The sequence below is a fragment of the Salvelinus sp. IW2-2015 genome, linkage group LG32, assembly GCF_002910315.2.
Source record: "Salvelinus sp. IW2-2015 linkage group LG32, ASM291031v2, whole genome shotgun sequence".
NCBI lineage: Eukaryota > Metazoa > Chordata > Actinopteri > Salmoniformes > Salmonidae > Salvelinus > Salvelinus sp. IW2-2015.
In genome coordinates, this window is record NC_036871.1 from 8,848,110 (window position 1) to 8,920,198 (window position 72,089).

Here is a 72,089-nt window from a genome sequence, read left to right on the forward strand (position 1 = left end):
CCTTGACAAACAGTTCAATTAGGCTCTTCAGTAGATATGTCTTTACAGATGTGAAATGGACAGAATAAGATAGCCGACTGGTTAAGGCCTGGTTTTTAACATAGCAAGCGCGATGGCCGAGTGGTTAGGCGTTGGACTTGAATCCAATGGGGTCTCCCCGCATCAGGTTCGAACCTGCTCACAGCGCTATGGCAAACCAGTCTAAATTTTTAACATATACTTGGTGACTTGATATGGGATAATGTCCTTAATACATGGAATTGTCCAATGATTCAGGTGCTCAGAATATATCTGCCTTGACAACAGTTCAAATAGGCTCTTCAGTACAGATACTGTTGTTTGTGTTAGATTTACGATGGAATAACTGAGAGCCAGGTGGTTAAGTCTTCAGACTTGAAACCCAATTGGTCTCCCTGCTCTTTTTTAAATCTTATTCTCATGAATAGTCCACTTGTACTTCTCTGGGACATAGTTTTTTTGATTTGCACATTAAACTTCCAAACTTCACAGCTTTGGAAAGGACCGAGGTTACTTGGGCGCAAAAAGATCATATATGTCGTGCCATCAAGTTGACCATTTTACACCAATGATGTCTGTTTCCAAATCCCAATCATTTACTTGCATTCCAACAGCTCACATGGCCAGTTCTTTAGACGTTGACCTGAATTCATGGGGTCCCCCACCCATGTTCTTACCTTGCTCGAAGCGTATAGCCACTTCTCTGCTTTCGCCTCATCACTTTCTTTAGATTCCTACTGCTGCGATGGCCAAGTGGTTAAGCATTGGAATTTGAAATCCAATGTGTGCTCCCTGTACTGTTTTACAACTGTGGATGGTAAAGTTGACTTTTATAGGAATTATCTCTCTGAATTTAATTGTACTTCCTTTATGGGCTCGTCAACGATTGAAAGTGCTCAGAAATAGCTTATTTTACTTTGCTTGAAAAATATTTAAATAGGGCAGTTGAATTTGGATACTTTGTCCTTGTGTGATAATCCTCAGCAAGCTTGATTGCGAGTGGTTAAAGCGTTGGACTCGAAAGCCATGGGTCTCACCAGCGCAGTTTGAACCCTGCGCGCAGCTCTTTGACCGATCCAGTTGTTATTGTAACATGTCATTGGGCACTTGATATGGATAATGCGTGGATATAGTCCTTTGATCAATGTGCTCAGAATTAATCTTCAATAATAAACATTTCAAGTAGGCCTCTAGTAGTGATAATCTGGTCTTTTTAGAGAAAAAAATGGTCAGAACGAGATGCGGACTGGTTAGGCGTTGTAGGTAACAGAAGTAGCTGGTGATGGCCGAGAGGTTAAGGCGTTGGACTCGAAATCAATTGGGTCTCCCGCGCGCAGGTTCGACCACTCTCACAGCGCTTGAGACTAACCAGTCTTTATTTGCACATGTCATTGGGGACTTGATATGGATAATGTCCTTAACGGTGTACTTTCTTGAATCAGTGCTCAGAATATATCTGCCTTGACAAACAGTTCAATTAGGCTCTTCAGTAGATAGTCTTAAAGAAGTGAATGGACAGAATAAGATAGCCGACTGGTTAAGGCCTGGTTTTTTTAAAAAGCAAGCTGGATGGCGAGTGGTTAAGGCGTTGGACTTGAAATCCAATGGGTCCCGCGCAGGTTCGAACCCTGCTCACAGCGCTATGGCAAACCAGTCTAATTTTTAACATATACTGGGTGACTTGATATGGATAATGTCCTTAATACATGGAATTGTCCAATGATTCAGGTGCTCAGATATACTTGCCTTGACAACAGTTCAATAGGCTCTTCAGTACAGATACTGCTGTTTGTGTTAGATTTACGATGGGAAATACTGCGAGCCAGGTGGTTAGTCTCAGACTTGAAACCCAATTGGGTCCTCTCTGCTCTTTTTTAAACTCTTATTCTCAGTGATAGTCCACTTGTACTTTCTCTGGACATAGTTTTTTGATTGCACATTAACTTCCAAACTTCACAGCTTTGGAAAGGACCGAGGTTACTTGGCGCAAAAAGATCAATATGTCGTGCCATCAAGTTGACCATTTTACACCAATGATGTCTGTTTCCAAATCCCAATCCATTTACTTGCATTCTACAGCTCCAATGGCCGAGTTCTTTAGACGTTGGACCTGAATTTTCAATGGGGTCTCCCCACCCATGTTCTTACTTGCTCGAAGCGTATAGCCCACTTCTGCTTTCTCCTCATCATCTTTCCATTAAGATTCCTACTGCTGCGATGGCCAAGTGGTTTAAGCATTGGAATTGAATCCAATGTGTGCTCCCTGTATCTGTTTTCACACTGTGGCGATGGTAAAGTGACTTTTAATAATTGGCAACTATCTCTCTGAATTTAAATTGTACTTCCTTTATGGGCTCGTCCAACGATTGAAGTGCTCAGAAAATAGCTTATTTACTTTGCTTGAAAAATATTTAAATTAGCGCGAGTTTGAATTTGGATACTTTTGTCCTTGTGTGATAATCCTAGCAAGCTTTGATTGCGAGTGGTTAAAGCGTTGGACTCGAAGCGCAATGGGTTCTCCCAGCGCAGGTTTGAACCTGCGCGCAGCTCTTGACGATCCAGTGGTTATTTGTAACATGTCATTGGGCACTTGATATGGATAATGCGTGGACATGTCTTTGATCCAGTGCTCAGAATTAATCTTCAATAATAAACATTTCAAGTAGGCTTCAGTAGGATAAATCTGTTTTTTATAGAGGAAAAAATGGTCAGAACGAGATAGCGACTGGTTAAGGCGTTGTAGGTAATCAGAAGTAGCTGTTGATGGCGAGAGGTTAAGGCGTTGGACTCGAAATCCAATGGGGTCCTCCCGCGCAGGTTCGAACCCTGCTCACTCAGCGCTTTGACTAACGAGTCTTTTTGCAACATGTCAATTGGTGATTGGATAATTTGATTGGATAAGTGGATAATGTCCTTAAACCGTGGACTTGTCCTTTGATTCAAGTGCTCAGAATACATCTTCCTAGACAAAGAGTTCAAATAGGCTCTTCAGTACTGACCCTGCTGTTTGTGAGATAGCCCACTTGTTAAGGCCGGCAAAATAACAGAGCAAGCTGTGATGGCCGAGTGGTTAAGGCGTTKKACTTGAAATCCAAACGTATCTTCCTGCGCAGGTTTGAACCCTGCTCCCAGGGTATTTATTTTGAACATATCCTTGGTGAATTGATATGGATAATCTCTTTAATGCATGGACTTGTCCAGTGATTCAAGTGCTCAGAATACTTTTGTCTTTGTGTGAGCTAATTCAGAAAGCTGTGATGGCCGAGTGGTGAAGGCGTGATTTGCCAAAATAAGATCAATATGTCGTGCCATCAAGTTGACCATTTTGCTCCAATGATGTCTGTTTCCAATTCCCAATYCATTTATTTGCATTCCAACAGCTGCAATGGCCGAGTTCTTTAGACGTTGGACCTGAATTTCAATGGGGTCTCCCCACCCATGTTCTTACCTTGCTCGAAGCGTATAGCCCACTTCTGCTTTCTCCTCATCACTTTCCTTAGATTCCTACTGCTGCGATGGCCAAGTAGTTTAAGCATTGGTATTGAAATCCAATGTGTTCTCCCTGTACATTTTTCAACTCTGCTTACAGGGCGATGGTAAAGTAGACCTTTGATAATTGGATCTATCTCCTTGGGTACGTGAGACGTTAGCGTCCCACCTCTTCAACAGCCAGTGAAACTGCTGGGCTTCAAATACAGAAATACTCTTTATAAAAATTCAGAAAACAAAACATATTTTACATAGGTTTAAAGATGAACTTCTTTTGAATCCAACCACGGTGTCAGCTTTAAAAAATGCTTTACGGCGAAAGCATAYCTTACGATTATTTGAGAACAAAGCCCACTAGACAAATCATTACAAACAGTAACCAGCCAAATAGAACAGTTACACAAGTCAGAAATAGAGATAAAATGAATCCCTTACCTTTGATGATCTTCATATGGTTACACTCAGCAGACATTCCATTTACTCAATAAATGTTTATTTTGTTCGATAAAGTCTCTTTATATCCAAAAACCTCMGTTTTGTTCGCGCGTTTTCTACAGTAATCCACAGGCTCAAACGCAGTCAAAACAGGAAGACAAAAAAAATCCAAATTGTATCCGTAAAGTTCATAGAAACATGTCAAACGATGTTTATATTCAGTCCTCTGGTTGTTTTTAGCCTAAATAATCGATAATATTTCAACCGGACAATAACTTAGTCAATTTAAAAGGTAAACAAGATTATGTCACACATGCAGCTAACACAGACATGTGGAAATGTCTGCTCTACCCAAAATTACAACCAATTAATTGCAGCATTACCACAAAAATGGAAGAAGCAAGTAGAAGGGAAAAAAGTAAGGAACTTGTATGTCGGCCCTATATCAAAGAACATAAATGTTAAAGAAAGTGTGATAAATAAAAACATATACCAATTTCATTTAAGGACCAAAACTGACCAGCTGGGCCATATAAATTGCAAAATAGTTGGGAAGAGATTTTCGATGTTACCCATTCCATGGCACATGGTTTATGAATTGATGACGCAAAACAACGCCGGATTCAAAACTTCGAATTTTTCAATATAAATTACTGTACAAAATTCTTGCAACTAATAGAATGTTATATATATGGGGGATACAATCTTCCCAGCTCTGCAGATTCTGCCTGTGAGGAGGCAGAGTCATTAGATCATTTATTTTGGTATTGTCCATATGTAGCTCGGTTTTTGGTCACAGGTCCAGGAATGGCTGAAGAATTGCAACATTTGCCTAGAACTAATCTACAGATAGCAATACTGGGGGATTTGAAAAGCCATAGTCAATCAATCAAGAATATAATAATTATTTTAGCAAAAATGTTTATTTTTAATTTACAATCTGTAGAAGCTATGAGAATAGGAAGGTTCAAATCTTTTGTGAAGCATCACAGCACAGTTGAAAAATATATGGCAAATAAAAATCCGAAATGGATGATGTTGGAAGATAGATGGGAAGGGTTGAGTGGAACTGAAGGGTGGGACTAATAACAAAATAAACAATGTAGGGCATACGGGATCTGTGACATGTGTATAGGTGGCGGAGCTTTGTGAAATAGCACAGTTACAAGTGGAAATCAAACTGGATGGACAACAGAAATAGAGGAAGGACTAAGAACAAACAAGAGAGAACTATTGTAAAGTAGACTGTGTCTGTAAATGGGTATAAGATGTATAAATTGAAGGTAAAAGCAGAAGTGTTTATTAGTTTACTCCAATTGGGGGATCGGTGGTAGGGTTGCGGGGAATAATAATAAAGGTATATTCTTAAAAAATATGTATGTCTATATAGGTATGTGTATTGTATATATGTGTATATGTATGCATGCATGTATGGATATATATATATTTACCCAAAAAATATGGGGGATTGAAATGATGCAGACAATTACATTGGAAGCAACATTCTTTCTGCAATATTAAGCTGATCACCCCTTAAAAAAAAAAGGTAAACAAAAAACGCACTCTCTCTGTCTCGCACATGAAAAAGCTCTGTGACACTTTATGGTCCACTCATTCAGACTGCTCTTACTTCTTCATTTTCAGAATACAAGCCTGAAACAATTTCTAAAGACTGTTGACATCTAGTGGAAGGCATAGAAACTCAATTTGAGTCCTAAGTCAATGGATACTGTAATGGCATTGAATAGAAAACTACAAAACCAAAAAATAAACTACTTCCTGAATGGATTTTTCTCAGGTTTTCGCCTGCCAAATCAGTTCTGTTATACTCACAGACACTATTTTAACAGTTTTGGAAACTTAGTTGTTTTCTATCCAAATCTACCAGTTATATGCATATCATATCTTCTGGGCCTGAGAAGCAGGCAGTTAATTTGGGCATGCATTTCATCCAAAATTCCGAATGCTGCCCCCTACCCTAGAGAAGTTAAAGGTTAAAGAAGGATTTATAAACCTTGAGTCAATTGAGACAAGGATTGTGTATGTGCCATTCAGAGGGTGAATGGGCAAGACAAAAGATTGTAGTACCTTTGAACAGGGTATGTTAGGAGGTGCCAGGCGCTCCGGTTTGGTTGTGTCAAGAACTGCTACACTACAACAAGTTGTTCATGCTCTACAGTTTCCTGTGTGTATCAAGAAGTCCACCACCCAAAGGACACCCAGCCAAGTTGACACAACTGTATGAAGCATTGAAGGTTACATTGGCCAGCATCCCTGTGGAGCGCTTTTGACACCTTGTAGAGTCCAAGCCCCAATGACTTGAGGCTGTTCTGAGAGCAAAATGGGGTGCAACTCAATATTAGGAAGGTGTTCCTAATGTTTTGTACACTCGGTGCATGTCACATTGCACACGGTCTCCCCCTACATATTGCTGTTTAKGAGTTTGATTGACAGGGGGATGAAGGAGTGCTTATATCTGTTCAGCTTACACTGAGGAACCATGTTGCGTCTGCCTGAGGGGAAAAGCTGAAACTCTGGGTGGAGTACATGGGAGAGGTCAGATATTATTTTCTTAGCCTGTCTCCTATTGTTTGATCAAAGACAGCAACAGTCACTGCAGACTATCTCACACCTATCACCTTCATAGCTGTCTGGACCAGGCCATTGATTTGTGATTTGAAGGTAACTGACAAGAATAGGAGCATGACCTTCTGTTTAACTCCAAAAGCCCTGAACCTATGTAGAAAATAAAGGCGTTGATGGACCCTAGAGCATTTGTAAGACTGGACCTGAGTAATGTCCACATTATAGACCCCCACAGGTGAGTGGTCACCAACAGATTTGGGGTCAAAAAMCATTTCCTCAGTTTGTTTGACCACTGCACAAACCTCCGTATCTCTGACCAATACACAGTAGTGTCGGTGTCTATACATTAGACCCAGAATGGCAGTATCATCAGAAAACTGGACAACATAGTTATCAGGGTGTCTACGTGTACATTCATTTGTATACAGTGTGAATAGGATGGGTGAACTCTCAGCCTTGGGGGGCACCTTAATGACCTTGGGGCTCAGACAGAGTCTCATTTACTAGTACCTGCTGGGTCCTGTTGGTCAGAAATGAGTGATACCACCTGATGGTGTAGGGTTTGACTGACATCTGTCTGAGCTTACTGAGGAGGATGTGCGGCTGCAATATGTTCAATGCTGAACTAAAATACACAAATAGCAGTCGAGCATAGGCCTTCAGGTTCTCCAGATGTTGCAGGACGAAATGCACTACGCTGAGGATTGCTTCATCAGTGCCACGTTTTGTATTTGGACGCAAACTGATACGGGTCCAACAGTGTGTTTTAGTCTGACTGAAGCTTACTCACCATGATATTTTCAAGACACTTCGTTACAATAGAGGTCAGAGCAACAGGTCTACGGTCTTTGTTTTCTTTGGGAGATCGAAGGCTTTTGGGGAAGATGGGTGATGATAGGGAATGTACAGACCTCTGAAAGACAGGCACCCAGGCTAGTGTAAGTTCCTCAGCATAAAGCAGAGATGCAATCGGGTCCTGTTGCCAGTTTGCTTAAAGACTCTTGTGGCCTSTCTMGGGATAAATTCTAACTTAGGGTCACAGCCATCAATAACAATGGTGTTGAGCATGTTAACACACTTGGCAGAGAAGTAAATATCAGTCAAACGTTATGTAGAAGTCATTAAGTTAATTTGCCATTGTCTTTTCATCTGTTGTGTACAGTAGTTTTCTGGTGGGAGTCATATTAGTGATGGATTTTATTGTTAACCCTTGTCCTTGAATACTCTTATTCTAAGCTGGTTTGCTGGCCAATTCTACAAGAGTAATTATATTGAGCCAAACRCAATTGTATTGTCATCATCTGACTATAGTCAAATAAATGCCATGAGTTATAATAATTGGTAACTCTTCCTTTTAAGCAGTCCTTAATACAGTGCAATTACATGTGTAATTACACTGTAACAAGTATTGCAGTCGACTGTAACGACKCATAGTTACAATGTAATAACATGTACCTGGTAGTAGTTGYAGTCTGTAATTACAGAAGTGTAACAACTAATGCTTGTTATCATGCTTGTTACAAATGGGCAGGTCTCCACTAAATTCACCAACTTATTGCTTCGCTTCTTCTCAGCTGCATCCAATGGGATCCATTGTGGATGCGCTGGGTGTCTGAGAGATTATAGCCTATGCTCAATAGGCTCTAATTACTTAACCATGCATATGCACTGCTCAAAATATTCAGTATCTCCAGTCAACGTTGATGCTAGCACTTTCCCCCAAAATATAGCATACCATCTAGATTAACTTGGTCGAGTTTATAAAAACAGATTTTATACGAGAGTCRTCCATGATGAGGATTAAGATACTATTTCAAAGCATAGTACATTTAATGTTTGCCTAAGTACAATGTAATCACTAGTTGTAATTACTAATTCAAATGAAGTGTGTCTTGCGGGGTACTTACTTGTAACTAATGTGTACTTATACCCATCCAGACATCCTGGCCCTCATTTTTTACATTTCTGGAAGCGCCATCCAACTGTGAGAATAAACACACTAGTACACCATTGAGTACATGCAATATCCACATAAGTACAATGTAATTACTAGTTGTTACACGGGATTTAGCTAGTTCAAATTCAGTACATCTTGAGGGGTACTTACTTGTAATTATAGTGTACCTGCAAAGTACGTTACCCATYCTGAGAATCTAATTGTCAGCTTCTGAAAGCGCCATTCCAAGTGAAAAATAAAGACACTAGAACACCAGAGTACATGAAATATCTACATAAGTACAATGTAGTTACTAGGTGTTACACTTAATTTTAACTAGCTGAATCCTGTGTATCTTGAGGAGTACTTACTTGTAATTAATGTGTACTTTACAGTACATTACCCATCCTCACAACCTGGCCCTCAATTTAAAGCTTATGGACGCGCCATCCAAGTGGGAGAATAAACACACTAGTACATCACAGAGCACATGTTATATCTGTATAAATACAATGTAGTTACTAGGTGTTACACAGGATTTAGCTATTTCAAAAGAATTCAGGCCCCTTGATTTTTTCCACATTTTCTTACATTACAGCCTTATTCTAAAATGTATTAAATAAAAACATGTCTCATCAATCTACACACAAATACCCCATAATGACAAAGCGAAAACCAATTTTAAGAAATGTTTGAAAATGTATTACAAATAAAAAACTAAAATACCTTGTTTACATAAGTATTCAGACGCTTTGCTATGAGACTCAAAATTGAACTCAGGTACATCCTGTTTCCATTGATCATCCTTGAGATGTTTCTACAACTAAATTGGAGTCCATCTGTGGTAAATTCAATTGATTGGACATGATTTGGAAAGGCACACACCAGTCTATATAAGGCTCCACAATTGACAGTGCATGTCAGAGCAAAAACCAAGCCATGAGGTCAAAGGAATTGTCYGTAGAGCTATGAGACAGGATTATGTCGAGGCACAGATGTGGGGAAGGCTACCAAAAAATGTCTGCAGCATTGAAGTTTGGAACCACCAAGACTCTTCTTAAAGCTGGCCGTCCGGCCAAACTGAGCAATTGGTGGAGAAGGGACTTGGTCAGGGAGGTGACAAAGAACCYGTTGATCACTCTGAAAAAAGCTCCTGAGTTCATCTGTGGAGACAGGAGAACCTTCCAGAAGGACAACCATCTTTGCAGCACTCCACCAATCAGGCTTKYATGGTAGAGTTTATGGTAGAGTGGCCAGAGGCTAAAGGASTCTCAGACCATGAGAAACAAGATCCTCTGGTCTGATGAAACCAAGATTGAACTGATGAAACCAAGATTGAGTCACATCTGGAGGAAACCTGGCACCATCCCCACCACCAAAGATGTTTACAACTAACCCAAGATAGACCACACCTTGATGTTTCCAATGGGACACTTGTGAGTTGAGTTGGCAGAACAAGCAAGGAGGTTGTTCAGAAGTCTTATGGCTTGGGGGTAAAAACTGTTGAGAAGCCTTTTTGTCCTAGACTTGGCACTCCGGTACCGCTTGCCACTGGGGTGGCTGGGGWCTTTGACAATTTTTAGGGCCTTCCTCTGACACCGCCTGGTGTAGAGGTCCTGGATGGCAGGCAGCTTTGCCCCAGTGATGTATTGGGCCGTACGCACTACCCTGACCCRCGGTCAGAGGCCGAGCAATTGCCGTACCAGGCAGTGATGCAACTGGTCAGGATGTTCAAGGTCATCGTTATTTCGAGCGTGTTGCACAGATGGGCAGACATTAAGCCTTAATTCCTTGACATGCTATAATTCCTGGGATAAATAAATTATTGCACCATTGCGTCACATCCAAAAGTGATAATGTTCAACATTACAAGGTTACATGATTGAATAATGAATCGGATGCAGCTGAGAAGAAGCAAAACACTAAGTCGTTGAATTTAGTGGAAACCTGCCCATTTGTAACAAGCATGATAACAAGCATTAGTTGTTACACTTCTGTAATTACAGACTGCAACTACTACCAGGTACATGTTATTACATTGTAACTATGAGTCGTTACAGTTAACTACAATACTTGTTCGTTTAATTACACATGTAATAATGCAAACTTAAAAGGAAGTCTTGACTAATAATCAAACATAGATTTATTGGTAAATGAAAAACCGGTAGGCTGTTTGCTGCCCAATTATACAAGAGTAATTATAATGACCCTTATTCACAAAACACAACAGATGACAGCCGAAGAGACATCATAATGAGTTATAGGCCTAATAATTAAGATTTATTGGTAATAAATGAAAAACTGGTAGACTAACGTCAACATTCCTTTTAGTTTAAGTGAGGTGTTTGTTATGTGTGCTTTGTTAACATTCAAATGGAACAGTATGATTCTCTATCAAGAATAGTGACTTTTCGCTTGTTTCACACGGTCTGGAACTGACCAATAAAAACGTGTTAAGAAATTAAAACCATCTAACCAATTACATAGCACTGGTRTAACGCCTGTCGCTGTTGATCCTCCCACTTTCAGACACTCCATGTACAGTTACTATTTTGCGCTGAGCAGGAGGAGCGCATAATAATCTGCTGTAGAATTAATTGCGTTCAGCCAGCTAGTCAAACAGATGACTGAAATGAACGAGTCACTCAGAAAGACGAATCATGACTCTTGAGTCAGTAAAAAGAGTCGTTCAAAAAGAACGAATCGTTCGCGAACCACACATCACTAGTGTAACCGTATGCGCGCTGAAATCTACGTCCACCATGATTTTTAGCTTCGCCCAACAACGGGCGAAATGGCGCGAAAAGGGCGTGTCCCCTATTAGAGTTAGCGACAGGCGGACAAGCAATATCCACCATCGTAGAACTGATGAAGCCTGAMCTGGAATGTGAAGCTAATTGACCTCCGTAGCACAGATGAAGCATGAACTGGAATGTGAAGCTAACTGAAGCCGGCTAGCTTCATAAAAGACTGAGTAGATCTAGCTTATTTCCTAGTATACCACTCTGGTTTCGCCTTTTTTTTAGGGATAAAGTATTTTCAACCGAATTTACGTTTCCCCTGAAAAACGGATGAGGGAACTCCGCTCAGGCACAGAGTTTCTAAACCTCTGTTAGGGAAAAGTAAACTGAAACATGTTGATAGTTTGTGGAGGAAGGTTTCAGCCAGATGTACAAAGAGAAGTGCTGAGAAAGAAACCCCACATTCCAGGAATGAATGTCTTGACATCAGCATCTCTGMCATTTAGACTATTTATTTCTGCCAGAAGTCTGTAAGACCAGTCGGAAGAGTGGGACAGTGAGAGAGAGAGACAGTTATTTGAATAAATTGTCGTCATCATAAGTATTTCCCCCTACTCACCTCTCCTACTACAGGTATGTTGCGACTCTATTCAAGTGTTTACTGTAATTCTAAACACGTGTATATGTCAAGATTCGCACGCCAGCAAGAAGCATACTGTTGTATCTGCAACATGAGTACGGTTACATGCACACAGTAACACGATTATTGTGGTTAGTCAGATTAATATCATAGTTGGTTTGAAACGTTTACATGCTTTGCAAGAAGGACGATTTCCATAAGAACCCTGTTTACATGGACACATCTAAAATCAGGCTACCTGATGGGACTTTTAAAGGGGAATAGAAACAGGTATGGGTAGCGCCATCTTGCATCAATTGGTAGGAGTGAGCAAATTGTGAGTTTTGGCATGGAGAATGAAACTGAATGCCGCCAACGGGAGGTGCCTCGCCTTTACTCATAGACTGTAAAAAAAATATGTATGAAGCCATCGATGAAGTCACACCCAATTGTTTCCTTTTGGAATACTCAGTGGCGCATTTGAAGACCAGGAAGTGTCATTTTAGCATGTCACCATCTTGCTACATGGAGGAGTTTTTGGAACCATCACATGCGCAGTTTGAGCTATAGGAAGTGATTTTACAGGTTAGCTCAGTGCTCCCCCCTCTCATTGAGTATCTCAAGTTGAAGGCCGACTGAGGTACTGCTGCCATTAGCAACTAAATTATTCTATTAACTTTGTTTTATTTAACTAGGTAATTCAGTTAAGAACAAAATCTTATTTACAATGACGGCCTAACTTAGTCTGTGTGTGGTTTTAAAGTAATCGGTTCAAGGACATACATCTGGTGAAATAGAAGCAATTATTGTTTACCATGATTGTGTTTGATGTTTAAAAATATATATATATATATCCAAGAATATTGACCATGAAGATCACCATTTTCCCAATCACTATAATGGGGCATCCTGTTTTATGGAAACRATGCCTGCAGTACCGCGGTCTGCCTTCAACTTGAAATCCTCGAAGCGAGGGCGCAGTTGCTCTCCCCTGCCTTTACTTTCAAAATACAGAAGTCATCCCTGTATGAAGCTTTATGCATCATATGACGCAAAATGTATCCTACGGGAATGATTTCTCTTTTTTGAAAGTTACATATCTTGAAAACTTTATGTCAACAATGGACTAATGAAAAAAATACCAAAATAWWGTTTTGGGGTGGAATTTTTCTTTAAGGATTCCAGCTTTAAATGGTATATGACAAAGGTAATTCCAAATAATAAGGTTTAAGTACAAGATTTCAATAACGTTAAATATCTAAATACTTACAGTGCATTCGGAAAGTATTCAGACACCTTCCCTTTTTCCACATTTTGTTAGGTTACAGCCTGATCCTAAAATTGATTAAATAAATGTTTTTCCTCATCAATCTACACACAATACCCCATAATGACAAAGYGAAAACAGGTTTTTAGACATTTTTACAAATATATTAAAAATAATAAACAGAAATACCTTATTTACATAAGTATTCAGACCCTTTGCTATGACACTCGMAATTGAGCTCAGGTGTATCCTGTTTCTATTGATCATCCTTGATGGTTCTACAACGTGATTGAAGTCCACCTGTGGTAAATTCAATTGATTGGACATGATTTGGAAAGGCACTCCATCAAAGGCCTCCATCATTCTCAGTTGGAAGAAGTTTGGAACCACCAAGACTCTTCCTAGAGCTGTCCCCCCAGCCTAACTGATCAATTGGGGGAGAAGGGCCTTGGTTAGGGAGGTGACCAAGAACTCGAAGGTCACTCTGACAAAGCTCCAGAGATCCTCTGTGGAGATGGGAGAACCTTCCAGAAGGACAACCATCTCTGCAGCACTCCACCAATCAGGCCTTTAAGGAAGAGTGGCCAGACAGAAGCCACTCCTCAGTAAATAGCTAAAGGACTCCCAGACCATGAGAAACACGATTCTCTGGTCTGGTGAGGCATGGTGGTGGCAGCATCATGCTGTGGGGATGTTTTTCCGCAGCAGGGACTGGGATCAAGGGAAAGATGAACGGAGCAAAGTACGGAGAGACCCTTGATGAAAACCATCTCCAGAGYGCTCAGGACCTCAGACTGGGGTGAAGGTTCACCTTCCAACAGGACAACAACCCTAAGCACACAGCCAAGACAACGCAGGAGTGGCTTCAGGACAAGTCTCTGAATATCCTTGAGTGGCCCAGCCAGAGCCCGGACTTGAACCAGATCTAACATCTCTGGAGAGACCGGAAAATAGCTGTGCAGCGACATTCCCCATCCAACCTGACAGAGCTTGAGAGGATCCGCAGAGAAGAATGGGAGAAACTCTCCAAATACAGGTGTGCCAAACTTGTAGCGTCATACCCAATAAGACTCTAGGTTGTAATCGCTGCCAATGGTGCTTCAACAAAGTATTGAGAAAAAGGTCTGCATTTTTTTATTTAAACAGGTAAGTCAGTTAAGAACATATTCTTATTTACAGTGACGGCCTAGGAACAGTGGGTTAACTGCCTTGTTCAGGGGCAGAACGACAGGTTTTTACCTTGTCAGCTTGGTGATTCGATCTAGCAACCTTTCGCTTACTGGCCTAACACTCTTACCACYAGGCAACCCGCCGACCTGAATACTTATGTAAATGTGATATTTCAGTTTATACATTTGCAAACATTTCTAAAAACCTGTTTTTGCTTTGTCATTATAGGGTATTGTGTGTAGGTTCTTGAAATACATTTTTTTAAATCCATTTTAGAATAAGGATATAACTTAACAAAATATGGAAAAAGTCAACGGGTCTGARTATTTTCCGAATGCAATTCAAAATGTTTGTGAAAGTAATTAATATAGTATTTGAACCCAGGTCTGGTTCCTAAGAAGGCAGAGTGGTGTGTGTGTGTTAGGATGACTGCGTGTGCATATGCGTGTGTGAAGGTCGGCTTTCTTGMTACCCAGTGATTTGACATCCCTACACCCCTTCCCGGTATACACACACAGAGAGGGATTATGTGGCCACTCCCCACTAGCAGCAGCTGGAGAGTGTCTACATAATGGGGCCACTGTGTCGTTGCCTCGTCACCACTCTGCTCTCTCACCATTAGCCCGACTTGCTCCCTGCACCTACGTTACCTACTCACTAATATTAGAGCATGTACACATTTATTTTCMATTTTATGCTACAAAGTAGGCCTAACTAATATTTACTTATGAAATTGCAGTTTCTCTCCCACATGACGTTCCACTGGCTGTTGTGTGCAGTTAAACTGGAGATTACTTAGCCTACACAACTGGGCTTACTGAGAGTGAGAGTGAGACTTAACTGAGATGATTTACAAATAGTTGAGCACTCATTTCCCTCATTTGCATATACACTACATGGCCAAAAGTATGTGGATACGCCTTCAAATTAGTTGCTGACGAGTGTATAAAATTGAGCACACCGCCATGCAATCTCCATAGACAAACATTGGCRGTAGAATGGCCCGTACTGAAGAGCTCAGTGACCTTTTCAATGTGGCACCGGCATAGGATGCCACCTTTCCAACAAATCAGTTTGTCAAAATTCTGCCCTGCTAGATCTGCCTCGGTCAACTGTAAGGTCTGGTATTGTGAAGTGGAAACGTCTAGGAGCACCAACGGCTCAGCCATGAAGTGGTAGGTCACAAGCTCACAGAACGTGGCCACCGAGTGTTGAAGAGCGTAGCGTGTGAAAATCCTCTGTCCTCGGTTGCAACAACTCACTACCGAGTTCCAAACTGCCTCTGGAAGCAACGTTAGCACATTAAATGTTTGTCAGGAGCTTCATGAAATGGATTTCCATGGCCGAGGAGCTGCACACAAGCCTAAGATCACCATGCGCAATGCCAAGCATTGGTTGGTATGGTGTAAAGTTCGCCGTTGTTGTACTCCTCCGGAGCAGTAAAACGTGTTCTCTGGAGTGATGAATCACGCTTCACCATCTGGCAGTCCGAYGGCTGAATCTGGGTTTGGCGGATGCCAGGAGAACGCTACCTGCCCGAATGCATAGTGCTAACTGTAAAGTTTGGTGGAGAAGGAATAATGGTCTGGGGCTGTTTTTCATGGTTCGGGCTAGGCCTCTTAGTTCCAGTCAAGGGGAAATAATGCTACAGCATACAATTATATTCTAGACGATCTGTGATTCCAACTTTGTGGCAACAGTTTGGGGAAGGCCCTTTCCTGTTTCAGCATGACAATGCCCCCGTGCACAAAGCGAGGTCCATACAGAAATGGTTTGTCGAGATCGGTGTGGAAGAACTTGACTGGCCTGCACAGAGCCCTGACCTTAACCCTATCGAACACCTTTGGGATGAATTGGAACGCCGACTGCAAACCAGGCCTAATCGCCCAACATCAGTGCCCGACCTCAGCAATGTTCCATCTAGTGGAAAGCCTTCCTAGAAGAGTGGAGGCTGTTATAGYAGAAAAGGGGGGACCAACTCCATATTAATGCCCATGATTTTTGAGATGTTTCGAAGAGCAGGTGTCCACATACCTTTGGCCATGTAGTGTATCAGTGGTAACATTTTTGCCCTTAATAGGCTAAATCTACCACACACACAAATCCGATTAGCGTAGGTGTTGATGGGAAATGCAAAACCTGAAAAACAACAAAGCCTCTGCACACTTCCAGTCAGATGCACATTTATTTTAATAGTTGCTAAGCTTTCGGTCAGTCGACCTTCATCACTTGAAATGAAGTCCCCTGAATGCACTCAAAAGAAACCCGAAGCCTGACAATCTTGCTTGGTGACATTGTAGTGGTGGGTTGAGACAGGGGAGCCTGAATAAACTAGGACTATGGGTAACAGAGTTAAAAACAGTGCCTGCCTGTGAGTGTGCTTACAGCTGGCCCAGTCAGCATACGTAAACAACTTACAGTCCACGACCGAGGCCCTGCCCTTACAGGATTTTGACATAGCTCTTGCAACACCACTGAATATCCTTCTCCCATCCGGCTCACCAGTCACTGAGCGCTAGGCACATGGGAAGGAGTGGCAGCCTGCCTCTCTCCTCTGCTCAAATCTCTTCTCTAGCTGGCCAAGGTGACACAGCTTACTTTACCTCCAGGAGCCACGTTGCCTCCTCAGCCGTCCTTCTATGGTTTGTCTTGTTTTATTGATTGGGGGTTGAGGGAGGKGTATTAGCTCAGGAGTGGATGTTCCTAGGTGGGGCCAACAGTAGCCTAAGGTTATGAGAGTTGCTCAGGWAAGGTTTGGGGAGTTTTTCGTGGAACAAGTTATAGCTCAAGACACACCGGTAGGATTGTCAAACATTTGCCTGCCGACAGTACTCTTTTGTGTTCACACAGCAAAGACCTTGAAGTCGTCAGCCATTCAGCCGTGTTAAAATACTCCAAACCAGAAGGTGGCAGTACCTTTGTTTGGCAATGCAAGTCTGTGTGTGTTGCTTATGTTCTGGATTCCAATAWTAGCTATTGCAGAGAATTACCAGGGACTGAACGATACGTTATTATTATGATACTGCTCACCAAATGTCTGCTGCAGAGGGATAAGAGATAGCCAAGTTTTGATCATGAGTCATGGAAATAAGTGCTGAAAACAAATTGTCTCCCTGTTTAAAAAGAAGATTGAGAACAAGCTATGAAGGAAAAATACTGAACTTTTGGTGCAGKTACAGCCAACTAGCGCAAAAATAATATTTGATTTTGTCGATACAATATATCGATATATCGTCAAAAATAATATCCTGATATGTAACTATAGATTTTTTTTCTTCTCCCCCCCATCACAAATGTTAGCTAGCTGTGCTAATGTTGCTATTTTGTAGAAAGCCCTTGTTGATCGTAGCCAGATGGCCACAACTAGATGTCTACCTAGCAAGATGACAAAGAAACTATTTAATTCACTGTCCGTAATCCCGTACTGCCAGTAGCCCATAGCCAAATGCTTAGCTATCTAGCGAATATTAGCATATTCACTAGCTAGCACAACGTGTAGTTAGCTAGCAAAGTACACTGCACTAACTCGGCAGCTAACATAGACAGCTCTTTCATGGAAACTAAATCATTAGGATTTAACAATATCAATACTAGCTACAGTGATTAGCTGGCTTGGGAGAAGTATTTAGTGTGTGTGAATTGCATCTGTGCACTTAGCTARCTACCATCCCATAGTCTACATTGCATATGAAGTGTGACTCTCTCATGACATTTAACCATGGATGCACTGAGAAAATGCCCTCTTTTTTTCCCTTTTTGTTGTCACTCCTGCTGACTCCCCCATTTGGGGGTTCGGGCTCTCTGATTGGATCAAAGTCAAGTTGCTGGCCAATGATGAGCATTGCGATTCTGAAATCTTATCAGAAACATGTTGGGTCATTTTCACAGATTTCTTTTTCCTTACAACGGGTCAAACTGATGTCATCTGAACATTTTGCACAGAAAATCTTTACATTATAATTTTTTCCCCCCCAGTCCCTAAACTTCTTTGCTTCGCGAAAGATGACAGAGAACTTTACAGATGTCAACTAGATAGATTGAATTCATTCTTTCTATTACATTATTCTGTTGAGCAAGGGTTTATTTMATCTTCTAGGGCAACATCCCAGCTAGCAATGAGGAATCAGCCCAGAAGCGGCCCTCTTTCAGGGGACTGGAACTGATTGAATCGGCCCGGAATCATGTGTCGGACTCGGCCCGGAATCAAAATGAATGACTGCCCAGATAGTACATTGGGCTGTTTCCGTCTACCGGAATTCAGCCAACTTTGCCGGCATCTTACCAGAATCACCCCGGAAGCGRCCAGATGCAAATTTAAATAAATGTATACAAAATTACCCGATTTTAGTAATTTTAAATATTACTATTATACATTTTATACATACTAATTATACCCATCCACAAAAAAAAAACATTTTGTGTCGGAGAAAACACCATACACCTGGTGACTGTGTCAGCGTGCTGGCACCTAGCCTGCCACAGGAGTCGCTACAGCGCAATAGGAGAAGGAAATCCCTGCATGCCAAACCCTCCCCTAACTCGGACGACGCTGGGCCAATTGTGCGTCGCTTTTTGGGTCTCCCGGTCGTGAACGGCACGGGTCTCGAACCAGCATCTGTAGCAATGCAGTTTGCACTACGATGCAGTGTCTTAACACCATGCCCAAACCGGACGCGYGCACAAATTGATTTGTCCCCCCMACACCAAATGCGATCACGACACGCAGGTTTAAATATCAAAACTCTGAACCAATTATATTAATTTGGGGACAGGTTGAAAAGCATTAAATATGTATAGCAATTTAGTTAGCTAGCTTGCAGTTGGTAGCTAATTTGTCCTATTTAGCTAGCTAGCTTGCTGTTGCTAGCTAATTTATCCTGGGATATAGACATTGAGTTGTTATTTTACCTGAAATGCACAAGGTCCTCTACTCCGACAATTACTCCACACATAAAACAGTCAACCGAATCGTTTCTAGTCATCTCTCCTCCTTCCAGGATTTTTCTTCTTTGGACTTTATATGGCGATTGGCATTTCATAATAAGGTGTATAACCGACCTCAGTTCATCTTTCAATCACCCACGTGGGTGTAACCAATGAGGAGATGGCACGTGGGTATATGCTTCTAAAAGCCAATGAGGAGATGGGAGAGGCAGAACTTGCATCGCGTTCGGCGTCAAAAATAGAAGCAACTTCTATTTTAGCGCCTGGCAACGAAGACGCTCGTTGGCGTGCACAAGCAATGTGGGTGCAATGATTGAATAACATGTATGTGTACATTGATTTTGCAGCGCTCGCACAYTCGACGTGTCCAGTTTGAGTAGCGTGTTAGACCGCTGCGTATGGTTCCATAGCTGCGCCACTCGGGAGGCTCCGTCCGCAAAGTTTTTAACGCTTATTAATTGCCTTGCACAAAGTATCAAAATACTAAAGTACTACACAGGACTCTTAAAGAATTTTAGTTAAATGTTGTTAATTGTATTTTTTGATCACAGAAACAATGAGAAAATATGGAAAAATTATGAAATGTTCATTATATAAAGCAGCCCGTGTAATCATCTGCCAGAGAGTAGCCCCAATTGGCCCGAGGCCCCAAGTAACTCTCACCGGAATCGGCCCGAGCCCCAAGTAATACATTTGGGCCAGATAACTCACACCGGAATCGGCCCGAGCTCAATCCCCACATCCTAGCCATAAGTAATACTGCAGAATGCGGCGCACACTCGCACCACATGACGTCGGCCGAGTCTGACTCTCAGCCGAGTGCCCCGACTCTCAGCCGGAATCGGCCCAGGTCCACTGTGCTAGCTGGGATATAATGACAAAGGAGAAGCTACATGTATCAAGTTGACTAACAAATAGCATACGAAAATGTTGGAAATTGTAAGCAGAAATCTAAATCGGGCAAAGAAATGAGCCTGCACCCCCTGTCAAAAAATATTTCTGCAGTCTTTGACTGTAGCCTATATCACATATTCTATATTTGCTGGTTAGGGTTGGGTGCAGTCCTCAGATTTTCACTATCACATATAGTCKGGTGGTTACAGATGGGTTGTTAGCAATTGCGCGCTGGTGCGGGTGACTGACCCGCGCACCACTAATAAGTACCTATCGGCAGTGAGATTCTCAGTGTTTCATGCTTTAGGCGTGTTAGCGAAKGAAGCACATTGGTCTTTTCTTGTAGGTCTTGGTTGGTGTGTGCATAAAGTTCAGTTTAGTCATGGTAGGCAATATAACGCTTTCTATTTCAGATGGAGGCTAGTATGTTTCTGTGGCCGTTTCCATTTCAGACATAAGCTAGTCACGTTGTGGTGATTGTTATCTGGATTTCTGTTGGTGGCATTGTCAATAGGCTTGGGCGGTATACCGTATAAAGGGTTATTTTGAAATACCGCCGAAATACCCCAAAATTATATACCAATAGGTACCCTTCTTTGCGACCCATTGGAAAACCTCCCTGGTCTTGAATCTGTGCTTGACATTCACTGCTTGATTGAGGGACCTTACAGATAATTGTATGTGTGGGGTACAGAGATGGGGTAGTCGTTTAAGATTGTTGGTTACAGCAGAGACCATCAATCCCCTCCTGGATCGAGATCTCTGTTGTCTACATTTTTTTGTGCGTCAAATTAATATTTTTATTATTATTATCATTATTATTTTTCTACAGATAAAATTACATTTGGAAAGAAATAATGTCCCTTGTGTCTGTAATACCGCATGGTACAAGGGCGGTATGAAGGTACAGTACCAGTCAAAAGTTTGGACACACCTACTCATCTTCTCTATACCACCCCTACCTTGTCAAAACACAACTGATTTGGCTCAAACACATTAAGAAGGAAAGAAATTCCACAAATKAACTTTTGACAAGGCACACCTGTTAATTGAAATGCATTCCAGGTGACTAACTGATGAAGCTGGTTGAGAGAATGCCAAGATTGTGCAAAGCTGTCGTCAAGGTAAAGGGTGGCTACTTTGAAGAATCTAAAATCTAAAATATATTTGGATATGTAACACTTTTTTGGTTACTACATGATTCAATATGTGTTATTTCATAGTTTTGATGTCTTCACTATTATTCTACAATGTAGAAAATAGTAAAAACAAAGAACAACCGTTGAATGAGTAGGTGTGTCCAAACTTGACGTTGATGGAGATGTCATTTTCCTGGCACCACTCCCCCAGAGGCACCACTATACCAGGGCCCTTATTTGCYTTCTGTAAGTTTTAGAGATTTTGCCTTTTGCGTCTGTTACCAAAAACCCACATTTTTTTCAGGGAGGATAATGAAAAGTTCACATAAGTAACATGTAAAGGTAGACCTACCAAATAGTTATAGTGTTTTTACTGATAATTTGGTGTATGATCTAAGAAGTGATTTAAAATGTGTAATAACAGAATGACCAAGAAATCAGTAACAGAATGACTGAATTGGCTACAATGGGAATTCATGGAAATCACAAGTCACGTTTGGTCACTTGCTACTGTCCTCTCTTCCACTGTAATACTATTACTGTTATGTTCAGCTCATAACTGTTCTCTTTCTGTCCTCCCTTCCACTGTAATACTATTACTGTTATGTTCAGCTCATAACTGTTCTCTTTCTGTCCTCCCTTCCACTGTAATACTATTACTGTTATGTTCAGCTCATAACTGTTCTCTTTCTGTCCTCCCTTCCACTGTAATACTATTACTGTTGTGTTCAGCTCATAACTGTTCTCTTTCTCTTTCTGTCATGTGGTGGTCAAAGCAAGTGTGAGTCTGGACAACCCCTCCCCCYCTCTCTCTTCTCTTTCCCCAGTTAATGTCACCTCTCCCGGCTCTTATTGACACCTACCCKTKAGCCCCCCMCMYCYMTTTTTTTATGTAACCACCCCTCTCACCCACTGAGCACCAACTGACAAAGGAAAAGTTGACATTTTGAACCGATCATAGACATCTGTTTCACTAGTTTGGACAGCACAGTACTGTACTTTACTGTACGGAAATATGCTGTACTGTGATCTGTGAGACATCTTTTCAATGTTCATTTGGAGTAGATATTTAAGAGTTTTTGGAAAACATGGTCACGTTAAAAACTGAGGGAGATTTGACCGTCATTCTGTTACCAAACTTCACATCTGCGTAGTTTTTTTTCTCGAGTAAATGTGTTTTTGTAAAAGTATCAGTTGTATGGTTTAGCTTTGCAATCAATGGTTCTTGTTTGGCATACTTTTATCATAAAAAAAATCTGAGTCTCAGTGTGTCATTCTGTTCCCGTGGAATTGCCCAGAAGTCTATCATTGTATTTATATAATTAAGTTCTAACTCTCAGTAGTTAATAGTTGAATGACTGTTTTGTCTTTATATTTTGGCTTTTGACCACTGTACACAGATGAGACTGAATGTTATAGTACTTACTGTATGCATGTTTGAGTTGGCATGCCGCGCATACTGGTATTTCAAGTATGCTAATGGTCTGTTTAGTGTTTTGCCTACTCCTTTGTCATTGTCAAGCCAACCATAGCATGACAATTCCATAAGGAGTTGGAAAGAAGAGCAGAAACAGTCTGGCACCCAGGATAGTCTGTCCTCCATTTCTAATAGCAAGCTCTTTTTTGGTGTTCATCATGTTTTATTGTGGGTTAGATTCCTGCACAGTTAATGCATGTGTTTACTGTGTAAGGCCTAAATGCAAGTGMTTGTTAATCAACCCAAATTGCACAATGTTCCCTGCGAATATGTATTTGGCAGCTTGACYTCTCAGCAACATTTTCCATTGGATATTGATGCAAAACCATACCTAGTCGAWTCAATCAGTTGGTAACGGTTGGGAGCACGAACAAAACGGTCTCGTAGTATTCCACCTAACTGTCTTGAACTCACTATAACATAACTTAGATTTTTGGTCATGCGTAAACAAAGAATATTTCTGAAATGCTATAAMAATTCTGAACTTTTATTTATAATTTTCAAGGGATTGCGCGTGTTAAATAGCCGCTTTCCAGCCTGTGTCCTCACTGTCCTGTATTTCTGTCCCACAGCCTGTCTCACTGTCCATCTCTCCCACAGCTTAACCCAGGGTTGTCCCCTCTGGCCTCGCCCCCTGGCTCTGAGGAGGCGTCCTGCCACGTCTCCATGTTGTTGCCCTCAGCCTCCCAGTCCCAGTGGCGGCTGAAGTACGTGTCCCTGGGAGTGCTGGTGCTGCAGACCACCTCGTTGGTGCTCACTATGAGGTACTCGCGCACGCTGCTGGGCGAGGGGCCGCGCTACCTAGCCTCCTCCGCCGTGGTTTCGGCCGAGCTGCTCAAGATCCTCACCTGCCTGCTGCTCGTCTTCTACGACCACAGTGAGTATAGTGATCGATCTGGCTGTCCGTCCGCCTGGCTTTCTGTCTGTGATACAGTGAATGGATAAACAATGACAACAAAGAAAATAGTATTTTTGTCTCTATAGTATCTATGCTACAGTCTCTTTGTCTCTATCTCRTTCTTAGGATTCAGTGTATGGGTGTTAAATCTTTGTTTCTCTTTCTGTCAGGCTTCAGTGTKCGGGCATTGAATCGTGTGCTGAATGAAGAGATTCTCAACAAGCCCATGGAGACGTTGAAGCTGGCCATCCCATCAGGAATCTACACACTCCAGAACAACCTGCTTTATGTCGCCCTGTCCAACCTGGACGCTGCTACCTACCAGGTGAGAGACGTGACGTGTGCGCTTGTGTATGGCAACATGTATAAGGGGAACAAAAGTGGACCAAGAATGGAGCCCTGAGGGACCCCACACTGCATTTCATGACCAGTTTTGACTGGCAGGAATTTAAATCGATATTGTCCCCAACCAGGTGACGTACCAGCTGAAAATCCTGACCACAGCCCTGTTTTCGGTGTCCATGCTGGGGAAGAGACTGGGGCTCTACCAGTGGCTATCTCTGCTCATCCTCATGACTGGTATCGCTCTCGTACAGGTGACAAGATTAAACACACCCCACATGTCAATAACTTCTCATTCATACCAAATCTAATTGGTTGATCTGTTTGGATGTGTTTGGATGTGTTTTTGTCAGATTAGTCATGTATCCAGGGAGGCAGAAGTCTAAACTTTTCTCGAGTTCACAGGTTTTTCCGAATCATTTGCATAAATCAGTGGTAACATGATCTCCATGAAAAGTTTCCAGAATTKTGCAACCATACTCCACATGCACATCCTTGTTTGTGGATGTTACATACTGAATGTTGTTGATGTACTGCGTGTTTGTCTCCACAGTGGCCTACAGAGTCTCTGGGTGGGCCATCTTCGACGCCTCTGTCTGCAGGCTCCCAGTTAGTAGGTGTGATAGCCGTACTGATAGCCTGCTTCTCCAGTGGCTTCGCTGGAGTCTACTTTGAGAAGATCCTCAAAGAGACCAAACAGAGTGTATGGGTCCGCAACATCCAGTTAGGTCAGTATCACTGGATTCTGTGCGTGTGTGTGTGTGTGTGTCTCGTTGTGTGTGCATGTTTGTTTCATTGATACGTTCTACAGAAACTGTACTTCACACTGTCTTTCTGGCTCTTGGTATGTGTAAATCTTTTTCCACTTTCTCTATAGAGAACATACCATTATATTTTATGGTCCATGTAATCAAGTGAGTTTTATAGCTCCTCAGAAATGTACAAATCATTGACTTCATTTAAACCCAATGTATTCACACAACAATATAGCAACATTAGGTTGGAGGCACCATCCCATAGCCCTTGTAATTTAAATCATGTAGCTATTAACAGTAGATATTATCACTAAGTCTTACGCGATGTTCTGGTGCCAAAATGCTGGTCTTAGCACATTAAACCATAAACTATACAAGCATGTAATTATAAACAATGGCGRGCAATGGAATGCTTTACAATTATTTTAAAGAATCCTTCCACAAAACCTCACCCCTTTCTCTTTCCCTCTCTCGCTCTCTCGTTCTCTCTATCACATATTGACGCTCTCACAAACACACACACTCACACACGTACACACACACACGCACACACAATTACACATGCACACACACAATCACCATATACGTCGCTGCTACTATTTATAATATTTATCCTGCTGCTCAGTCACTTCTACCTCTGATTACATCTACATACTGTAACTACCTCAATTATCACCAGTATCCCTGCACATTGATATTGGTACTGGAATATAGTGTATATTCTATTTTTTTCCTTGTGTGTATTTTACCTGACTTAGTATTATTGATTCTATACTCTTTTTGAGACACTTTTCGATATCTTTCGTTTTTTATATTGAATACTGTATTGTTGAGTAAGTGYTTGCAAGTAAGCATTTCGTCCTTTATTTAAAGGGGAGATCAAGCTGATCCTAACTGGTATAGGCCTATTTCTATTTTGCCTTGTTTATCAAAAGTGTTTGAAAAACATGTCAATAATCAACTRACTGGCTTTCTTGATGTCTATAGTATTCTCTCTGGTATGCAATCTGGTTTCCGCTCAGGTTATGGATGTGTCACTGCAACCTTAAAGGTCCTCAATGATGTCACCATTGCCCTTGATTCTAAGCAATATTGTGCTGCTATTTTTATTTACTTTGCCAAAGATTTTGATACGGTAGACCATTCCATTCTTGTGGGCCAGCTAAGGAGTATTAGTGTCTCTGAGAGGCCTTTGGCCTKGTTTGCTAAATACCTCTCTCAAAGAGTGCAGTGTATAAAGTCAGAAAWTCTGCTGTCTCAGCCACTGCCTGTCACCAAGGGAGTACCCCAAGGCTCAATCCTAGGCCCCACACTCTTCTCAATTTACATCAACAACATAGCTCAGGCAGTAGGAAGCTCTCTCATCCATTTATATGCAGATGATATAGTCTTATACTCAGCTGGCCCCTCCCCGGATTTTGTGTTAAATGCTATACAACAAAGCTTTCTTAGTGTCCAACAAGCTTTCTCTACCCTTAACCTTGTTCTGAACACCTCCAAAACAAAGGTCATGTGGTTTGGTAAGAATAATGCCCCTCTTCCCACAGGTGTTATTGCTACCTCTGAGGGTTTAGAGCTTGAGGTAGTCAACTCATACAAGTACTTGGGAGTATGGCTAGACGGTGCACTGTCCTTCTCTCAGCACATATCAAAGCTGCAGCCTAAAGTTAAATCTAGACTTGGTTTCCTCTATCGTAATCACTCCTCTTTCACCCCAGCTGCTAAACTAACCCTGATTCAGATGACCATCCTACCCATGCTAGATTACGGAGACATAATTTATAGATCGGCAGGTAAGGSTGCTCTCGAGCGGCTAGAYKTTCTTTACCATTCGGCCATCAGATTTGCCACCAATGCTCCTTATAGGACACATCACTGCACTCTATACTCCTCTGTAAACTGGTCATCTCTGTATACCCGTCGCAAGACCCACTGGTTGATGCTTATTTATAAAACCCTCTTAGGCCTTACTCCCCCCTATCTGAGATATCTACTGCAGCCCTCATTCTCCACATACAACACCCKTTCTGCCAGTCACATTCTGTTAAAGGTCCCCAAAGCACACACATCCCTGGGTCACTCCTCTTTTCAGTTCGCTGCAGCTAGCGACTGGAACGAGCTGCAACAAGCACTCAAATTGGACAGTTTTATCTCAATCTCTTCATTCAAAGACTCAATCATGGACACTCTTACTGACAGTTGTGGCTGCTTTGTGTGATGTATTGTTATCTCTACCTTCTTGACCTTTGTGCTGTTGACTTTGCCAAATAATGTTTGTACCATGTTTTTGTGCTGCTACCATGTTGTGTTTCTACCATGTTATTGTCATGTGTTGATACCATGCTGTCTTGTCATGTTTTGCTGCCTTGTTATGTTGTTGTCTTAGGTCTCTCTTTATGTAGTGTTGTGTTGTCTCTCTTGTTGTGATGTGTGTTTTGTCCTATATTTATATGTATTTTTTTTTTGTTTTTTTTTTAAATCCCAGGCCCCCGTCCCCGCAGGAGGCTTTTTACCTTTGTGGGACGTCATTGTAAATAAGAATTTGTTCTTAACTGACTTACCTAGTTAAATAAAGGTTAAATAAAAATATCCTGTGCATGTGACAAACAAACTTTGATTTGATCTCTCTCCCTCTCCTAGGTTTGTTTGGCCTGGTGTTTGGTCTTATTGGAGTGTTTGTGTACGACGGAGAGAGAGTGAGGGAGTCCGGAGTGTTCCAAGGCTACAACTCACTCACCTGGACCGTTGTGGCCCTGCAGGTACTGTAAATATGCTTAACTTCTTATGGCTAAAGGGGCAGTATTGAGTAGCTTGGATGAAAGGTGCCCATATCAAACGGCCTGCTMCTCAGTCATAGTTCCTAATATTTGCTTATTAGTATTGGATAGAAAACACTCTAAAGTTTCTAAAACTGTTTGAATTATGTCTGTGAGATTAACAGAACTCATATTGGCAGGCAAAATCCTGAGTTGAAATCAAAACAGAACGTCAGAAATCTGAGCCTGTGTGTATTCACCAGAGTCCCTAAAGGAAATCCACTTGAGCTATTAATGATGTTGCACTGCCTAGGGGTTCCACTAGATGTCAACCATCAATAGAAATTTCAATGAGACTTCTATGATGTTGTGGGAGAGAATGAGAGCAGAATCAGTCAGGTGTCCATCAAGCAGCCATTTCCTGATCATGCTTTTTCTTCATGGAAGYCACYKACGTTCCATTGMTCACGMAGASAASAAMGAATAYTCCGGTTGGAACTTTATTGAAGCTATATGTTAAAAACATCCTAATGATTGATTCAGTACTTAGTTTGAAATGTTTCTTCGACCGGTAATATCACATTTTGAAGTTTTTGTCCGATATAAAGCTGACCAGAATTAGCGTTTGGACATGTTTACCATGTCTGGACATAAATAATGTTTGGACATAAATAATGGATTTTTTCGAACAAAACAAACATTTATTGTGGACCTGGGATTCCTGTTGTGYTTTCTGATGTAGATCATCAAAGGTAATGGAATATTTATCATGAATTTTTGTGTTTATGGTGACGCCATCTTTGCAGCTGTGGTATGCTATTTTTGAGCGCCGTCTCAGATTATAGCGTGCATTTCTATTTCCGTAAAGTTTTTTWWAAATCTGACATAGCGGTTGCATTAAGGAGAGGTATATCTATAATTCAATGTGTATAACTTGTATTATCATCTATATTTATGATGAGTATTTCTGTTGAAACGATGGGCTATGCAAAGTCACYTGATGTTTTTGCATTTAGTGAAACTAGTCGCCTCAATGTAAACTCAGATTTTTTTATATGAATTTAATCAAACAAAACATGCATGTATTGTGTAACATGTAGTCCTATGAATGTCATCTGATGAAAATAATCGAACGGTTAGTGATTCATTTTATCTCTATTCTGGTTTTTGTGAAGCTATCTTTAGCTGGAAAAAATGGCTGTGATTAYTGTGGTTTTGTGGTGACCTAACATAATCGTTTGTAGTGCTTTCGCTGAAAAGCCTATTTGAAATCGGAMACTTTGGTGTACATCAAATTAAAAATGAACTTCTAGTTAATCCAACCACGGTGTCAGATTTCAAAWAGGCTTTACAGCGAAAGYATACCATGCGATTATCTGAGAACAGCGCCCAGCAGACAAATCATTACAAACAGTTACCAGCCAAGTAGGAGTTACACAAGTCAGAAATAGTGATAAAATTAATAATTTACCTTTGATGAACTTCATAGGGCTGCACTCACAAGACTCCCATTTACTCAATAAATGTTTGTTTTGTTCGATAAAGTCCCTCTTTATATCCAAAAACCTCAATTTTGTTYGCACGTTTTATTCAGTAATCCACAGGCTCAAAGGCAGTCACAACAGACAGACGAAAAGTATCAGTAAAGTTYGTAGAAACATGTCACACAATGTTTATAATCAATCCTCAGGTTGTTTTTAGTCATAATAATMAATAACATTTCAACCAGACAAAAGCTTTGTCAATATAAAAGGAAAACAAGAAAGGCATGCTCTCGGTCGCGCGCATGAAAAACCACTCATTCAGACTGGTCTTACTTAAAATCCCACTTCCTGGATGGATTCTTCTCAGGTTTTCATCTGCCATATCAGTTCTGTTATACTCACAGACATTATTTTAACAGTTTTGGAAACTTTAGAGTGTTTTCTATCCAAATCTACCAATTATATGCATATCCTAGCTTCTGGGCCTGAGTAGCAGGCAGTTTACTTTGGGCACGCTTTTCATCCGGAGGTGAAAATAGTGCCCCCTACCCTAGTGAGGTTAACCACGGGGTGGCCAATCTTATCTTCAATCAGCTTTGCGAATCCTTTGTTTCCCCACCATAGCGGGGTAATTAACAGTTGTAATAGCGAATGTGTTTTTAATATCGACACCTCTCAAAATGATCTGTGAAGGCTCTTGCTACATCTTCTCCTTCAGTAGTACCATGCATGGGTTTAAGACAAAGCAGCTTCTCACATACTTGCTCTGAGTCACAAAGTGTCGGAGGAAACAGTTCAACTGATGCCTGGGTCAGCCTGCAGGCGCCCAGCCCTGCAGGCTGTAGCCACAAGGAGTCGCTAGAGCGCGATGAGCCAGGTAAAGCCCCCCCCTCGGCCAAACCCTCCACTAACCTGGACGACGCTGGGCCTATTGTGCCCCGCCCTATGGGACTCCCGGTCACGGCCGGTTGTGATATAGTCCTGGGTCAAACCAGGGAATGTAGTGACATCTCTAGCACTGCGATGCAGTGCCCTAGAYCGCTGCGCCACTCGGGAGGCCAACAGGTGCATCTTTTAAAGCTACAGTTTGCTGCTCCTTTACATTTTCCACCATCTCGGCCTTTSAACAGTTCTGGCAGACACAGGCATGTCTTTTATCTTTGAGATGATTGTCTTTGTTCGGCAATCCATCAAATAAAGCCTGGGAACTAYTGAGGAAAGCCTCCTTGATATATTCCCCATTAGTAAATGGTTTTCCATGTTTAGYAATGCACTGTGCAACTTTGTAGCTCCTTTCTGTAGCTTGATTTTTGACTGCATGTAGATTTGTAAACACACTGCTTTGCTTTTCATACCTGGACACGGCCCTCTTGATTCCTTCAGCCTTGTCCGCCTCATCCTTGAGGTTTTTCCTCATGTCTCGTTTCAAAAGGACGGGGTACACTTAATGCCCAACAAACAACAGTTTTACAACAGAGGTCGCAAACAGACCAGTCGTTCAGTTCAACGAATCCATATTCCTTTGTCCAAGAAGCAATACATTTTTCTTTGCTGATGACATTTTGTGCCCTGAACTTTTTTAAGTAACAAAAGAAGGCTTTGCTAGTTGCTAGCTATGTGAAAACKAATCTCTCAACTTCAGCGCTGCCTTGGGTTTTGAATTTGGCGGGAGAGGCAAGGTGGGTCGTCTTGCCTTGAACTAATAATATGAAACTCCTGCAAAATCATGAAAGCCCATTGGCTAATCAGGAATGACATACCTTGGGAACTACTACATTGCAGTGAATACCAATGCAATATCAAAACCATTGCATTCCGTTTCAAATATTTTCTCCAGTTAAAAAATAAACTGGCAAAAATAAGTGAGGAAAAAATATCTATACATCAATGTTGTTTAAAAACATAAATAATAATAATAATTTGGGGGAGTTGCTTGCCTAGCCTTGGTGTGCCAAGGCAAATACCCTCGCGTGCCAAGGCAAGTACCGTCTTGCACGCGTGCCTTAGGTTGCCGGTCCCTGACGTAGGCCCAACAAACTTGATTTACTGTAAAGTGAGGTGAGCGAGCGTACAAGGAAGTGAACCTCCTTAGAAAAATACTATAACAACCTTTACTCTGCCTATTCTGACTATTCACTTTAGGTGTGTGTGCACACGTGTGTGTGAGAGAGAGAGAAAGCAAGAGTAAATGAGAAAGAGAGGGAGAGGCAAAGTAAGTGTATGTGTGTTCATGCACGGCCGCCTATGTATTTGTGTGTATTTTTATGTGTGACTGGTTGTGTGTATTCTGTCTTCTATCAAATCCATGTYCTTTGTGTGTTTCCAGGCTCTGGGCGGGTTGGTCATAGCAGCAGTCATTAAGTACGCAGACAACATCCTGAAGGGCTTTGCCACGTCACTCTCCATCATCCTGTCAACACTCATATCCTACTTCTGGTTGAAGGACTTCGACCCCACCAGGTGCACACAAACACACTTTCATAAATAATTTGGCCAGATCCGTATTGGACAAAAGGTTCACGTCTCCACAGAGTTCAGGGGTAAAATAGAGATAAGAAACTATATAAATCAAGGGCGTTTTCACATATGCCTCTATTATCTAGATCCTGGATGATTTGATACCCTGATCTGCGCTATGAAGCATATTTGAAACGCAAACAAATCCTGGCCTAAACCAATACCGGTCCCTGCCCAATATCCAGGACCAGAGTACCAGCAGTTGTTCAAGGCATCCGCACAAGGGTGCTGAATTTATATGTGAAAACGCCCTGATTTTGCATTTCTGCCTATAGCTCTAACAACGTCCTCTTTCTCTCTCCCCCAGTGTGTTCTTCCTGGGAGCAATGCTGGTCATTGCTGCCACCTTCCTCTATGGTTACGAGGGCAAGAGGCCTGCCATCAACCACAGCAAAGTATAGAGGGAGACCCACCACCCACAGCCCTGGAACCCCAATGAAGAGACACACGGGGCAAGATGGAGAGAGGAATATGTCGCTGAGAAGTGGTGCTGAGCAATTAACCAAAATGTCGGTTATTTTTCTGTTTTAAAACGACTAATTGACCGACCTTAGTTCAATTATTTGAATTTTATTCCATGATTTTTTTTTTTTTTGCTCAATACACACATTGCGCTGCAGTTCCTATAGAGATAAATAAGGTCATGCCAGAACTGTGCGATGTAGTAAGGAGTTGTAGTTTCCAACAAGCCAATGTTCTTCATAGTTTAGCGCAGAAAAAGTGATAATTAACTACRAAGACCATAATTCATTGCGCGGCTACTTGTCTGGTCTGTTCCTTTTACGCCTGCAACGTAAGAGACAGAGGAATGAGCGATCAAGAGTGCATACATCCGAGAGCAGTTGCTTCGTGAGGTATTGGTATTTAGCGGTCATAAAAGCATGCCTCTTACTGTGAAGAACTACTAAAATAGTGATTTTGTCAAACAGCTTAAGCAGCAGCTCTATAGAGATGAGATGATGACATGGAAGGAAATAATAAAGTCATCAAATTAAACAAATGTAATATACACAACTGAAATATTTTATTGAAGTCATGTGAATAACTGATAGTTAATAAGTGATAAGCATTAATGTGCAKTCACTACCATCATGGGATTTTTAATTGTAATATTCTGTGTTCCAGCATTCAACCCAGATAATATACCTGCTAAATATCTGTATGCAACCAATAACATTTGATTCGATGTAATGCATAGTGCATTTAATGTACATTTTTTACAAAAAAAAATAGAAAATCTGAAACCAAAACGACTTAAAAAAAGCAATAATCACTCCGAGCTACTGAGAAGGTCCACGTAGTCGAGGAGGAGCAGAACTCCTCGAACAAGARTGTAGGCGGAAGGAGTCCTAAGATGTTTAATGTACACAACAGCAGATAGGAATCGCCTGGTTCCAAAAGGTTTGAAAACAAGGTTTTGATTGTCCAATACTGGTACAAGTAGTCAAGATGGATGTCCTAGCATTTATAAAGCTCTTTATTGAAATTCAAAGCGCTTTACGTTGCATGGGGTTAGTAATGCAACCACACTCTCCCATAGTGACGCCATCAAGTTCTTGATCGAACAGGCTCATGAATGTGACTCCTCCACAGTTCACACTTGTATGCACGTCAAACACACACACACGTCATGGAGCTGAAGCTACTATGATGCCTATGCAGGGCATATGAAGGGTTATGCTCACATGTGACCTGTCACCTCAGGGGTGATAGAGCCAAACTCACCAAAGCATGGAATTATGGGAAAATGGACTTTACAGGGAACAATGAGAATTCATCGATGAATCCAAGAATTCACTGCCAACGTTACTGTTTTTTTAATGTTCTATTWAAAAAATATATTTTATCATGTATTTGGGGAGTAGGGGAACGGGAATTTGTAGTATAAATGTATTTTAGGGGTACTGCTGGTCAATAAGGGGGAGGATATTTAAATGAATGTAATGCCTCACAGGTTACCGCCCCTCATTTGTTTTTGAGTGACAGCTCCACCTAGTGGGAGCGTTGGGTTGTAGCACATTTACTGCAGAGGGGAGGGGTTGAGACCAATGACTGTAGAGATGCTGGATGTCCTTTTATTGGGGACAAGGAAGAAAAAGATTAAAGGAAGGAATGCTTTAAACTTGCTGCTCATTGTCCGGCCATTCAGATCCAAAGAATTACACATCCAGTTGCTGTTTTTATGCAAAAATGGCTTGTAATGCAAGATAAAATGAATAAATGAAGTGATCAAATGTAAAATAAGGGTCTAAACAGATGTTTTGTATTGAAAGAGCTTGTATTGTGTATGTTGTTTCATCTAGGTATGAAATYCCAAAGCAGGATTGTTTGATGAGTAAGAGGTCATAAATTATTTGATGTTTCTCAACAACTGGGTCATATTCATGAGGCACCAAATGGAACAAAATGGGTGGAAACAGGGACAGACTGCCCGAACTTGTCCAATAAGAAATGYGTTTTGTGTTGGAAAAACATTTTGYTGTGGTGTGCCCTAATGAAGGCAATCCTGGTTCCTATCGAGCCGAGTTCAGACAAACCAAACCAGTCTCTATAGCAACAGATCACTGAATATGTTTGGTACCAATTCAAAAATGAATAAACTGTTCATATAATATATTTCCATTTCTTTGTGTATCTAACATGGAAATAGCTTTCATCTTACCCAAGAATGACAATTGTGAATGTGGAYAGAAAGAGACCCAATCAATGGCAGCTATTTTGGGGACACGACAAAGCCGTCATTGTGAAAATTACCACCACCCTGTCTTTCCTGATCATGTATCCTTCTATCTCTCTCGGTCAACAGTCCCTCTGTGTTTGCATAGTCTTGAAGTGGAGATGAGGGATTGGAGTCATGCAGAGAGGGGAGAAAATTATGGAGTGATGAGAGGGAGAGGGATGGACAGACAGATGGGAAGGTGACGACTGAAACTGGTGAGCAGCACAGATGGAGCATGAGTCTTGTGACATTGTGTCATATGGCAGGGGCCCCTCTGAATGAACCCGCTAGCCCAGGCTATTGCCTTGATAGTGTACTGTGGCGCTATGGCCCAATCCCAAATCAACCCCTAGMCCCTAACACAAGGCACTTGGTGTAGATCTGAAATGATTGTATAGATAAGCAATATGGTTCGGGGCTAGCAGGTTGGATTGAGACATTGGACATTCATGTGTATGCATGTAGATACTCAACTCACACCAGAAAACCCACACCGTTAACCTTTCTATGTGAGTGCATAGACATGGCACATTTAAATAAGACAACAATCAGCCCATTTCGTTTTAGACCTTTATGCCAAGTAGGTGCTCTTAATACAATCTGATTGATGATTGAGTTTATCTCAAACTAACAGAAGATTCATATGATATAATTTGCCTCATCATTTAAATATCTTAACAAAGTGTTCTTAAAGTGTTCTATGTTAAAGGCTGTTACGTCCATAATTGGCACTGAGGGAGTTTTCCAGCGTTCAGGATATCATGGCCAATSTAAGAAGTTCCATTCCATGTCCTAAGTGTGATCAGCTGATACAAAATACTATTCTTATTCCAGTCAAARACCGTTTTGTCTCTCATGCAATAAGACCTACTGTACGATACAGGATGCAGTTCTGTGTTCAGTCCACCTCAGTAGAACTCCGATAGCTCTGTCCCTTTCTTTCCAAAGGCAGATAGATAGAACTCTAGTACAGCACTGTGGCCGTCCAAAAACAGTCGGACTCAATCAAACGCTGATGCAGTGCTGAGCCTGCCTCCGAAACCAGTCTAGCTCTATAGACTTCTGCTGTGTCAATTCCAATGCAGTCCAGTCCAGATTCACGATTTCTATCATCCATTGAACCCTGACAGTAGGTGCGAGTGAAGAGCTGCAGCTGCCATGTTTGATAAGGGAACTCGTAATTCGATGGGCCACACTTCCTCAATAGCATGAACTAATCACATTGCTCTTTCTCAGTCTTTACAACCTTATTTGGGCGGTATCACCACTAGGGGTGCYCCTCTGCGGGGCCTCCACATCAGCACTTGGGCGTCATTGGCATTGGGTCGTCCCAGGGCRTTGGGGGGTATTGGTTCCTGGTAGTTGAGAATATGGGGCTGCTCCTGGTGAGGACGGCCTACTAGGGAGGCCCGGGAGCCCAGGGGCATGTCAGGGTCCACGGCGATGTCCACCCGCATCCGCCACCGCACMGTCTGCAGCACRATRCGCTCCTGGAAAGTCCGAAACATAATAGTGAAGTTAACTATTATAGCAACTTACATGTAATAGGCTGCAACCCWAAGTGCTTTACAGTTAGCACATGGAGCATTGCTTCACAATCTGTAGCCTACTTTGACCCCAAGGCTGTGCATTTCTGTTCTAGTCCAGAATTAACACTGAGTGACAACAAAGAATGTACAGGGATAGTTCACTTCAAAATCACAGTTTGTCAGATGTTTTCAGACAAAAGTCAGACCTCAAGTATGTTGGGATGAGTCCACATTGCACACCATCCGTTGTGTCGCTCAAACTAATTAGATGGGGCTAATCTTTACCATTCATTTGGGATTGAGGTACATATTGTTGGATCCACACAACAGATGGTGTGGGATGTGTATTTATCTTGAGATTAGACCACTTTAGAGGTCTGAAAACATCTGACAACTTTGATTTTTAAGTGAACTATTCCTTTAAGATATCAAAAACATATAACTTAACAGAGCAGTACACAAAATCCAAGGAAGTCCATCTTCTGAAGCCTACCTTGGTGACAGAGTTGATGGCAACCAACCAGGTGATGAAGCTCTGGTCTCGGGTGATGTGTGACAGCATTGGCGTGTTGCTGTTGCTGATGGGAACGGCCCAGGTCACACTGGGGTAGAAGTTGTCGTTCATGCTGACTGTGAGGTGCGACGGTTTGGACRTGGGACCCGTAAGGGTGACCGTCTCAGTGGTGTTGCCGTACCATGGGTAGCTGACCCCGTCCGAATCGCTGATGGCCTTGACCCGGCCCTCACGGAGCTCCGGTAACTCCCAGCTGGACCTGGGGTAGTGGACATGCAGGATGTCTTTAGTAATATACAAAACATTACAACAGAACATGATACATGTGCAAAGACCTCACTTAATGGGACTCTGTTTTAATAGTAGGCCATGCACGGCTAGAATTTCACCGGCGCTCGAAATTCACCAAGGTCTACAACTGATACAAACAGACAATATTACAGCTCACATGTGAAAGACTAGGATTGCCTGGCCAAGTGACTCAAGACTGTGTTAGCCCATTGAACTAAAGCCTAGGCCAATACACTTAAGTGCTGTGGGCGTAGTGTGTGTGTGTCAGAGAGAGAGAGAGAGAGAGAGTGTGTGTCAGAGATTGAATGAGTGGCACTTCGAGATGACTGATGGTGGATGACATCAACTGAGAACTTACATGCCAATGTCCCCATAAGTATTGTAGAACTCCATTTGTGTACACGCCTGGATCCAACCCACCACCCAGGTCTCATTGCGGGGCACCGGAGGCATCACGATCCCTGCGGAGGCCCTGAAGTAAGGTGTCTTATACCGCAGCACTATGGGCGAGTTCTCCTCTATCACCGTTGGGCACTGGTCAATGGAGGCCGATACCTCGTAGACTACAATGTTCTCCCTTCTAATGCGAGGCTTGCAGGAGATGCTCTGGATACAGCCCATGGTGCTGGCAAGTAGCAGAGTAAGCAGAACCAGAGACGAAGGGAGAAGACGATACCTGACCAGTATGCACATCAGTCCCTCTCGGGTTTCCATCCAGCTTTTAAATCAATATCAATCTTTTACTTTACCCATCACTGATACGGTCAAATTACTGGGTTGAAGAAAACGAAATAGAGGCATAATTTTGAATAAAGACATTGAGGCAACATTCGATATCAAATCAATAGAGCAGCAGTTTTTAAGCATTTTTCCGCACTGGGAAAATGGAACGTTAATGCAAGTGCGGTATGGAGAGTGAGTGTGGGGAAGGTACACTGAACACCCCCCTGCAGCCTTCCCCGGTGTGACTGTTGTGTGCCGCACTGCCCTTGGTGCTTGTCCCCAGAAACTGCAATAGGCCCTCCTCCGGGATGCTGCTTACTCTCTGCGAGCCCGAGGTCCCACTTCCTTTTCGAGTCCACGCGTCCGGCTGCAGGTCGGTGCCCTTTGCACCTGCTCCTTCGACTCAGCGTTGTCATGTCAGTGGCGACGGGGCAGCAGGTGCGTCAATGGGGTTGTTCGGGTGCCTTTGTTTGGATGGCTTGCATAGCCCTGTTATTTGTACGGCGCCCTCAAATGAGATTATCTTGGTCGTCACAACAAGAAGACGTTGTACAATGGCTCATATCCTACCTAAAACCGACGATAGTAGGCTAAGTATAGCCTATAGGCTATATAAATCAACGAAACAGCGCGTGGCAGGCTATGGTGCCCTGTTGAGACAAGAAATCGCCTTAGCGTTATTTCAACGTTTTCTTCATGCCATTCTTGGGATCAATGATGAGGGAAGCTCGCATCATGAATGGTGCATCATAAATGGTGAGAGAAAGCAACGAAAGATTCACAAACGTGCCCGCGACTAGGTGTGATACCCAGACGCCCAGACATCCCTAAAATGTTTTGGTGACACGAATCATCCATATACACCTCCGTCTCCCGATTGAGCATTATTGCTCCAACTCCCTCGCTTGGTAGAGCATATTTTCCTCGACGACGGTCGCTGTTCAGTTCGGCTAGGTGCTGATGCTGGGAGGATAGACAGCGGCAACCACTGAGGGAGAGGCGTCACCAGACGCCTGTATTGAAAAGTTTACATCWTGTGGGCGTGATTTACACCCCATGGACACTCCCCCATTTGTTGCCATTGGTTGGCCACGTCAAACGCGGAAGTGGTGTTGCTTTGGGTGGACTTCCCACTGACACGCATCAGCCGGTCATTAGATCTGTTCTTCATCCAGACTCCTCGTCGAACCGGGTTCACTTAGTGTATTGTTTGGTTGTCGGTTTATGATTTTCCATTTATTGAGTAGGTTATCAGCGAAGGTGCCGAGCGTTGTGTACAGGGCSGCATTGATCATGAAGCCGCAGGTTGTGTTCGTGTTAGGAGGGCCTGGGGCGGGGAAAGGGACCCAGTGTACCAGAATCGTTGAGGTAAGATGGCGAGAAAAGAACAATGAAAAGGACAAAGATAATTTGACAGGGCATTGAATTGTGTTGGTGGGAAAAAAGACTAACAGATATGAGGGGTTTGTGCTCACTTTTGTTGGCTTCTGTCCACGGGAGACCAGCTAAATGGATCAACTTCCCTTTCTTGTCCTCTGAATGTAATCTACTTGTTATGTTAGCTAGCATAGCTATGCCAAGACCACACTAGCTARCAAGCTAACTAGCTAGCCATGTGAGCAATTAATAAATGATATTTCAATAAGTCAACCTTTCAATAAGCAAACTATCTGAAGATTTTTCCTGAATATCAGAAGGGTGTACTACAAAGCAGAATCAATGTGTTAGCTAGCAAACGTTAATAAACATCCAGAAAAAAAACATTTTCTGGTTATTGGTTGTTGAGTAAATTAGACCATGCCCATTTCTAGTTTTTCTTGAAAATAAACTCTTATTTCAGAATATTTAGTCAATTTTATCTGGAAAACTCATTGACCCTGCTTGGTAGTATACCCCTCAGGAGTCAAAGTGGGCTATGGCTCACCAAGTGACAGAAGAGGCTAGCCTACTCATTTAGTCCAAAGATCAGTTATGTTCAGAGGCGAATTGGCTCTGGCAGCCAAATACTCCATTTAAATGKGATTCTCAATTGCAGTACATAGAAACATAAAGCCCTCTACTTCGATATGACATCAAAAAYAATTTCACAAAGATAGAATGTACACTTTTAACCGGTTTTAACAGTTGCAGCTGACACTATTTTTCAGTTACAACATGTTTGTGGCGTCCTTCCGTTACACACAGGTGTGCGTCGCCCGCAGATAGCTAATTAGCAAAGGTAGTCGCCTCTGTCTTCCGTAAACAAGCGCTGTAACGGAAATATTGCCGTGTGAGACCCTGACCATATCAAATCAAGTTTATTTTATATAGCCCTTCGTACATCAGCTAATATCTCGAAGTGCTGCATACTGCAGCACTTCGAAATGCTGAAGCAGCACATATAAAGGTGTGTAGGACATTAACCTTTTTGTTTTTTTGAAAATGATTTCTCGATGTGAAAGTTAAGTTCCAAATGTTCTCAAAACTGTATCGTGTGGGAGACGTGTTTACATTTTAGACAGCATTTTGGCATCGTCGGGGCGCTGTCCTCAGCCGGCAGACAGGTTCGTGAATAGACGGTATATACCGTCTATGAATGGGCTAGCTCTATGTTAATTGTGAAAGGCTTCTAGCTACATACACAGCGTAACCTATGCACCGATATTGATATCACGCCAATGTGTAGTCTACGTCTTATCAGTTCAGCTGTTGTGCAATTCACAGTATGTAAAGTTCAGTTTATCTGCAATGCACCTGCTCTAAACCTCCAGCCAATGCCCTTGAACAAGTAGTCTTGAGACATGAAGGCTGACGTGTATCTGAGTCTGGGTGTGGTTTTAGTCAAACGATAAACTACTACTGCTATTCAGCTGTCTGACTATTAACGCACTACATTGTAGCTCCCCCTGGGATTTCTTCTGGGCCAAGATGAGTTTCTTGCATTTGCCAATTACTTTGTTTAGACCTATATTCATACAGAGCAGGGCCACGTGTGTTTGCGCAAGCATCCTGTTCAAGCATGACGAAACAACACGTGTTCTTAAGCCACCCACTCACGTATAAAGCCTGTCTTCATACAGCGAAATATCAAAATCCCTCCCCTTGCTTTCAGTGTCAATGGAGCACAGCATCTTCATTTTAGAACAATAACCCACAATGCCTATGACAATGTTCTTTTCTGTGTATTCTCTACTTAATGCATTGGTACTATTGGACTCCTTTAAAAAAAAACGACATTAGTCCCAGACAATTTAATTCTCATATCCAATTAATTCCTATGGATAGTAACATACTTTGTTAGTACAGTACAGGTATGTTTCTGTACAATTGTCCCACGTAAGCGGTTGGATCAGTGATTATTGTGCTGTTTTAGTAAAAGCTGTGGCATTAATTAGCGTTTTTCACAGAACTACAGTTACACCCACCTGTCTGCCGGAGACCTGCTGAGGGCCGAGCGAAGCCGRGAGGCTTCCGAGTTCGGACAGCTCATTGACAGTTACATCAAGGATGGCAAGATCGTCCCTGTCGAGATCACCATTAACTTACTCAGGAAGGTATGCACCAACTCCAGGTACCTATGGCTACAAGGTTTGTGTTAGCTGTTCACGTACAGTAAGTTAGGAATCAGAATTACTATTAGCTTAGTTAACATGGGGTAGAGCGTAGTAGCACTATACAGTCATTGTGGTCTGAGTAAGTCTTTCTCCTCCCTTCTTACTGAAATAGGTTCTGTCATTGTTCCATGGGCTGAATTAATCCATAGTTAAAAGGAATAGTTCACCTCAAAATATTTTTGATGTCAGATGCATATAGGAAGGTCTGCAGGTGGTGTGTAATAAAGACGCACCATGTTTTAGACATAAAAATGTCTGACTTTGATTTGGGGCAGAATATCCCTTTTAACTTTCACTTTCCTTTGTCCTCAGGCCATGGAGGAAACCATGGAGATGGACGAGAAGAAGTTCCGCTTCCTCATTGACGGCTTCCCCCGAAATGAAGACAACCTCCAGGGGTGGACCACTGTCATGGAAGGGAAGGCTAACGTCAAATTTGTGCTTTTCTTCGACTGTACTAGTGAGGTAATAAAACAAACACCTTGGGGGGAGGATCTCCAAGAGGAAGGGGAGGGGACAAAATGGAAGGGGCAAAATCACTGTAAGGGAAAGTCATACCTCATATATAAGCCACATTTGGAGTGCCTCCAAGTGTTAATGTCTTTATTGCTTAGCTGACAGTGTAATGTTTTATGCGGAGAGCTCTGTGTTTTTGCTTGTCTACAGGTCTGTATCGACCGATGTCTAGAAAGAGGGAAGAGCAGTGGGCGCACGGACGACAACAGAGCGAGCCTGGAGAAAAGGTAGCGTCCAAACACTAAGGCTTTACATGATCCCTGACCATTGACCTCTTTCATATGAACTGGATCTCTCAAAAGGAGACAGTGCTCTTGTTCATTAAAAAAACAAGGGTACTTACATTTCCTGKTTTCTAAAATGTTCGCCTGATTTCAGTTCATACGACACATAAGCAAAGTGTGGAGAATCATTGTACCATCTAAACCGCTGTGAAATATAGTTTCAGTCACCAAAATACTGTATTTTCTGCAGTTGTAAGATGTGATACAAAACTGAAAGTACTAAGAAGTTAAAACAACTTAGATGGGAAGCATAGAAATATTGCATATACAACGGATCTACCATTCATCAGACTATTTCAATGAGTGTGACAGATCTATAACCTGTATTTCTGTATGAAATCAGTTGGGTTGTACACAAAACGACATAATGGACCTTTAATAATGGACTTTTTWGTGAAAAAAACATTGCTTTTGAGATTGCGATTTTCGTTTTTAGCTTGGCTGTATGTACTTGTGACTGACCCCATTTTGGGTCTCTTCTGAGTCCTGGGTGCTGGTCAGGCATGTTTCTGAGCCTCAATTTYCTCCCCTGAAGGATCCAGACCTACCTGCAGTCGACACGGCCCATCATTTCACTGTATGAGAAACAGGGCAAGGTGCGCACCGTGGATGCCTCGTACGGTGTGGACGAGGTGAGCAAAGGAGTATACAGCCATTGAAGGCCCACATGGTGGGCAGTTGGAACACACTCATTAGTGCAAACTTATTCACTCTTATCTTATATTTTAGTTTTGTGTTMATTCTCTCTGTCTGAGTCGTTTCTTTCCCTATTGGTTTTCTCGCTGTTCCCCTGCACCCTCCGGCAGTCRCCCACTTGTCAAAAAACACAGTGTGTCTCTGGTTTTCTCGAATGCATCTCTTTCTCTCCCTCTCTGTTTCAGGTTTTTGACAACGTCAAAGCCATCCTGGACAAAGAGGGTTGAAATCCCCGCCAACTGCCAACGACTGTAACATTCACAGTTACGTTTAGTTTGTCTTTGTATCAACTGCAGCAACACTATACTCAGTTTACATGTCGGTTCATATTACTTTTTACATTTAAAAAAAAACAAAACCTTTTTTGTCAGTGCCGAGCTGCTCGTCCAAGGGTGTGAGTGAATATGTGTGTAAGAGTGAATAAGATGGGTAGGAAGATGCTGTATTGACCAACCTCACTGGGTTTCACTACGGTAGTTGTACACCAACTGATAGGCCTGTCATTGTAGTCGTGGGGCTTTGTAWAGGGACAAGACTAATATAATTGCTCTTAGCTTGGTGAGGCACTTATTTTTGTTGTCAAGCAGAGGCATATACAGTACTGTATGTTATTTTAAGGTATTTTTGGGGGGTGATAAAATCTGCGTACACACCATTGTTAGCCGTTCCCTAAGCGAAAACGTGCATTTTCACAGACCAACCACTTCTATGGACTAAATCAGAGCTCTCCAACCCTGTTCCTGAAGAGCTACCATCCTGTCCATTTCCACTCCAACCCCAGTTATAATTAACCTGATTCAGTTTATCAACCAGCTAATTAGATCAGGGTTGCACCCAGGGGGGACCCTGGACCGAGTTTGGGAAACCTTGTGTTAGATTAGGGATGGACTGAACCTACAGGACGGTAGAGCTCGAGGAACGGGGTTGGTGAGCCCTGGATTACATGGGGAATGATGAAGAAAAGGGTAGCCAGAGAGGGAGAAAAGAGATGTCGTCTCATGTGAATCAATTTGGTTGTACTCAGAGATGAACATGGTCTTAAGACTTCCCGTGTGTACTAATAAAATATATAAAGCACCGGTCTCATGTTGGAAGAAATATGAATAGCGGTCCCATAGGACCACAGGGAATCGAGACACAGTAGCCGTGATTGCAGTATTGCAAATTTGTGGATTAAACTGGCATGGCAACGATAGTTGTTACTGCACATACGGTGTGGGACCAATTTTGAACTTAAACTTGTTAAATCAAGTTTAAACTTGGGACTATCCGCAAGTTTGTGTCACTGCACATGAAAGAGTATTTGATGTTCTCCCGAATGCTGAAATACTGACAGGTCTTTGTAGTCCCATGTAGTGTGACTGAAAATGTGAAGTCCAATGCTTACCGTGTTCTCCAACAAGGACTTGCCTGTGTTATGTATGTGTCATTACAAAAGTGCACAAAGATCAGCTCCCGACGGTTAAGTTTCTGTTGTGTGTTATTTGTTAAATCTTTGATTATGCGACAAAGGATGAAGGACCAGTTTTGTCGAATCAGAGTATATTGCCATGTAAAGTGGGAGAAACCGTCAAATACAAACAAACCAAATATACCCCCCTCCATGTCTCTGTACTTTATTATCTTTGCCAGGTGAGTACTTATGGACCCACTCAAACAGGTAATTCCAACATTCACAGAAGGCCACACTATTTCAAGGGAGTAGTCAACCTAAGAATCTAGACTTTGACAGGTGAATACTTATGGAGCCTRACAAACTCACCAGTAGTTCCAGTCAGACCGGTCACACTGTTTCAAGGGTGTCTCTCAACTGTTTTCTGACGGGTCCCTGAGAGTAATTTGGCTAGTTCTACAGTGCTCAATATAATTGTTCCTCGCTGAGATTTTGATATCTTTAACTATTTACAATCTCTTTATTTTGTGCCTACCACAAGCCTTGTACTAACGGTTGTTGGTATAACTAGTTTGCCGTATCAGACCAGAACTCCTTCAACATTGTTTACATTACTTTTATTTTATTTCATCCAAGCTTTCTGTCAGCTACCATGATCACAAATGTGCTAATATAATATATGCCATTTAGCAAGCTTTAGCTAAACTCCTTGTGTGTTATAACTCAATTCAAGGGTGAGTGGTTATAGCCACAGTTATAGTTACATTTTATTTATTTAAAAAATCTGAAAATGCAATTGTGTAATTTAAGTGTACAAACAGCCGTCATAGTAAGTATTATGTAACAATGTACAGTTCCACTGCAACACTACCTAACCATGTAACTACATTGGAAATACTGATGGGTACAGATAGGGTTCACTCCCATGTCAGTCAACCCAATAAGCCAGCAGAGGGCAGACTGACATCACCAGTGGTTCACTTGTTGAGAAATGTCACGTCACCATTTTTACTTTATTTGTTATTCGAGTTTTTCATGTCAATTTCTCAATTTAAACGGGCAATCGGCAGTTGCTACAGTACATCCGTTTTTTAACTTAATATGTACCCATTGTTTCTTGAAGAATATAACTTCTAAATGCCTCATGAGCTTAGTTTAACTATCGTACCCTATCAGAACCCAAAATACAAGCTTGTTTTTCTCCAATGTTTTTAAACAAAGTAAATGTAAAACAAAGACTGTAGAGCCTCGACATGGTTAAAACTAGCATTTTTTTTGATACATTGGATGGTCAATACTTGCATCCATAGCTCTGTCTATGATTTTGAGAGTGGTTACATTTCTTTAGCCCCATCCCACATTTGAGGGGAGTATGCTTTGTTATTGTTTCAATTGCTGATTGGCCCTTTAAACTTCCGCGTTCACATCTTATGCAATGAATTATGCACATCGTCGAATTGTATCTTGTGATTCCATGACACTTTAGCATGCCACCACTTCTGTGTTATGTGCTCAAGGAAAATGTCCATTGAATCATCTAACTTCAAAGAGCACTAAAAAACTAAAAATAATTTTATGATAATACAGGTGCTTTTTCAACTCTGGCCTAATATTTAAACAGAATGTGTTCTGTCTGTACATGACCAATGAGAACATTCAATATTGTTACATAATCATAAGTGAACTATAATGCCAAACTACCTGTTTCCTTTCACTACCTGTGTCATTCCACGAATAGAGTGCCTTTTGTGTAGTGTCTAATTTTGACATTCTGTCATTAACTTAATTCCACTTAATAACAGCGTAATATTAAACATGCTTTCCCATCTCAAAAGGTTCAATTAAGAAAAACTACAATTAAAGTGACAGGGTTGACGATTTCACCTTAAATCAGCCATAAATTCCCTTGTAACAGGGGGAACGGAAGCTTGTGTGCAACAGGGATGGACAATTGAATGCAAGCTTCACAAAACATTTCTAGCCTACTTATCTATGGGTAACAGGGTTGACGTGTTATGCTCGGCACACTCAGTTTTCCACCACAAAACAGACAATTGCCAAAATTAGAAGAACTAGCGCACTTAATTTGACACAGATTTGACTATTAGATGTTCAATGTTTCTTTTGGGGAAAAAATAAGTTTTGTTCACCTTACAGAGTTGACCTTAAACTTGAGTGACACGTGTAAATGAATCACTAATCACATTTAAATAAATAAAAATCTTCAGAAACTTTCCCAATGCAACAAAAAAACTTTTCAATTATGAAAACTTGGGTTGCCAAAATTGATTCTCTGTGAATGCACATTATTTAGTTTCATGAAACACACTGTGTAATAGAGATTTTAAAAGGTGAATTTAATGAGAAGGCTTTTATTCACCGAGAGGCTTGTAGGAAGTCACATCAGTGGCTACAGAAACACTGTCACCGAAACATTATCAGTGTGCCCGTTGCTCAGTCTGGCATCAAACTTGAACCATAACAGTCAACACTGGCAGACATTTGATACTGGCAGAAGAAACAGGTCAGAGGTAGAACATCAGTACAACAACAAAAAACTTTATTAAATATGGTTCTTTAACATACATGGTTAACCCGTTTCCCTTCCCCCAAGGTAGTACATCGGTCTGCGTCGCCCCACACATACTATCAAGTTTATTACATATCAATCCAGATCCCAGTTCATGTTAGGATGTGATATTTCCCGAGACGTTCTTATTTGCATTGTCACATTGACAAATGATACCGAAAGACGCACTCGTGTTTCCATAACAAATTCCTTTATTTCTATTTCACATAAAGCTCTGCAGTTTACAAAGACAAATGTTGATAACGGTCCTGAGGACTTGTAGCTTGAGAGCTGGCGTATTTACAGCTTGTTGGCTTGAGACAAAAAGCAGACAAAACAAATACGGTAGAAAGTGCTGACGTAGGACTTTGCGCTAATGAACTGAATAGACAAAAAAACTACTTAGTGTAAGGCACCTTGAATACATTGCATATGTACCCGTGTCGGATAATATATTATTTTGACCAAATGACAGACGCAATAACAAACTTTCACTAGGTAGAAAGACAAAAGCGGCTGTACCTTAGTAATTACAGACATATACTCTGCCAGCAGAGGGCAATCTGGATAGATATTACATTATATATATGTATTCACAATATACAAGATATAAGAAACTACAAAGAACTGGATAATAAATTAGCTTTTCTTCAGCTGAACATGCCCCAGTATACTTTATCTATAATATAATTGTACCCATGTAACAGTGTTTCTCATTCTCAACAGTTTTGAGTGTCTTCTAAAACAACACTGTCCTTCAATTGAAAACATTCAGGAAAAAAGTATTACCCGATATAAGAATTCATATTCCAAACCTATAATTTTCTCAATGTACATTCCATCAGTACGTCCCGGACTTCTATACAAACATAAAGTAAAATGGCTATGAATTATACAATATGGTTCTATGTTCACATTTGGAGGGAAGCCATCTGCCATTTGCCAACAAACACAACAATCTCTGACAGTGTGGTACTAAGTCGCTATGATGTGTTACTATGACAACGTAAGACGGTTGTCTGCCAATCAAACTCCATCTTCCCAGTGTCCATTTAGCAGGCCTTGGCCAAGCCAACGAGCATGTCCGTGTTCGCCCGGCGGTACTGAGTCTTGGTGTTGGTGACCGCGCCGTGCTTCTGCCGGAGATGCAGCCTCAACTGGCTCTTGTGGCGAAAGTGGAGGTCACATTTCTCGCACTGAGGAAGAAAAGAATGGAACGCAATGAGTCACTAATTCAATCAAACTGCCTGTCAATAGGTTCATTCATGCATTCAATGAAGGGTTAGCAAGAGGACAGAGGCTATAGCCGATATTCATTTAAGCTGAGGCCCTGGCTTGTACATAGCGATACTCTGCTTATGCTATTGATAGACAGTCACAGGAAGCCAGGAAGGGATTATTGAGGAAGTGGACCAGTGCCGATTTAGCCGATACACACTGGGTCAAGTGAACGGAAAGATAAGGTGTTTACATGGTAGGGCTTTTCTCCTGTGTGGATGCGTAAGTGGCTCTTGAGGGTCTGAAGATGGCGGAAGTGTGTCCCACAGATCTCACAGGGATACGGCTTCTCCCCCGTATGTATCAGCACGTGGGCACGGAGGTGCGCGACCTAGGAAGAAAATCMATAAGATACTTTAGATTTGTAGGAGATCAAATCAAATGTATTTATATAGCCCTTCTTACATCAGCTGATATCTCAAAGTGCTGTACAGAAACCCAGCCTAAAACCCCAAACAGCAAGCAATGCAGGTGTAGAAGCACGGTGGCTAGGAAAAACCAAGTAAATATAAAAGAATGCATGTTTTGGACATAGCTGTCCTTCATGAGTGAATCACAGTTCATAGCTGCTTCCTCACCTGTATGAAGCGAGAGCCACACGTTTCACACTTRTATGGCTTTTCTCCTGAGTGGATTCGGGTGTGGGTCTTGAGGTTGGCCGGCCGGTTGAACTGAGCACCGCAGATGTTACAGCGGTACGGTTTCTCGCCTGGATTGCAAGAGGTATAAAARAAAACATAAAACACTGATACCAGTACCTTGTATGTACTCTTGAGTACACAACACATTAGGAACTACTCTTTCCATGACAGACTGACCAGGTGAATCCTGGAACATCGCACAGAGATGCACAAATACGATAAAACATTGAATATGGGCGAATCTCTCCTTTAAGATGTAACAGAAGTCTTACCRGTGTGGACAGTCTTGTGGCTGGCGAGGTTCCCTTTGTAACGGAAGGCAGCCTGGCACCGGTCACACTTGTATGGCTTGTCAGCATGGACCTGGAGCATGTGGCCTTTCAGGGAGTCCGCTTCCGCAAACTTTGAGTTGCAGAAGTTGCAACCATTCTCTACAACAGAAACATTGAGATTTAGCCAATTAAAAGTGGAACAGCATGAATGTAAATGTACTGCGTCAATGTTTATAGCACTGTCCCCACTAATTTAAGTACACTACTCACCACCGCTTGAGTCGGAGTACTCAGAGTGCAGCTCATTGTCCTCCCCGCTGTAGGTGCCAGGGGAGCGGGGACACACCACCATGTGCTGAGGGGCATCTGTACCACAGGAGGAGCATCTCAGTTGGCTAATGTTGTGATGGCTGGCCTGTGGGACAAGGATCTCTTCTCCGTGCACGTTGACCATCTCTGCAGCCTGCAGCTCCTTCATCGGTCCCTCTGATCCACTAGTCCTGTTAGAGCCCTGAGGAGTGGTGCAGTCCCCAGCCTCAACGCTCCCTCCCTGGGCCTCGTCCTTCTCCCTGGAGGTCTGGTTCATCACGATGAACTTGTACTTCTTCCAGTTGCGGGCCTTGGGCTCCTGGGAGCAGCCAGAGGTCTGGGTCGCATTCCTGCTGCAGCCACTGGACTCGGTGGGGGAGTTGGGCTGGCAGTCAGAGCGGAGGGGGCTCTGCGGGCTGCAGATCACCCCTTTGCTGCAGCCTGGGGACAGGCTGAGGGAGTCTGGCTGGGGGGGCTGGATGCTGTCCTCCTCCATGGGGGAGGCCCCTCTGTGTTTAAGTCCCTGGAGCCCCATGAAGGGCCCCGGCGGGCGGCTGGAGCAGGGGAGAGGGCGGAGGATCGTAACGGAGGAGGATGAGGACTGGGATGAAAGAGGGTGGTGGATGATGGTGGTGGCCTCTGTGCGATTCGTGGGAGAGAAGAGTTTCTGAGAGACGGAATCCCCTTTGTGGAGGTCACTGAAATTGAGGGCGTCTGGCAGCTTTCCGATGGGCATTGGGACGTGTTTTCCGTGGACGTGGTGGGAGCTACCCGAAGCATTGATACCAGTGAATACACTGGGGCAGTAGCTCCTCCGGTCTCTGAGGGGAGACATGGATGTGTGGCTGGGGCTGGTCGCCAACCCATCCAGGGACCTGAAAGCAGGGAGGTCCTGAGAGAAACGCATCGGGCTGGTCAGTACCTCATCTCTCTGCAGAGTCACAGACTGCTCTCTAAAAGGGCCAGGAAAGAAGGAAAAACAGCCATTTAGTTCCAAACCAGATACTATGCAGATGTGAATAAGTAAAAAAAAAAATAGGGCCTGGAATATTCACCGACCCGACCAGGAAAWGTTCCAGCCACTAGTAGGCTACAAACCAAGTCTAAATGGACGAGCAATTATGTAAATGTTGTTTGTACCTTGACYTGATGAATCTGCGGCAGGTGTCCACCACATGTTCCATCTGGAGGTATGACGCTGTGTTCATGGTAACCAAAACCAGGCTGTCCTTCAGGGTCAGGGTGGAGGTGTACATGAAGTCCAGCAGGATGGCAAAACCATCAGGGTCCACCGTGGGGTCCAGGCTGATGGCACTCAGGTTACTCTTCAGGGGGTCGGTGAATATGGAGTAAAAGAGCCCACTGTAAAACGGGGGAAAAATGTCAAATCGCATGTTAAGATTGTGCCTTTTTCTCTCACAATGGCAGTCGCATAGCACACGAAGGACGATTGGCCTAAAAACACGTAGWTGGTCTTGAACGTACCTGCAGGCCACGAGGACTGCCCTGTGAGCGCAGAAGCGCTGACCGTCAATCTGGATTGTGACATCTGTCAGGATATTTCTACTGCGGAGTCGGTTGAAGTTCAGCAGAACATCACCAGCATGGCGGGTGAATTGAATGCAGCCATCTGCCAATGAGGCCATGATGTCAGAATCTGGAGAAACATGGAAAAATACAATATCGATAAAGGACAATCCGCCAAGCTCAGACTGTGAGAGTTGCTGATTAACATAAACATGAAGTATGCAAAGCTGCTCTAGTCATATATTTGTCATATGTTATACGCTACATGACCAAAAGTATTTGGACAGCTGCTCGTCGAACATCTCTTTCCAAAATCATGGGCATTAATATGACGTTTGTCCCCCCTTTGCTGCTGTAACAGCCTCCACTCTTCTGGGAAGGCTTTCCTCTAGATGTTGCAACATTGCTGCGGGGACTTGCTTCCATTCAGCCACAAGAGCATTAGTGAGGTTGGGCGATTAGGCCTGGCTCGCAGTCAGTGTTCCAATTCAWCCCAAAGGTGTTCGATGGGGTTGAGGTCAGGGCTCTGTGCAGTTCAGTCAAGTTCTTCCACACTGATCTCGACAAACCATTTCTGTATGGACCTCGTTTTGTGCACAGGGGCATTGTCATTCTGAAACAGGAAAGGGCCTTCCCCAAATTGTTGCCACAATGTTGGAAGCAGAGAATCGTCTAGAATGTCATTGTATGCTGTAGCATTAATATTTCCCTTCACTGAAACTAAGGGGCCTAGCCCGAACCAAGAAAAACATCCCATTATTCCTCCTCCACCAAACTTTGCAGTTGGCACTATGCATTGGGGCTGGTAGCATTCTCCTGGCATCCGCCAAATCCAGATTCGCCTGATGGACTGCCAAATGGTGAAGCGTGATTCATCACTCCCGAGAACGTGTTTCCACCACTCCAGCTGACACTTGGCATTGCACATGGTGATCTTAGGTTTGTGTGCGGCTGCTCGGCCATGGAAACCCATTTCATGAAGCTTCCGAGTGCTACGCTCCCTTTGTGAGCTTGTGTGGCCTACGACTTCACGGCTGAGCCGTTGTTGCTCCTAGAAGTTTCCACTTCACAATAACAGCTCTTACAGTTGACTAGGGCAGCTCTAGCAGGGCAGAAATTTGACAAACTGACTTGTTTTTAAGGTGGCATCCAATGATGGTGCCACGTTGAAAGTCACTGAGCTCTTCAGTAAGGCCATTCTACTGGCAATGTTTGTCTACAGAGATTGCATAGCTGTGTGCTCGATTTTATACATCTGTCAGCAATGGGAGTGGCTGAAATAGCAGAATCCACTAATTGGAAGGGGTGTCCACATACTTCTGTATATATAGTGTATATGAGGACATACTGTAGCATCATAATCCTATTACCATTGTAATCCTATTACCATTGAATTTGGTGTAGGTGGCACCATTTCAATGTCCAACAAAGTAAAAAGCATTGCTGGAAATGGGACCACGTCTCTGAGGGAGGCTACAGATCTAAAATACCATGTCAACTATAGCTAACTGAGGCATTGAACTCATGTTCATGACATACAAATAGTGACAAGCCATGATTGTTGTGGAAAAGTAGACTTTATACAGGCTACAGTAAACAAGTTAGGGCATTTGCTGGTACCCAAATATTGGATTACATATTGCTATTAGACCTACCATAGACATTATTAACCCTTACAATAAACGTACAAATAAAATATTTGTACATTTAGAAAATTATGACCTTTTATTTCACTGCAAATATTTTACTATACATTACTTAATARACACTTCGATAAAAGACACATTTAAACCCCTTTTCCTATTTGCTTTTGACCTTTAGCCAAGCCCATAAATGCTGACGGCTCACGCTTGGAACATGTTTCGCATTTAGTACATTCCGTTTTGGGGTGCGCACAGATTAGGTTGCTTCTAAATACGCTTCCTGTTCTTCGATAGGCCTATACGTGGAAAGCCAGCTTGTTTAACATATGACATTTAACACTGGTTATACCTAATTTATTTTAACTAGAAAAATAAACTAGAAAAATTKGAATCCGGAAATGCGAATAATAGGTTGTGGGATTTTAGGAGTTTCAAATGCATGTACGCGCACAGGACTACACTGTAAATGTAGTACAAAACGAGTAGGCAGTTATTGATAATAACGGTCCATTAAAACAAATCAAGAATGTAGGCCTACATCAAAATATTATTTGTTTTTTTCGCAGCATTGCACGAAAAAGTATTCGACAGATCATTAGTGGAAATCTACCAGCGAAGTTAAACCACCATCAGAGAGAGAAAAGTACAGCACTCAAAGCTTAAATGTAGTACGCAGTGATCTAACAAGACAGGCTCGCCCTGTTGCGCAAAATTTTCTTGCTCTTAGTTTACTGATATTTAACGACTATTAAAGATGCATACTTTTTGAGAATATCAAATCATATTAGCCAGAAAAAAACTTTGATAAAATCAAAAACATTCTGGCTATATAAACCAAAAAGGCATCTTTATGTACAGTAGGATAGGCTATAAAAGAGCTGCACATTCGGCCTAATATATTATCTCTCGATAATATCTAGATATTCGATAAACCAACATGATAAAAAAAAGTGAGCATAARTGTGGCAATACATTTTTTTATAATAGTTTCCCAATGACAGAATGAACCACGAACTTCCGACTGAATCTCTGGCAAGCATGCTGCTTGAGCAGAGAAGATAGACTACTTGACCATTAATCAAGTAAAAACATTAGCAAGAAGTCTAGCAACTGCAGCMTAAGAAACCCTACTGTTCACAAAACTAAAGAAAACATAAAACAATCTAAAGAATTTAAGTATTTAAAGTGTATCAATAGAGGTCAATGAGCCACAACGAATGTCTACCACTACAAGCAACTTCTAGCGTTATACTCTAAAATAATGAGGGGAAAAAATTCACCTTATAAAACTTTCCTGGAAACTTCGTGCATCACCAGTTCTGAGAATCAAGTTCTAAGAAACTCRAGGGTTTAATTCTCGGAATTCTACCAGAGGGCCATACCATTTCCAAATCAGTGGGGAGGGTACATGGTGTTGTGTGTGTCTTTTTATYGTCATTACACGAAATAGATTCGGATATTCTATTTAGACCGTAAATTAGAGACGATATACTATTGATTAAGTTTCAAAAATAAACGGAGACATGGATTTGAACTATGAAAACTATTTCATTCTTGGTCTATTATACCTCTTTAGTGTAACTGTCCAAATACAAGGTCACCTGACCATTCTATATAGACCTCGAAGAAAATGAGCTCGTTCACGAGGATGGACACGAGCAAGCTTTTGCGTAAAGAGATTTGATCTATAAATCAGGCGATAGGTAGGTGGCTTGCCTGTGATTAGATGCTTTGTTGTTTTTTTTATGCGCAACCCTACTACTTTTTGGAGACGTCTTCAGTTTCAGCTATCCACTTTGGATTGTAACCTTTTTTCCGTTCACTGTTGTGTGGAAGTAGGAGCAATTACAATAATTTTGGTATTGTGGAGGACAAAACAGTTTGACGGAAACGCACGCTAGTTTCAGGAAATAGTAGCCTATAGCACCGCAATGCCCAACGTTGTAGTCTAAGGTGGTTGGACTCTGTATTAGTAGTCATTTAATAGTAAGTATAGGCAAAAACATGTACAGAAATCTCCACCTACATAGGCGTGAATAAAACTTTTGCGCAAGTGCTACAAAGGCAGYAATGGTTATGCGCTAACGTTATATGGCTATAGGCTAGGCATCATGCGGAACCGCTCTGTATTATTTATCTATTTATTACATTGTAATAAATTGTAATAAACATGTTGGAATGGATTTACACTTGAACCCTATTTTATTTAACCTACTGTTACATGACTCGTTTACAATATCCCCTAGCACCCGCAGGCAATAAAGAGATTGGGACACAAAGATGAGATCATTCCTTTAGGATAGCATACTGCCCAAATGGTAGGCTGCTTGAGACACAAAATTAAGTGTGAACTTTTGCCTGTGTTTAGGCTATTCCATCTATGTAACTTAAAGGGGCAATCTGAAGTTGATACATCAATTTTTGGACTTGAAATTGATGATATKAACTAATTGATTCTTGAAGAATATAACTTATAAATGCCTAATGKGGTTAGTTCAACTGTCATACCCCATCAGGACCCCAAAATGGTTCACTCCAATGCTTGTAAACTAAGTAAATGTAAAAAAAAATGATGGTCAGTCCTTGCATACATTGCTCTGTCTATGAATTTTAGAGTGGTTACATTTCTCCAGCCCCATCCCCCAGCGTGTTACGAAAACGGGTGGGGAATTCGCTTTGTTATTGTTTCAACTGCTGATAGCTGCTTTAAGTAGCCTAACCTATGAAGTGCAGGTGCCAGGCAAAATGTAGGCTAAACAAAACCTTAGGCCTACTTACACTACATGACCAAAAGTATGTGGACACCTGTTCGTCGAACATCTCATTCCAAAATCWTGGGCATTAATATGGAGTTGGTCCCCCCTTTGCCGCTATAACAGCCTCCACTCTTCTGGGAAGGCYTTCCCCTAGACGTTGGAACATTGCTGCGGGGACTTGCTTCCATWCAGCTACAAGAGCATTAGTGWGGTCGGGCACTGATGTTGGGCAATTAGGCCTGGCTCGCAGTCAGTGTTCCAATTCAWCCCAAAGGTGTTCGATGGGGTTGAGGTCAGGGCTCTGTGCAGGCCAGTCAAGTTCTTCCACACCGATCTCAACAAACCATTTCTGTATGGACCTCACTTTGTGCACGGGGGCACAAAATGTCATTCTGAAACAGGAAAGGGCCTTCCCCAAAATGTTGCCGCAAAGTTTGAAGCAGAGAATCGTCTAGAGTGTCATTGTATGCTGTAGCATTAAGATTTCCCTTCACTGGAACTAAGGGGCCTAGCCCAAACTATGACAAACAGCCCCAGACAATTATTCCTCCTCCACCAAACTTTACAGTTGGCAATATGCATTCGGGCAGGTAGCGTTCTCCTGGCATCTGCCAAACCCAGACTCATCTGTCGGACTGCCAGATGGTAAAGTGTSATTCATCACTCCAATGAGTCCAATGGCGGCGAGCTTCACACCASTCCAGCCGATGCTTGGCATTGTGCATGGTGATCTWAGGCTTGTGTGCGGCTGCTAGGCCATGGAATCCCATTTCATGAAGTTCCCGATGAACAGTTATTGTGCTGACATTGCTTCCAGAGGCAGTTTGGAACTCGGTAGTGAGTGTTCTCGTCGGTCCYGTTCTGTGAGCTTGTGTGGTCTACCACTTYGCAGCTGAGCCATTGTTGCTCCTAGACGTTTCTACKTCACAATAACAGCACACAGTTGACCRGGGCAGCTCTAGCAGGGCAGAAATTKTATGRATTGACTTGTTTGAAAGGTAGCATGCTATGACGGTGCTACATTGAAAGTCACTGAGCTCATCAGTRAGGCCATTCTACTGCTAATRTTTGTCTGTGGAGAAAGCATGGCTGTGTGCTCAATTTTATATACCTGTCAGCAACRGGTGTGGCTGAAATAGCTGAATCCACATATTTGAAGGTGTTTTCACATAYACTATATATAYAAAAGTATCTGAAATAGGACAGCACTCTGGTGAATAAACTTAAATTAACATTTATATTTCTGCACTAACGTTTGGGGTATGAGCTCTTCTTCAGCGTGCATAAGACGCAATGGCAATCAATGTTACAACAATAATACAGGCCACACACAGGTGGGCATACTTATAGATTCACAAAGTCAGTAATGGCCCAATCAAAAGATCCCAGCAGAGGGAGCTGTGGGGGGGGGGGGCATGAAAATCAAATAAATAAATACAAAATCTATACGCAAACACACAATAAAGCCTAAATGTTAGCAGGGTATTTTCAGCCAACCTATTTATAGCCTACAAAAAAATAAGGAAAGAAACATTCCTCACTGAGACCTGCTGGGGCAAGAGTGCCCAAGCAGCCTATGCAATACATCTCTCTTTTGGAGAAGTCATTTATACCCATCTCCTCCCATATGTCTCACCTTCACCATTCAATGACCATATAACATAAGGCACTTAGTTCATAATTATGGCTTTTGAAATGCCTGGCAACAGGTGGTTTTTCATTAGGTTTGCGAATGGAGCTCTTATGCTCACAAATCCTTAAGTTCACGTTTGGTCTTACACAGATAATACAAGTTTCAGGAACACTTAAAGGAGATGTACAACGTAGGCCTATTTTGCCTACTTAACTCTCCCATAGGGTTTTCTTGAATTCCCTGTTTAGTAGGCTACGATGCATACTTGAAATCAAGTAACATTGTGAGTGAGAGTTTCAGATAGGATCCAAAACATTTGGCAACATCAACAAAAACAGTCTGATGCTTGGCTAATTGCATTGGGTTCTGTTCTACAGCTCTCAATTGCATCCATTCATATCACTCAATACTCAGTCTATCAGATGCAGAATCACTGGTTCAATCATTAGTAATCACTACATACACAGTAGTTGACTTGATCACACATTTATTGTTGGCCAGGGTCATGGTGTTTCAAGTCACAAGATTTGGTCCAGCGGATAAGAACCAAATATTATGTCCATTAGAAATGCTTTGATGAGGAGTCCTTTCAGCCTTTACAAAAAGCAAATAAACGTCTAAACAAAGATGTCTAGCTGTAGTGCCATTCCAGGTGTAACTTATTATACTCAGTGGTGTAGTGCTATTTTATTAAAGGTGCCGGAGCGGCAAAAAAAAATAATATAAGGTTATAATTTCTCAACCAACCATAAACATTTGATCTCACTCAGTTCCATTCAGATCTTCTTGAGGGATGTGAGTAAATGCACTTTGAGCAGATGATGTCAACAAGCTACAGACTAGCCTGCCTGTATTGTTTCCATCAGAGCACGTTCATCCTATGGCACACACTGGTTTAGTTTTGGCTGCATCATGAGAAAAAAAAACATGACCATTCAGCACAATCATCCTTAAATCTTATTAGAATTGACATGGCGTTTTTTGGTCTTACAGTAACTTTAAAGTATGCTATTATATTCAGGCTGTTATGCAGATGGACATGAAGCCATTTCAATAGAACTACCTTTTTTAATGGGATGTGTGGGACACATACTAAGGCTACCATGATTTATTATGAAGCCCTGTTTTGCTATATGCTATTCATCATTCTAATCCACAGATGACACAATATTTAGAAATCATTAGGAGCATGCTGAAATTTTATCCTGGACTATGGTCAAAATGAACTCATTATGACCCCTATTAAGGTCTTAACAGTACTTTTTAGAATTAATATCTATATTATCTGCAGGTATCTAGTATTAGAAAGTATCTAGTATTAGTGTACCAAGTTTGATACTTGTATMATTTAATGGAACAATTATTTAACCTATCCGCTGGACTAATTGTTCTCTGGTGTTCATCCTGTTAGCKTTGTTGAGGTGGAGGATGCAAGACTTGTCTTTGAAAAAGGCCATAACTAATCAATGTTACGATCATATAGAAATGTTCTTTCTCTAACCACACATCCTCTGGACACATTTTCAAATCTTTACATGTAAGACAACAGCAACAACTGTGGCCTATTTCATGTTATTAGATCACATTCATCTAACGTCGTTATCATTTTGAAATGTGTTAACTTTATTAGTAATGAAAAAAATGGACAACATGCATTATTACGCATTGTGACAGAATAGAAACAAGAATACAATAATGCTAATTGTAAATTATTGCAAAGTAAAATATTAGAATCAATCTTTTCAGATAAGCAGATAGCCTAATAGGAAAACATTTACATATTTGTACTAAATATTTTTTTAAATAACCATGCCAACCCAAACAAAGATACAATACAATTGTGTTTTATCATAGATTTATGCTGTAGTTAAGCTACTAACATTTTAGTCATTTAGCAGACACTCTTATCCAGAGCAAATTAGAGGAGCAATGAGGGTTAAAGCCTTGCTCAAGGGCACATCAAAATATGTTTMATCTATTGACCTCACTCCAGTATCGCAGAGGTTTCATTTTTGGTAAAATCTTCTTCTTTTTTTAAACAGAGTCCAACGGGACTCCAAACATGCTTCCGCATTCTTTAAAACATATTTAATATATGTTTCCATTCAAAGCCTTTGGCAAGAAGCTGCGTGCAACGTATGGCAGCGATGCAATTCTAGCTGTGAGTTATGAAACATTTAGAAAAGCACTCTTTGGGTTGTCAATTTTATTTGCATTCTAATCTATATTGTGATGCCTGAGTAGGCTAATCTAAGCCCAATGTGGCAAGACTGAGGAGGTGAAGTAAATGGTATAGCCATGTGAAAGGAGTATTTATTTACATAATGATGTAAAGAATAAACAATATGACTTACCATTTCGTACCTGTAGTGAACTGTGTTTAAAAGCAACTAATAGCAAGTACTCATTGTTACTACATTATTGCTTAGTAAATAACAGACAAACACCATCTGAAATTAGACTAAAATAAAACGCGATATCTTAATTAAAGCATTTGAAGCTGTAACATCTCCAGCTGTTCTCAAGCCTACAGACGTAACAAAAGGTAAAGAGGTTTAGGTGACCATGGCAACTAAGAGGTCTATTTTAGGATGTGATGCCTAATCTGTAGGTCTGTCGTACTCGCTGTTRTCTTCAGTAGTTGAAATATCATGTGGTGTAATCATCTTAGCAGCATCGTTCCGAGACTCAATGTACTCTTTGGTGTAAATTGAACATGGGAAAGAAGAAACCCATACACACACAGCTTGTGGTAAATACTTACTTAAGCAAAGACCAATTGTCAGGTCTTCCCTTATGGAAAAACCAYATGATTTCACGTGACATTTCCACGTTTTGCACAAGTGAAATCATGTGKTTTTTTTGGCACACTTCAGAAGTGTGCGCCCAAAATAAGTTTTTACATGATTTCATATGTGAAACTTCATGTGTGATATCATGTGATTTTCCACAAATGAAATCATGTGATTSAACTTGTGAAAACATGAAATTACACCATCAGCCATTGCTACTCATTTTGTGGTAGATTTCAGTCATACAGTAAATTGGTACAGTAATATAATACTGAATTAGTGTTTAGCTACAGTGCTTTCGGGAAAGTATTCAGACCCCTTGACTTTTTCCACATTTTGTTACATTATTGCCTTATTCTAAGATTAATTAAATAGTTTTTTCCCCCCTCATCTACACACAATACCCCATAATGACAAAGAGAAAACAGGTTTAGAAATTTTAGCAAATTTATAAAATGAAAAATTGAAATATGACAAGTATTCAGACCCTTTATTCAGTACTTTGTTGAAGCACCTTTGGCAGCGATTACAGCCTCGAGTCTTCTTGGGTATRRCGCTACAAGCTTGGCAGACCTGTATTTAGGGAGTTTCTCCCCTTCTCTGCAGATCCTCTCAAGCGCTGTCAGGTTGGATGGGGAGCATCGCTGCCTCTCCAGAGACGGTCGATCGGGTTCAAGCCCAGGCTCTGGCTGGGTCACTCAAGGACATTGTCCCGAAGCCACTCCTGCRTTGTCTTGGCTGTGTGCTTAGGGTCATTGTCCTGTTAGAAGGTGAACCTTCGCCCCCAGTCTGAAGTCCTGAACGCTCTGGTTCCAAACTACTTCCATTAAAGAATGGAGGAGACCACTGTGTTCTTGGAGACTTTCAATGCTGCAGAAATATTTTGGTACCCTTCCCCAGAGCTGTGCCTCGACACAATCCTGTCTTGGAGCTCKACGGAAAATTCCTTCGACCTCTTGGCTTAGTTTTTACTCTGACATGCATTGTCAAATATGGGACCTTATATAGACAGGTGTGTGCCTTTAACAAATCATGTCCAATCAATTACATTTTCCACYGGTGGACTCCAATTAAGTTGTAGAACCATCTCAAGGATGATCAATGGAAACAGGATGCACCTGAGCTCATAGCAAATGGCGGAATACATTACAGGTATTTCAGTTTTTAATTTGGAATACATGTGCAAATATGTCTAAAAACCTGTTTTCGCTTTGTCATTATGGGGTAGTGTGTGTAGATTGATGAGGGAAAAAAACGATTTAATCCATTTTAGAATTAAGSCTGTAACGCAAAGCACTTGGGTACTTTTTGGCCCATCCGGCAAATGAACTTGGCATGCCTCCCTTGCAATTGCATTTAAACTTATAGGATACTTTAGATGCTCTTACGGCACAAAATGGTAAAAATATATATATTTTTACAGCTGAACTATATTTTTTTAGTAAATATACAACAATAAACTGGATTCAGGAAGTACACAAATATTCCAATTCTAATTCAATTATTTTCAATACCAGAAAAGTAGGAATTGCTCCTTTGTTTACTTTCTGAATTGACTGGGACATAAATGGAATTTCAGAATAYGGGTGGTACTTGTCCATAGTTTATGCCTGCCCATACCATAWTCCCACCGCTACCATGCGGCACTCTGTTCACATCAGAAAACCGCTCACCCACATGACRCCATACACATGGTCTGTGGTTGAGAGGCCAGTTGGATGTACTGCCAAATTCTCTATAACGACGTTGGAGGCAGCTTAYGGTAGAGAAATTAACATTCAATTCAAGAGTGAACCAATCTGTGGGAAAAGCGACGATGCSCCTCGAACCCAACAAACCATGGCTTCCCTTAGAGGAAAAGACAAAAAAAATACTTGGATGCAAATGAAAGGAACGAACAGCTAAATGATATTCAGGAAAACATAGCTAAAATGCTCTCAATGTTCACCCCCCCCAAAAAACGGTTAGAATTTAAACATTTTGATTTGCTCGAAAGGAAAGTAGAGTCTATCATGTCAGATATGCATATACAGGGCCGGCATGTGGACGAAGAGGTCAACAAAATGCAAACTTTAGATGATGAATTGAACCAGCAAGAAAACAGAATGAGACAAAACAATATGAGAATATTCTACCTACCGGAAGATGAGGCAAAAGGAGACYTTTCCAGTTACGTGATCAAGCTGATATCGGAGGAGCTTGGCATGGATGTATCACCGAAGGACCTGGAGCGATGCCATCAGATCAGTGTGAAACAGAAGAAAGCTAAATACCCTTGCATGGTAATCTTTAAGATGTGGAACTATCAGACCAAAGTCAATATTCTGAAGGCACAGGAAGGAAAGGAGATTRAAATCCACGACCAGTCAATTTGATTCATCTAGGATCTGTCTGCTAAACTGAGGAAAAAATGTAAACAATTCATTCCGATTAGACAGTTACTGGAGGAAAAAACTATCAAGTCTCAACTACGATTCCCAGCAGTGCTGTGGGTATGGAAGGGAACGCAGAGGATGGGGGAGAACTGGGAAGGGGTGGTGGAGAAGGATGGATTTGGTTTGGGAGAGAGAAAAGGAAGGACTTAATTATACTACAATGTCATTTTATGAAATGTTTTTGTGACATGGTGAGAATGGAGAGGGGCTTGAGCCGGGGGATTGGGATGGGGTGATTGGCCTCCACTCATCCCATTTGTCACTCTACCTAAGTAGACCTTCAGCCACTATACTTTAATTTAATTTCTAAGGTAATATAAACCCACCACAGTACTCGAGTGGCAGTCTTTGTCCAACGTATGTATAATGACATAATCCACAGTTTTTTGGGGGTACATTAGGAGAGGAGATGGAACTTAAAAGCACAAAAAAGGCATAGCGCCTCAAGTATAAAGACATCCTTTGCTTTATGTTTTTTGTGTGTTTTTTGTTAAATGTCTGCTCAGTCCACATACCAGCTGTGGACACCTGAATATTATTATTCCCAACTACAAAAGACTATTCCTTTTTTTCTCAAAGTAAGAAAAGCTATTCAATARTTGACTACATTGTTACTTCCAAAAATKTACTTAACAATTTACTGGATTCAAAAATTCATGATAAAGTGATATCGGATCATTGTCCWGTATCGTACTTAATTGCACCAATAGAAAATACAATTTGGAGAATGAACAGAGCGCATCTTCAGGACCCGAAATGTACGAAAAAATTAAAACCTTTACCATTACAAATGTAGTCATAGAGGATAGAGAAAATCCGACCCGTGATATAATMTGGGATGCCTTTAAGGAGTACATTAAGGGAATGATAATCTCGTACTCAGCAAAAGCTAAATCTGATTTAGAAATTAAAATTAAAGGAAAATAAATCACTATCTTATAAAAAGCCCATAAAACATCTTTACAAGGTAAAGAAGAAAATAAAATGTCTGAACTTRGAATAGTATATTTTACTTTTGAARAGAGGCAACAATTACAGGTTAAACTCAATGGCAAATAAACTTGACAAATATATCTTGCAGCTCTTACAAAATGAATACCATTAAACCAATTATAATTTTTAAAGATAAAGATACAAATGGGGTAATTACAAATAACAACCTGATAAATTACAATTTTAACGGCTTCTATGAAAATGTATATAAATCAGAATAAAACAACAGTTGGACAGATACCATAGCCTTCTTAGACTCAACAACCCTGAAGCAATTATCAGCAGACAAAAAATGTGTCGGTAAAAACAGAGATCACCCAGAAATAAATATAGACTGTTAAAACATTTGCGCAGATAAAAGCACCAGGAATGATTTGCTTTCCCATAGAATTCTATTCAACATTTTGAGAAAAATTTGAGCCCCTATTTACACAAATAACAACACATTGCTCAATTCAGTACTTCCTAGTTCCATGTATCAAACAGTTATTTCRGTTATATTAAAATCTGGAAAATCTGGAGAGTCCCCTAATGATTATAGACCCATGAGTTTACAATAAAATAATAACAAAGTTTATAAGCAATAGAATGGCAAGTCTTACCAGACTTGAAACATACTGTATCARTCAAAAAGGGTTTATTAAAAATAAACACTTACAAGCAAATACAAGAACATATTTCAGTTTAATACAATACGCAAAAAAACAAAAAACAAGATATAGATTTATCAATAATGGCAGTTGATGCCGAAAAGGCTTTCGGCCGTCTTGAATGGCCTTTTCTATTCAAAACATTGGAAGCTTTCAACTTTCCAGCTGAAATACTACATTTAATAAAAATATTATATAAATGCCCTAAATGGAAAATAATACATTATCTCATGAAATTSCTTTAGAAAGGGGSACAAGACAGGGATTTCCCCTCTCCCCCCTTCTGTTTGMACTGGAAATTGAAGTGCTTGCAGAAGTAATTAGACAGGACCCAAACGTAACAYGTATCAGTATTGGTAAACATATAAACTTAACTTATTYAGAATACTCTAAAATCTCAGGATAGAAACATAAGGTGGAAAAAAACGGACATARTGGCAATAGGAAAAATAATAACTCACCATTTACAGCCCTCAAACTCTTTCTCATTTCTCCCCTCTAATCAGGGACTGATTTAGACTTGGGTCACCAGGTGGATGCAATTAATTATCAGGTAGAACAAAAAAACAGCAGGCTCGGGACCTCGTAGGGTAAGAGTTGAATACCCCTGATCTACAGCAATCCATTAAGTGGACAACAACAAATATGAAATACTTAGAATGATTACTAAGTGACAACTAACCACAAATACACTATACATACAAAAGTATGTGGCCACCCCTTCAAATTAGTGGATACGGCTATTTCAGCCACACCCGTTGCTGACATGTGTATGAAATCGAGCACACAGCCACGCAATCTCCATAGACAAACATTGTCAGCAGAATGGCCTTACTGAAGAGCTCAGTGACTTTCAACGTGGCACTGTCATAGGATGGCACTGTCATAGGATGCCACCTTTCCAACAGGTCGGTTGGTCAAATTTCTCTCCTGCTGCCTCCCGAATGGCGCTGCGGTCTAAGGCACTGCAYCACAGTGCTAGAGGCATCACTACAGACCTAAGATCACCATGCGCAATGCCAAGCGTTGGCTGGAGTGGTGTAAAGCTTGCCGCCATTGGACTGGAGCAGTGGAAACGTTCTCTGGAGTGATGAATCACGCTTCACCATCTGGCAGTCCGACCGCTAAATCTGGATTTGGCGGATGCCAGGAGAACGCTACCTGCCCCAATGCATAGTGCCAACTGTAATGTTTGGTGGAGGAGGAATAAGGGTCTGGGGCTGTTTTTCATGGTTCCGACTAGGCCCCTTAGTTTCAGTGAAGGGAAATCTTAACGCTATAGCATACAGTCACATTCTAGGCGATTCTGTGATTCCAACTTTGTGGCAACAGTTTGGGGAAGGCCCTTTTCTGTTTCAGCATGACAATGTCCCCATGCACAAAGCAAGGTCCATACAGAAATGCAATGGTGACCCRTCATTCAGGGCAGGTGTGGCTTTTAAAAATATTTTTTTATAATCATTTTGTTGCCTGTTTTGCATGTTATTTTGGCATTAATACGTTTCACATATCAGTTTGCAAACAATGTAAAAAAAAATATTGAGTTAATAAAGCTGTAATCTTCTCTAGTTGTGCCGTGATTGGCTCAGTGTTCTGTCACTCATGGGGACACTAGTCACCGCAAAATCTATAGGGAGCTAGAAAGTTCAAGCCCCCTTGGGTGCTGCAATAAATATACATTAGAATGCCCATCCAATAAGGTTCAAGGTCATTGGCCACAAATAAAATAACTTCAAATCACGTCATATCTACCGTAGCTAGCAAGCTMGACAAGCAGTCATCATCATGAATCATGTAGACAATCTACTGGCAAATTATTTTCAATCCTTGTCATATGAAGAGAAATTATAGATAAAAGTGTATCTGTGTTCATTGGCYATTGGACAAACATTACACAACAAGTTGAAAATGACAAATTAAGCAGTGAGTGGTTTGGAAGGAATCAGTGGCTAACTGCAAGCGTTGCAAAGCAATCTCTATTTTGCTTCCCCTGCCTGCTATTTGGTGGAAAATGTGTGTGGTCCAAGTCTGTGTTTAAAGGTCTCTTTTCCAAGCTTAAAAGGAAAATCATGCACAGGCAACACCATGGGCCACGAAATGTCCAWWACATTGGCCATGCTGTCAATACAGCATGACTTCTGCCACATTCAAAACAACTGGAAACTCRGAACTGAGAAATCTCAGGCTTCAGTGAGTTCAAGACACCTGGGAACTCGGGAAAAAACGAGCTCCGACTGGGAAAATACGTTTTGAACGGTCATCAAATTCCAATATTGTAAGAGCTTTCATTGTCTGCTTATATGCACACTTTATTTATCCTACAGTTCTGACTTAGTGTACAGGGAGAATACTRTAAGAATGGCCCATGTTCTGAATTCTGTTGCTGTACATTTCAAAAGTGCTGAGCAAATAGTTATATTGACTAYGTCCGTCTTAGCTCGCTCATTAATGTCAATTGAATTTACGGATTGCCACGTATCCGCTTCTCATCCCTTGTCATAGTTTGTACATCTCAATTGTCAGTAGAAACCACATTTGTTAAAAGGGCAGTAAATGAGGCTGAATGAACTGTTTACCTGCCAGACAAGGCTCCGCTGATAGCCAGGTGTAGCGGTGGTAAGGATTCACTCCTTGGTGCTGAAAAGAAAGCTTTACTGTTGGGACAGCTTTACGTAGGCCCTAACAGTTTGTGGGCACTGTTTGTCACCGTTATAGTGCAATTAATGTATTGTTTAGTATTGTGTTGTGTAGTGGGTTTGCTGGCATGCACCTAAAACGTTCGAATTTTAAAAAAGATTAACATGCTTAAATCGCCACTGCAGAAATAGTTTATGGAGATCGGTGTGGAAGAACTTGACTGGCCTGCACAGAGCCCTGAACACCTTTGGGATGAATTGGAACGATGACAGCGAGCCAGGCCTAATTGGCCAACATCAGCACCCAACCTCACTAATGCTCGTGGCTGAATGGAAGCAAGTCCCTGCAGCAATGTTCCAACATCTAGTGGAAAGCCTTCCCATAAGTGTGGWGGATGTTATAGCAGCAAAGGGGGGACCAACTCCATATTAATCCTCATGATTATGGAATGAGATGTTTGACGAGCAGGTGTCCAAATACTTTTGATCAAGGTTGTTTATATAAACTATATGAAAGCAGATCTAATTAAATGGAACAATCCTCCCATAAATGTTACAGGTTAAAATAAACCTCATTGCATGGCTCCTAAAGATTTTGTATTTATTTCCGGTAATACCAATTACCCCACCGAAGAGATTCTTTAAAAAGTATACTCTGTCATAACAGACTTTAAGTCTGAGGGTGGTTTTAACCTTCCAGCCTTGGAATTGTATCAACTCACTACCCAAKACTTTTACTTGCGACRTATAGTTAAATGTATTAAAGAGGAACAATGGGTACATATTGAAGATGCGCATGCTCATCCCCAGAATATTTTTACGTGTCTRTTGTCAAAGAATAAAGCTAAGAACATKAATGACTTCATAGTTAAGGACAATATAACAATATGGAAGAATATGAAACGTATTCTACAAGAACCTATATTATTCCCTAAAAACACAATCCAATAGGTTTTCAGAATTCACAATAAATTGGTCCACATTAAAAACTAAAGGCATAGAAACCGTAAATTACTTGGTATGMGGGAAATACAYTTATTTCCATGACAGCTTTAAAAAGCAGTTTTGGATTGACCAATGTAGATATTTCCAAATGCGTTGAACATTAATRTTTTATATCACAAAATTTAGATTTGAAATCTTTTGGACATCAGAGCAATCTTGAGGGAGTCAGAAAATGATATTCATATGATARGTAAGCTATACAAAACCTTGCAGAGAGCCTGTCCAACTAACAATGTCTTAGGAAAAAATATAACTATTGTAACCATTAAAAATGACTGATATTGGCACAATATGGAGGGAAAGTTGGAATATAACTAATGATATTACAGTTAACCAAAAATGTATGCTTAATCCAGTATAAATTAATATATAGAATGTATTATACAAGAGACAAAATTCACAAATTCTACAGCACAACGGCAGAGTCATGTCTGAGGTTTAAAACAAAAAATGACTCAATAATCCATGCCTTCTGGCAATGTTATAAAGTCCAAAAGTTATGGGCTGAGTTAGAAAGTTGGCTGTCAGACGTATTAGAATGTAAATGTACTTTTAATCCGTCTGTCTGCATATTTCAAGAAATGGCACGAGGGTGCAGTGAGATACCCGATGGGTTGGACKRTACTTTYCTTGTCAATTATCTTWAAAAAAAAAAATTATACTTAAAATCTGGAAATCAACAAATCCTCCGTCGTTAATGCAATGGAAAGGTGAAGTGCTTTATTATTTAAAAAATGGAAAGTGCATAGCCTACAGAGAGAAACTAAATGGTGCAGCTTTAGGCCATGGAATGGAAAGTGATGTGGGTGCTAGAAATGGGTGTGTGTGCTAGTGGGTCTGGGCAGGTGTGATGTAGTTGATGTTGATATGATGTTGTCGTTTTTGTATTTGTATGTTTTGTGCTGTTTATAAAATAGCAAATAAAATCATAMAAAAAAAACAAGAATAGATTGCTTTTTATAAAGAATGTTTTYTTGACAAAAATAAATGTGGTTATTGAGGTAATTACCTTAGTAGGTTACGTCAGAGGTCATTATGTGTGAGAAGTCGGACTTTACTGCTCTTTGAAATGTAGGTAAGGCCGGCAATGTGCTGGCGGGGGCTCATTAGCATATTTTGGGGTATGGTCTAAAATATTTTGTATTGTGCTATCCATTAGTGGAAATGTTGTACCGGTTTAAGTTGTTTGATTGTTCTGTTAATCAAGGTTGAGCATATTTTTTGACATGGCTAGTTCCTTTGTCTTTGTACGAACTTGTAACAATCAAGAGCRGCACTTTTAAGAGGTTACAGTTCATTTTCCAGAAGCTTAATTGCAGCTTGTTCACAGGAAGTACATTTTCAATAACCTACTGTCAACAACTGGRTTATTGTAAAATTCACAGTAACTTACTGTAGCTAATCCATCACACTCACTTACCTGWTTGTCTGGTAGGAAGGTGAGTATTACAATTACATTGTGATTAGCTATAAATTAAACATGAAATGRTTCTTTGGTATCACATGCACCAACCTTAATATTTATGAACAGAGCTTTTAACTGGGATGACATTCCCGCTTATGGGAGACCAAAAARAGCTAGCTGAAAGCAACGGCTCGAATAAGCCATGCCTACAATCTTCTGATTGGCAGCATACTGTAACAATGACTATCAGCAAATGATGTGTATGTTGTAAACAGAAGGGTCAGTGAAGGCACATTATGTTACTGGCAAGTGTGTCCTGAYATGATTTTGCCAGGAAGTTAATGTGACTTTTACAAAAAGTTACTAACAAGTAGTTTCCAGTTAAGAGATGACAAATTCACAGCAAAAAGTTACAATTATGTTACTAGAAAATGCACAATTACTTCTTCACAGTGCAGCTCATTACTGACGTATTCTCGTACACCATTTGCAGACAGAGCAGACAGTGTCAACGGAGGTGCTCTACTGGCAGCATAACCATCAACCACTTAAACTGCTACTTCTGACGATAGGCARAAATACACATATATTTGACAATGCCCCCAAATATGCTGATGAGCCTCACCAGTACATTGCCCCCAYCTATCAAAGCGCAGTGATAATAGTACCYTTAATTCAAAATATTGGGCAGAAAATGTCCCATTATACCTACAAGGTACCAAACTGTACTGTGTAAGTTCATATACAGTTGAAGTCGGAAGTTTACATACACTTAGGCTGGAGTCATTAAAACTTGTTTTTCAACCACTCCACAAATTTCTTGTTAACAAACTATAGTTTTGACAAGTCGGTTAGGACATCTACTTTGTGCATGGCACAAGTAATTTTTCCAACAATTGTTTACAGACAGATTATTTCACTTATAATTCACTGTATCACAATTCCAGTGAGTCAGAAGTTTACATACACTAAGTTGACTGTGCCTTAAAAAGCTTGGGAAATTCCAGAAAATTATGTCATGGCTTTAGAAGCTTCTGATAGGCTAATTGACATCATTTGAGTCAATTGGAGGTGTACTGTGGATGTATTTCAAGGCCTACCTTCAAACTGTTACGGCAGATTTCCTCCTCTTCGTCAGAAAGAGGAGGTGTAGGGATCGGACCAAAACGCAGAGTGGAAAGTGTCCATATTTATTATAAATAAACTGAACACTACAAGTAACGAAATAACAAAAAGAATCTAACCGACAAACAGTCCCCGTGTGGCACGAACACTGACACGAAATACAAACACACCACAAACCACACGCGTGAACCCCGGCTCCTAAGTATGATTCTCAATCAGGGACAACGATTGACAGCTGCCTCTGATTGAGAATCATACCGGCGAACGCAACAAACCCCAACATAGAAAACAACACATAGACAACCCACCCAACTCACGCCCTGACCATACTAAATAAATACAAAACAAGAGAAAACAGGTCAGGAACGTGACACAAACTCAGTTCCTCTTTGCTTGACATCATGGAAAATCAAAAGAAGTCAGCCAAGACCTCAGAAAACAAATGTAGACCTCACAAGTCTGGTTCATCCTTGGAGCAATTTCCAAATGCCTGAAGTACCCAATCATCTGTACAAACAATAGTACGCAAGTATAAAACACAAGGCCACGCAGCCGTCATACCACTCAGGAAGTAGACGCGTTCGTCTCCTGGAGTTGAACCTACTTTGGTGTGAAAAGTGAAAATCAATCCCAGAACAACAGCAAAGGACCTTGTGAAGATGCTGGAGAAACAGTTACAAAAATATCTATATCCACAGTAAAATGAGTCTATATCGACATAACCTGAAAGGCCACTCAGCAAGGAAGAAGCCACTGCTCCAAAACCCATATAAAGCCAGACTATGGTTTGCAACTGCACATGGGGACAAAGTTGTACTTTTTGTAGAATGCCCTCTGGTCTGATGAAACAAAAATAGAACTGTTTGGCCATAATGACCATTGTTATGTTTGGAGGAAAAAGGGGAGGCTTGCAAGCCGAAGAACACCATCCCAACCGTGAAGCCCGGGGGTGGCAGCATCATTATTGTGGGGGTGCTTTGCTGCAGGAGGGTCTGGTGCACTTCACAAAATAGATGGCATCATGAGGAAAGAAAATTATGTGGATATAGTGAAGCAACATCTCAAGTATCAGTCAGGAAGTAAAGCTTGGTTGCAAATGGGTCTTCCAAATGGACAATGACCCCAAGCATACTTCCAAAGTTGTGGCAAAATGGCTTAAGCCAACAAAAGTCAAGTAGTGGAGTGGCCATCACAAAGCCCTGACCTCAATCCTATAGAATATTTGTGGCAGAACAGAAAAAGCGTGTGCGAGCAAGGAGGCATACACTGACTCAGTTACACCAACTCTGTCAGGAGGAATGGGCCTAAATTCACCCAACTTATTGTGGGAAGCTTGTGGAAGGCTACCCGAAACGTTTGACCAAGTTAACAATTTAAGGCAATGCTACCAAATACTAATTGAGTGATTAAACTTCTGACCCACCTGGGAATGTGATGAAAGAAATAAAAACTGAAATTAAATCATTCTCTCTACTATTATTCTGACATTTCACATTCTAAAATTAAGTGGTGATCCTAACTGACCTAAAGACAGGGAATTTATACTAGGATTAAATGTCAGGAATTGTGAAAAACTGAGTTTAAAATGTATTTGGCTAAGGTGTATGTAAACTTCCGACTTCACTGTACATTGTGTTCTTAATGTATTTTATGGTCACAGAGTTTGTGTAGTTTCGACAAGACAAAGTCTTTCTAATTTGGTGTGACATCAAGAAAAATGTTTAAACACTAAGGTCAAAGTTCAGATTGCTCAAGCACAAGGCAGTTATATAATATTAACGAAGAACGTATATTTCACCACAAATTTCCATAGGCCCATCTCTGTTTTGAGTTATATGAAAATACATTGTTGAGGGAGCAACACACTATCGTTCAGGATATTCTAGATTAGGAACAGCAGTAATACAACGTTTAACCAGTAACAGAAAGCTACTAGTTACATGATAAGAGAGTGGTTTATCTACAAGATTGATATGTCAAGACCTATAGTCTGTTAAATTGGTCTGAAAATAATTTGTTTGAAACCAGTTTGAGCTCTGTGAGAGAGCTTCCTGCTCCACCCTTGAACGTCATGACCTCAGTAAGTATCTACACGCCCATCTCACAAACCTGACCACGGTGGCAGTGGCGTGTATTCATGGATGCCAAGAGAAGCCAGGATTACCCCAAAAGGTACAAAACCTGCCCCACCACCCCCAATTTTATTTTATATCTTTTTTATTTTTGTCTCTCTGTTTTCATAATTTTCTTTCAATCCGCAAGAGGCTAAATGTATATCACTGGAGAAAGCTTCAGATCGGGCGAAAAAGCACCCCTCTGTCTCTGCATGTGTAGCCCATCTATCTGGTGTGTCTGGTCAAAAAGAGTATGACATTGTTGCTGCCCGTAGCTTGAATGCAAAGGAAGCCAGCAAGCATTTGGCCTCCCTTGATAAAAAAATAATAATAATAATAGACAATCAGCATTGAGCTAAACTGAGCGAGCTCAACTGTGAATGGTCCTGGCGCACCCAAAAAGTGTCAGGGAAGCCAGTTCCAATCACTCAAAAACAAAAGTCATTGACAGAAAAAAACTTGAATTGTTGCATGTCCTTGTCGTTCTCCTCCGGTTGCTCGCTAGCTTTTCTAAATTAGTATGGATGGTGATAGGGATTTGGACTTGTTGGATTTACTTAATTCTCTGTACTGGCTAATAT

The 72,089-nt window shown here is 41.3% G+C and overlaps 4 protein-coding genes and 1 non-coding gene across 7 annotated transcripts; 3 read left to right on the top strand and 2 right to left on the bottom strand.

Moving 5' to 3' along the window:
• Positions 1–1,582: 1,582 nt before the first annotated feature.
• On the top strand, positions 1,583–1,658 carry trnas-uga (transfer RNA serine (anticodon UGA)). The gene has a single exon. It is a non-coding gene; the product is annotated as a tRNA-Ser (tRNA).
• Positions 1,659–11,189: 9,531 nt separating this feature from the next.
• On the top strand, positions 11,190–34,083 carry LOC111956824 (UDP-N-acetylglucosamine transporter). 2 transcript variants are annotated; one of them, XM_023977483.2, is made up of 8 exons: positions 11,190–11,838; positions 23,316–23,592; positions 23,784–23,938; positions 24,087–24,209; positions 24,509–24,683; positions 27,351–27,469; positions 31,277–31,410; positions 31,775–34,083. In XM_023977483.2, exons 2-8 carry the CDS (start codon positions 23,382–23,384, stop codon positions 31,866–31,868), a joined length of 1,011 nt encoding a protein of 336 aa, XP_023833251.1. In that variant the 5' UTR covers positions 11,190–11,838; positions 23,316–23,381; the 3' UTR covers positions 31,869–34,083. The 2 variants fall into 2 exon arrangements, with proteins under 2 accessions (XP_023833251.1, XP_023833250.1); XM_023977482.2 differs by lacking the exon at positions 11,190–11,838 and adding an exon at positions 16,749–16,903.
• Positions 34,084–34,897: 814 nt separating this feature from the next.
• On the bottom strand, positions 34,898–37,318 carry LOC111956585 (protein FAM78B). The gene is made up of 3 exons (XM_023977077.2): positions 36,879–37,318; positions 36,209–36,488; positions 34,898–35,676 (listed from the first exon to the last, which is right to left on the bottom strand). Exons 1-3 carry the CDS (start codon positions 37,232–37,234, stop codon positions 35,434–35,436), a joined length of 879 nt encoding a protein of 292 aa, XP_023832845.1. The 5' UTR covers positions 37,235–37,318; the 3' UTR covers positions 34,898–35,433.
• Positions 37,319–38,324: 1,006 nt separating this feature from the next.
• cmpk (cytidylate kinase) lies at positions 38,325–43,256 on the top strand. 2 transcript variants are annotated; one of them, XM_023977076.2, is made up of 6 exons: positions 38,325–38,611; positions 40,630–40,776; positions 41,149–41,301; positions 41,503–41,579; positions 42,172–42,268; positions 42,518–43,256. In XM_023977076.2, the coding sequence occupies exons 1-6, from the start codon at positions 38,468–38,470 to the stop codon at positions 42,557–42,559; spliced, it is 660 nt and encodes a 219-aa protein (XP_023832844.1). In that variant the 5' UTR covers positions 38,325–38,467; the 3' UTR covers positions 42,560–43,256. The 2 variants fall into 2 exon arrangements, with proteins under 2 accessions (XP_023832844.1, XP_023832843.1); XM_023977075.2 differs by having other exon boundaries at positions 38,376–38,611; positions 40,618–40,776.
• A 3,428-nt stretch (positions 43,257–46,684) lies between these two features.
• LOC111957047 (B-cell lymphoma 6 protein) lies at positions 46,685–53,301 on the bottom strand. Its single transcript, XM_023977767.2, has 8 exons — positions 53,245–53,301; positions 50,280–50,451; positions 49,935–50,156; positions 48,756–49,747; positions 48,486–48,644; positions 48,151–48,281; positions 47,766–47,903; positions 46,685–47,490 (listed from the first exon to the last, which is right to left on the bottom strand). Exons 2-8 carry the CDS (start codon positions 50,438–50,440, stop codon positions 47,347–47,349), a joined length of 1,947 nt encoding a protein of 648 aa, XP_023833535.1. The 5' UTR covers positions 50,441–50,451; positions 53,245–53,301; the 3' UTR covers positions 46,685–47,346.
• Positions 53,302–72,089: the final 18,788 nt, after the last annotated feature.